General features: G+C 36.6%; 3 protein-coding genes across 3 annotated transcripts; all 3 read left to right on the top strand.

Moving 5' to 3' along the window:
* The first annotated feature begins 6822 nt into the window (after window positions 1-6822).
* Window positions 6823-10667, top strand: LOC140232730 (hippocalcin-like protein 1). The gene is made up of 3 exons (XM_072312847.1): window positions 6823-6826; window positions 7653-7921; window positions 10482-10667. The coding sequence occupies exons 1-3, from the start codon at window positions 6823-6825 to the stop codon at window positions 10665-10667; spliced, it is 459 nt and encodes a 152-aa protein (XP_072168948.1).
* A 10399-nt stretch (window positions 10668-21066) lies between these two features.
* LOC140232577 (protein O-glucosyltransferase 2-like) lies at window positions 21067-70312 on the top strand. The gene is made up of 10 exons (XM_072312673.1): window positions 21067-21452; window positions 30377-30585; window positions 35227-35435; window positions 48508-48585; window positions 51157-51329; window positions 55436-55673; window positions 58108-58317; window positions 65249-65338; window positions 67561-67662; window positions 68868-70312. Exons 1-10 carry the CDS (start codon window positions 21241-21243, stop codon window positions 68883-68885), a joined length of 1539 nt encoding a protein of 512 aa, XP_072168774.1. The 5' UTR covers window positions 21067-21240; the 3' UTR covers window positions 68886-70312.
* Window positions 61458-63476, top strand: LOC140233402 (uncharacterized). The gene has a single exon (XM_072313509.1). The coding sequence runs from the start codon at window positions 61458-61460 to the stop codon at window positions 63261-63263; it is 1806 nt and encodes a 601-aa protein (XP_072169610.1). The 3' UTR covers window positions 63264-63476.
* Window positions 70313-71326: the final 1014 nt, after the last annotated feature.

Raw genomic sequence — 71326 nt, 5'->3', positions numbered from 1 at the left:
ACTTCTATGTGGCGGGAGAGCTCTTGCAAACAGCCTTCGTATATTGCCTTCGAGCTACTTATAAAGTGAGGGCCATGCTCTCTTCAGTTAGTGAGTGGGAGGTTTATTTGATGCGGAGTTTTCCGAAAGTGAAATAATGATTGTAGATTTATTGATATAATCAATCAATTATCGTAACTTTATGAGAGTGTATGTCCTCTGGCCGATTAAAGTGTAATGACAATTGCAAACTAAGAAACAAAAATAGCATATCATGAAATGTTTAAAAAGCTTTAAAAGAGAAAGTTCTTCCAAGAGATGTAGTGCACAGTTACGGTGGCAGACTTCGAAAATGTTCAAATAAAAACTAGGAGAAGTAAATAAGGCCAGTGGAAGTGTTGGAGAGGGGCATCCCTGCTTCCACACGCCGAAATATTCACAATTTTTAGATTTGGACGGACCACATGATCAGTCACCAAAGAAATTATATATATCTTATCCAAGTTTCGATTGTTTTACTCGTACTTTTCATTACATTCACTAGTCTTGAGTGCAAATTTGGAGTGCAGTGTTCTAATAAAACTATTCAGAGGTGAGAGGTGAAAGAGGACATTAAGAAGAAAGGTGAATCAAAAGGGGGTTATTTGTGTGTTGTACACTATAATCAGTGTATGGAGTGTCGAGGGAGGGTAAAATATACCTCTGGGGTCGAACAGTCGCACCTCTCGAGGTGGTTGGTCCGCTTTGGCTCCCACCTTACATTCAACTCTCATCTGTGGCTCCAAGTAGCTGTTTACATGCGACAGCGGCCACCACACCCACTGTCTCGACTTGGCGGGCCAAGCTATGTGAGATTAGCTGCGGGCCTCATCACCATCCTGTGAAGCACATGACTTGTTCATCCTATTTGGAGACTGTTCCGATGGACTATGGACAGATGAGATCAACAAGTAGATCCAATGGCCAGAAAAGCGGTTCAAGGCATTGTGGAGTGCGTAGGGCAGTTAGAGCACCGAAGATGACCTGGCCTTCCACTGTAGTCAACGAAGCTACCAGCGTGCCATCTCGTCCCACCTCCCTGATTCTGCGACCCAGAGGATGGGGTTGTTCCCGCGCAACAGCTTCTCCATCTAAATCTCACTCATGCGCAGGTTTCTTCTGCTAGCTTGCTGATCTTCCTTCGGATCTTCCTAAAGGTCCTATGGGGAATAGGCGAACCGACGGGTGGAGGTTACCACTTACCGTCCTTACTTTGGAAGCCTTCCCTCTTGTATTATGGCCCACATAAGATACACCGTTGTAAAACCGAAGAGGTCTATACCAGAGGTGCATTGTGTGCTGTGTATACTTAAGGAATGTGGTTGCAACCATATAATGCATCTTGTATTTCTTTCTTTCTTGGTCCTGCCGTGGGACACTTTGCCCCACAATAGGGCCTACGTATTTTGTGGTGTAACTGAAGATATTCTGTAAGATTCTGTAAAATGTTTATATGTTTCTGTTGGAAGTGGAAAAATAAATGAATAAATAGAATGAATGAAAGAAAAAAGATGGGTGATATACATAGGTGTAATGGAATATAAGGACCTTGAGTTGTGAGCAGTAATGTTTTCAACCGAGTTACGCTGTGCAGTGAGCCAGTGGCTTTACCTTCTCCTTAATATGAGTGTCCTATTTGTGTTCTGCAGTTAAAAAGGTCTTGAGATATTATAGAGAATATGCTTTGTTGATTATTTCTTCATATACCTTCTCCACTTTCTTGACATTGTGTAGTGCCGTGAGAAGAATGTATAAGCCTACAAAGCCCATGTGGATTGAATAAATGCAGGAATATTATAAGAGAACACATCAGCAAAGCTTGAGAAAAATCTGACGATCCGCTGAAAAGTTAGAAATTCTTAAAGTTTCAATGCAGCCATCGCTCATGGATGAGAATTAGGTCTTGTATACAGTTAGTGACGCACGGCAATAGAAAACAAAAAAAAAAAATCATATTTTTTAATCATAAAAGTACACATTCCCTCGACTTTTTACTGACATGTGTCTTGCGGGAGCATGTCACTAGCTCGAAAGTCACCAGACTGCATGGGAGGTGTATTGCGCTTGGATGTGGAGTTCGGAAATGAAATAATGCATAACTGATGGAATTATATATCTCAAGTTTATGAAAGTGTACATGTTCTCTGGTCGACTAATATGTAATGACAATTACAGACTAAAAAGCAAAAATAGAACAAGGAATGTTCACAAAGTTTTGACCCCCCCCCCCCAAAAAAGAAGTGAAAAATCCCCAATAGTTATAAAACACATGCAATACGAACCCTCTCTCTAAAAATTATGTCTCTCAGGAATTAATCAATGATGAACCAAACAAACTCGGCCCCGATGATTTTCAAGTCTTTTGAAAAATCTAATCTGCAAACGACCGATTCATTGAATTTTTTGCCGTGTGTTTCACAAGTTTCACAAATTTGAAACCATTCGGCAGCAACTCAATACTTCAATTAGCATCGTGTGCTCCATGGTGTATACGGAACAAATATGGCTGCTAACATTTCTACTACAAGGCAGGTAAACGCTATGGATGAGTGGATATGTACTGCTTTAATCGAAGTGGGTCATGGCACTGATAGGACAATCTGTGTCAACTATTCATGAACTTTCCTCAAAAGATTGTGACACCATGGAGTCTTATGGTGAGAAATTACCGATCCCGCATATTTCATAATTCCTGGACATAATTTTTTATTGTCAAATTAAACATTACTAGTACTGCGGCTGAACATTTCTATTGTACATAAGAGAACTTAGCATTACGCTGATCTACCACCAGAACCTAAATCTTCAAGTTTATTTTTAGTAGACGACTCGCTCCTTATATAACTTTCAGTTTACCTAACCATTTTATTTCCTTTTTTTTTAGACTTGAGAGTATTTATAAAGTCTATACCACTTTCTTATTACGTGTTCCTTGATGATATCCAAGTTAATGCATACTCTTAATGATATATATATAATATAATATAATATATATATATATATATATATATATATATATATACGGCGAGGGAAAGATCTAGTTGTGCCCTATCTAACTTTTGTTGTTGTTTTTCTGTTCTTATCGTTACAGACACATGCATTTGCCAATTTCATTTTAAATCTAATATACAATGTATCTTCATCTCTTTCCCTGTGTTGTAACAACCGTGACTTGTATGTACGGCTGATTAGAGCTATCCAGCTGTGCAATTTGTAATTCTTATTCGTGTTATACAATTTTTCATTTTCAGATTAAATATTCATATGAATAAAAATTCTAACGAATACAAACAAAACAGTCATTGGCGACGTGATATAATATAATAGAGAGAGAGAGAGACGTTTGTTTATATGTATATTATCTTTTGCATATATATATATATATATATACATACATATAACACATTTATATATAGCAGCCATGACTAAAAAATCACCATTTCAAAGGCAGTGTCGTCAACACAGACATAGAGGTATAGGGACATTTGCACATTATATTTGGTAAAAATCTGATCATCCATATTGTTGAGTTATTGGGAGATTACACCTATTCTATGTCCTTTGTGACCCCTATGACGTTTGACCCTTGACCCCATGTCCCTCAAATTAAATTGTTTACTTTTTCACTTCGTTATGAACACAATCTGCAAGTTTAGTGAAAATTCAGTCCTTCGAGTTAACGGAGATGATGTTTTTGTGACCTTTACGTTCTTTGACCTTTCACCTCATGACCCCAAAATTTAAGCGTTACTTCCTTTCCTCATTATAAACATGTCCTGCTTGTGAAAATTCGTTTATCCGTTTTATTTTTTTTTTTTTGGTTTATCTTGTACACAAACAGACATACAGACAGACAGACAAGCAAACTTACATAAAACCAAAAATATAACCTCCGTCGGCCGCAGGTTTCACCTATCGTGACTGGCGGAGGTACATTATGGAAACTGGAAAAGAACACCTCCATGCGTGGGTCGCAAATATTCAAATATTCAGTGGACCGAGCATGTTGTCGGCTCCGTTTCAACTCAACTTCAATACTATATTACAGGTGTATTCAATGGTAGAAAGCTACTTCTCTGCCGGTAACAAGCGTATACTATGTATGATACTTTTCCACAGAATAAACTCAGCCTACCATAACTTTGTAAACATGATTCAAGCAGACTGACAACGCCGTCAATCACCCAGACGAATCAAAATCTAGAAAACAGCAAAAATCTGTATAAAAGACTGAGTTTCACCTTGATGCGTACCACTATGTCGCGGGGGAGGTATGGCGATAACAATGTGTGATAAAGCTGTACAGTCGCCGTAAATTAAAGCTGCATGTCCCGACATTGATTTGGCGAAAGAAGGTAAGCATTCAAATCAGTTCTACATGAAATTGTCATTATTTTTTTTTTTGATATCAAAGCAATGAAAAAAAAAAATCAATGATACTAATATCAATATAAGTTTCTTGTCGAGGTGTCGTGGTCGAGAAGGTTGTTAGGTGTGCTTTCATGCGAAATCATAGACCTATATACTATATTTTGTATCATAAGGTTCAAATCTTGCCACAATATTAAGTGTCTTTGAGTACGAAAATGTTTTTAGAATAATAAGAGTCTTCGACCATTCTTGGTATAAGAAGCTTGAGGCTATATGTATAGTGTGATCAAGGAGGTGAGATTTCTCACCTCCCTGGTGTGATTGGCTGTTAGTAATGTGTTCGCAGTCAGGTGGAAGGTTGGCTCCCTCAGGGGAAGAGTAAGATAACTGTAAGAGAACTGTGTAAGTTTGGTCCCAGTCTGGGTTGGCAGTAAAGCGCGCCGAGGACAACGATTAGGACAACGATTAGGACAATGATTAGGACAACGATGACGAAAACATTTAACACGTTCGCTCTATACAATTTTCCGCCACTTCCTTGCTTTTACACCAAAGTCATCACTTAAACCACCGCATCGGATAATAGTGACACCATTGTCACATCGCACTACTCTTTTACCTTGATCTTTTCTGACAATTACTGGTAAGTTCAAGTTCAAGTTTATTCATCTTCCTTCCTTACAATAATACACTGAATGTGTCTGACAATTAACAAGAGAATAACAAGTATACAAATATGATAGAATACACTGGTTAAATCAGAGAAAAAGAAGAAAGACGAGGAGACCCTATAGAAAAGCAGAGCTTGTGAAATTAGGGGTCCTCATAGTATTAAAACAACTAATTAAATGCAAGAATTTCTAAAAAAAAACACTATAAAACTATAATAAGCAAGGGGGGTATAGATAGAGAAAAAACTATTTACAAAAGGGACATGACATAGAACAAACACAAAGATAGAGAAAAAGAAAGAAGGAACAAAAGCAAGTAAATGACTGATGTAATTCACAAAACAACAAGGGGGGGGGATAGATAAGTTGGCTACAACTGAGAAGACAAAATAAAGTCCACAGTTCTCTAAGCACAGGTTATGCAGCAACAAAATAAGGAACTGTTTAGAATACCGGTACCATATAGTTAAAAAAAAAAATGGCAACACAGCAATTTAGAGTGTAAGTTTACGAGTCAACCGAGTAATTACTTAATAAGTATAACTTCAGTTTACGCTTAAAGACAGATATACTGATAGCACAGGTAATGCTCGAATCCAAAGAATTTCAGTATCTGGGTCCAGTACAAACTAAAGTATTAGAAGTAAATGTTGTCCTTGCATGAGGTAGGTGGTATGCAGAAGCCTGTCTCGTGGCATAATTATGAATTTGATTATTTTTCGTAAATAATTTGGCCAAAGCCATAGGCATAACACCTGAATTAACATTCAGGTAGATGTATAGTCAATCAGTGCTTTCAAACCTCGAAGAACACGTGACAAGCATGACAAAAAAAAAAAAAGATTAAAAAATTAACAAATCATGATTGATTATCCCGCCAAAAGCCAAAGCGATCCCATTGAGGAACATGGTGTTATCACGCTTTCCATTGTTATCTATACTCATGATTAAAACTGGGGGAATTTTAGAATAGAGAGACAACAGATATAGATTATAAAGAAATAAAAAGGGATTTCATTGACTAAAACGAAGGGGAAAGTAAGAGAAACGACACCAGCAGTGAACATACAATCTCACACGCAATTTCTCAGTTAATCCTAGTTCCTAGTTAAGGCTAATCAATCCTATATTGAACACAGTACTGCTCCTCTCCTAAGCATATATCTCAATCAAAAAGAAAGAAATCCGATTACAACAAGCACTTTGATGGGATTGTCTTGTTTCTTTTGTTTATGTATTAAGTATTCGCACAATATATACAATGTTCTATATGAAATCATAATCTCTATTATGAATGCTATTGCCAGCGAATTCGGTAGGTTTCTTTCTCGTCATGAGATAACGTATATTGACTCTCCTCCCACTTATTGCCAATTCGCTTTTGGAACTTTTACTGTATATTACCCCATAACAGCATTACAAGCATTTAGCTACTGTTTATCATATCACTTCGCTTCTGTCCTTCTTTGTCGAAATTCCATATGTACATTATATATATTCCTTACTTTTTTATATTTCTTATGAGACGAATTCATCCCCTTGCAATCTCTCCCTTTCCTGATTCAACAGCTGAATTTGCATGTTGCCAATCGTGATCAACATCGTATCAAACACTGCACTTGAGAGTGGACATTTTTAAGGAGCAGATCCTGCTGACGTCTAACTGAAGCGACAATCAACTCATCGCATCACGGTCTTGGAACAGTCCAGACATTAACCCCTTCCTCAAGGACGAACATCCCGGGATAGGAGGCAACCAACGATGGGTACGTCACCTCCCAGCAAACTTTCTCCACAGGAAGTTACGGATCTGCAATACCAAACAAACTTTTCAAAAGAAGAAATAAACGAGTGGTACAGCATGTTTCTGCAAGGTAAAAAGCGTCAAATACACATAATATATTTTATTTTGCGTGGTTAGTTAGAGTGCACGTATTTCAGTTTGTCGAACCATTTTTTTTTTTTTTTTTGATATATCAATATCGTCATCACTGCAAAATATCATCCAATATTGTTAGGATGCCACATACTAGTATATATTTTGAGTACTTGTTGTTAACACTCCTTTTAACAAATATGCACCATAGACTACAAATAATGTATCCAGTCATACTAAAATACATGTATGTTGTAAACACACACTCAATATACACATGAAAGCGCACCTCACCGTTAAGACATGTTTACCCTTATTGGTTGATTACCCGTCTGTGGGAGTGCCTTGACAATAACATAACACCACATGAATATTATTTCATGAGAGTTAATGCAGGGATTAAATTAGACTACTGAAACATTCATGGCAGTTGAGTTATGATAGGATATCATTTTTATTCTCCTCTTCTGATTAGTACTCTTTTTACCCTTTCATTTTGTCTGAACGACGACTAGTCAAACACATGCATGACATAAGTAGTTGTGTGATATAATGGGAAATCTTTCATTGTAAGAATACTGGTAAAAATGATGTTCTCACTTTGAGACAAATCATTTCAGACAAAAGCACTTGCTTGATTTGTTTTTGGTACAGCGCACTGATCCTGTTAGCTGCTCTATAACAGCGAATATCACTGAATTGCTTTCTTGTGACAGAGAGTCCAAAGGGTCAGATGTGTAAGGAAGAATTTGGCCAACTGTATACAAGAGTCTTTCCCGAAGGGACCACGGGGAGTTTCACCAACAATGTCTTCCGGACGTTCGACAAAGATTCCAACGGATTCATCGACTTTAACGAGTTCATCATCGGTATGGGCATCCTGTCCAAGGGGTCGTACCATCAGAAACTCGCCTGGGTCTTCAGCCTCTACGACATCGATGACGACGGTTTCATAACAAAGAGCGAAATGACGGAGATGATAAAGGTATGTATCATTACCAATACAACCTGGGCCCCATTAGGATAGCAACTCTTGCTGGAACGGCAACTTCCCATAACAACAGCCAGTCAGGAAGTTAGATTCTTGTCGTTACCATGGCAATCGCCATTCCAGCAAGTGTTGTTATCATATCGATGTTTTTCTTTTTATGATATCGGGCCCAGATATGCCCTTCTATGATTGCAGCATTGCCAGCGTTATTATTTTAAGATGTGCCCCTGTTATGTGGTCTCTATGGCAACGAGGCAAAATGAGGACCTATAAAGTGAAAACAGGGCCTCGTACAAGTTTTAGGAGATATTCAATGATATCACAACCATATCAACCATATCAAACTTCAAGAGCCATAGAATGTAACCGGATATTGATGTACTACATTAGCTGCACACAATTATCGAGGGCGTAATCTGAATCTATATACAACTTCATGATGTATTTCTGTGCAGACCAGTCTGAGTACTCTCCCTAAAGGCCTCATTTTTCATTTGCATTTGAATCATTTTCATTTGCCTAACACATCAAATTGTCACCTGAATCTTCCCTGTGAATTCAAATGAATCAAACTCCTTCCAAGAAGGAACCTTTCATGTCTATTTTGAATCATCCTACCAGGTATCATTATTCGCTATTTACAGAAACAAGTAAGATCACAAGGTGTTCCATTGTCGAATCATAGAAATATCACTGACGGAACTGGAAACTATAATGGTATTCTTGAATTATGTGGATAAGGTCGGTCACATGAATTGGGCCCATTGCAGTATAGACCAAAGAGAAAAGGGTAAATACATGCAGAAAGGAATAGAGAAAGGAGAGAAAGATATAGTGACACTCGACAATAGATTAAGAAAAGTTGATACAAACAATAATTTCGTCAGTTCGTTGTACAGATAAAAGATCACTTTTAAATTGAAGCTTAATGAAGTGTTAAGACGTTCGCAAAATTAATATCTGCCCTGTGTCAGTCGCTGCTTCTTGAACCAATAAAGTTTTTGTCCATATATACTGCATAGTATTTTGAAGAACTTGAGTAACAGACTGATTATTATCACCTGTGTAATTTGGCGTCATTGTGAGAGGGGAAGATATACGAACTATCGAAAATTGCTCTAAAGTTGTCCTTGGATCCCTTCGACTGGAATTTTCTTGAAATTACAAAAAAAGAGGGGTAGGTATTGAAAGAAAAAAGTATAACTGAGTAAGCGAATATCTTTTGATGTAGCATTTGAATAAGGAACATGTGAAGGAATACCAATCTATTGTACAGCTTGTACAAACAAAGATCTATGTAGGGAGAACCCTGGTTAGCAAATAACACACTTTGTGACTATTCACTTACCCGTGGTGTCCTCTATATGCCCTTTGATAGGTGCAAACAATGCCAAACTAATCATAGTCAATTATTTGAAGAAGAAACAATCCAAGTTGAACCTTAAAAAAAAATCCACTCTATTCTTCTTCGACAACATGACACTATTATAGAGAGGAGGTCACGTATTGTTGTTATAGATGATTTTTTATTTTCTGCGCTGTAGTATAGCACTCATAGAAATTGCTATTAAGAAACACGCCACTTGCATTAGAAGGAGCAGGTATGATATTATTAGTTAATTGTTCTCATCAATATTACTATAAAAATGTAAGAAGTTAAATTCATAGTTGTAGTTCTACCCCCTCCCCCCAAAGAGAGAGAGAGAGAGAGAGAGAGAGAGAGAGAGAGAGAGAAGAAGAAAATTGGATTTCCTGTAGACATAGTGTGAGCTGTACATTGTAAAAATGCTGTTTCTCGGATATGACAACACTGATAACAGTGGCGTGCTGTAAAAATGTAACAATGTTCTTGTGATTACAATGAAAGCTGCTTGTAACCATCAATGTTATTATATTGATGATGAAATTGGTAATGATTGATGCGTTATGACTTACAAAAGCTTTATGTTTCTATAATCATTATAACCATATCAGGAGTTGAGACAATAATAACCATTAGATACAGATTTTATAGCTAACGGGACACGCGGCAAAGTACAGACACTGAGACTATCTCAATGATGAAATTGCCGAGTCTGGTTATTCTACTGTTTATTCATAATTGCGGCACTGATAATGAAAATGGGATTTTATTGCCAAGCTGACAGTATAGGAAACGTATAGGAAATAACCGTAGAGGATGATGAACAATGAACTTCTTGTCTGCGTTTACTTCATTGTGAAGAATGACCCATAATGTGCACTGCTCTTTTAAGCGGTGAGGTTCGTTATTCTGAAAATGATGTAAGATTCGTTAAGGTCCGTTATTCCGAAACGTACAAATCATAATATCAAGATGTTCGTAAATCAGAAAAGGGGGTTCGTTAATCCGAAAATTTTTGTGGAACCGGCGAGGTTAGTTGATGAGTTAGAAAATGAATACGGTTGTTTATTTTCGGATAAACGATCCTTCACAATAACGAATTTTTGGATCAAGGAACCTTCGGAATAACGAAGCGCAACCCCTCTAACTATACCTCCCTGTTGCCTTTCCTCTTCACGGTATGACGATCAGGCTAAACTACAAATGGTTGGAGACACGCCGGAGTCCCTTCCTAAAGACTTCAAGGACTGCACACCGGAAGCCGTGTCGGACAAAGTCTTCGATCTGATCGACACGGACGGAGACGGGCGAGTAACGCTGAGTGAGTTCCTGGACGGAGTGACGAAGAGTCCGTCACTCATTGCTCTGCTTCACTGAATCGTTCACTGTCTCGAAATCGAGTTCGCTGAAGCTTCGGTCGCGACTGGTTTTAGAAGGGACTTATACTGTTTATCTTGCCGCTTTTTTGATGTAGTGACCTTTGTCTCACTCGAAATTTCTCATTCTAATGTATTCACGACAACTTCTTCTCGAAGTCTCTGTGTGTTTGTCATTAGATGTGTGTGTGACAGCTAGTATGAACCAAGATCAATGAAGATTGTGTCACACCATGGTCGACTGGCAGGCCGTCACTGATGTATGACCTTGAGTAAATCTATAATTTGGCAAGCGGTCACTAACGCGTGACCCGTGAGTAGGTTAATAATTTGAGACATTTTGATCAAATACATATACTGCTCATCATCACATGCCTTCTTCCGTAACCGTTGCTATCAATTCGGCGGTAGTTCGACCTAATTCGGCTGATGTCCACCAGTCAATTATTGAAGCAACAACAGAGCAGTAACCATTAGACACAAAAAGGGAGATGAAATCGTTTGTAAGCTTAATAATCCAAAGCGGTTTAATGTCTGTCTAATTGTTGTTGTAATAGCTAAAAATGACGTAATATTCGTCTCGTCATTAAAAACGATTTAGTGATCGGTGATAATATCACTCTCCATAAGATGCTAATCTGTGTTGAACCGACATAGTAATTTACATGACAGATTTCGCACGTGATATGAAACGTTTTTGAACGAATAAACGGTCTTTTGTGATAAGCTATATGAGACTGGTAAGCGGTGAAGGTAGAATCGATGTGGAGAGTGTAGAGGATGGTGGGGCTATTATACGATAAGATGATGGTATAAAAGACACCAGGTGACTGCACGACACGGGTTTCGAACCTCGGTTCTTAGCTGCATTAACATAGGCAACCACATGCAGTCCCGAAGGTCCCGATATGCATAAATTATGCTGATTAATTTCGCCTGTTTTTTATTTAAGTTGTTTTATTCTCCTCCATTCACATTCCTCCGTGGAGCTGAGTAAGCAAGACAAAATCAAATGATTTATCTTCATTCAATCTAAATTCAGACGAATCAACAAAGAGTGTCAAGTATGACAGCTCTATCACAAGAGCGCGGTGTAGATAACAGTCCTGTTTTCTTTATGTATATGAAAATTTATCTCACTTACTTGGAAACAGCTAAAAAAAAATGACAACATGAATGTGTCATGCTAATGTATAAAAGAATAAAAAATGGTAAAAACAAGACATTATGGCCTGCCCTATGTTACTGACAATATTTCCCTATAATAGTCTTTCGGTGATCGATCATGCGGGTAGAATATAGAAGGAATGCTCTTTTGAATAGTGACGTGGTGTTATGCCAAATCTTTTTTTTTTTTTTTTTTGACGCTTTTTATAGCCTTTATTCAGACCAATCAACATTGTTACATTGTAGTGACACAAAATATCTATATTACACTGTTTGACGGACATCAAAAAGGTTTGTGCAAAATATAGATTAAACATTAATAAATTGTACACACTTATTCAGTCACCAGTCTGAATAAAGATTTTATCTAAAACAAATACACTGTACAAGAAACATGAGAGGTGATGGAATTACAAAATCTTTAAAATGTAATCTATTCACCAGTTATAAACATCATGAGAACTAATATCTCTCTGGGTCATAGGCAAGTGGAGATTCATAACCAGTTAATTAAGCTTTAATAATGACGATCAGAGAAAAAGAACCAGTATATGGAGCGGGCAAAGCAAAACACAGGATATTCCATTCATTTTAAATAGATTGACTGAGATAAATACAAAAGATATGTCTTAAACGGGATGCAATAATTAAACCCGGTATTTCATGAAGTATAATTTTCCCATTTCGCGTAATGTAATGTCAATTTATCCTTTAAAGTTGCTTTTTCATATTCAGACTGTTTTGAGGTGGCAATTGCCTTAGATATTTCTTTACAGGTTGGAACTCTTCCACTTTTACGGTTAGCAAAAATCATATGCTTAATCAAAATTAACACATGATTCAACAAAGCATCGAGTTTGATATTTTCCCTGAATCCAAGTAAAACGTCAAGCCAATTTATATTAACAAACTGAGGAAATTTTAGTTTATTTCCTACCTCGTTCCATATTCGATAAACTAAAGGACAGTCATAAAATATATGATAATATGTTTCAACCTCTTCCCTACAAAAGGAGCACAGATTTGATTGTGTTATTCCAAACTGGTGAAGTTTATCATTACAAAAAATAACATTGTGCAGAAGCTTATATTGGAATTCTCTCAGCTTCCAGTCTAGTGTCGAAATTCTAGGAATAGAAAAACAAACTGCAGTAGCCGATCTATCCATGTTTAATGCTAATACTTCTGGGTGTTTTGAAAGAAAAGAATCTTCAATGGTACCAATAAAAATATTGTATATCATTTTTGAAGATACTGACAATAAGGGGTACACTTTTTTGTTTATATTAAGACTAATTTCAAAAACATCAGCAGGGTTATCACTCAAAATATGATCCCTCACGTTACCTTTTCTCGCCACCTTCCATTCTGCTGGAAATTTATCATACAATTCATAAAGAGAGATTAAATCGTCTGCATTTAGGCCCTTTCTAATAAAATAAGCCCCTGGTCTAATTTTTCCACCAGCGTCAATGACATGTTTAACTTGAAAAACATTAGCTTTAAATAGTTTTTCATTAAAGGGAAAATTCCTACCTGAAATAAAAAAATTATTAAAAATTATTTGATTTTGATTATACGTTTCTTTAACAATTACATTTTTTCCTTTCAAGTAATCCCAGATATCTAAAAATTCTAAATACAACTTCGGCGCTTTAATATTTGATAACCGGGGATCATAATTACAATGAAAAATTAATCTCCCTCCTACTTTGTTAAATACATGTTCAAAAAACTGTTTCCATTTCATATTCTTATCACCTCTAAAAAGTCTCTTAATCCACATTATGCGCTGGGCATACACCATGTACCTAAAATTCAGCATTTTCATTCCCCCTTTATCATAATTCAAATACAATAAATTTCTCTTTATTTTGTCACGACCGTTCCAAATAAAATTAAAACAAATCGTTTCCACCTCTCTGAAAACCCATCGAGGTACTGACATTATGGAAGAAATAGCTTAGATATAGCAAATACTTTAACCAGTTGAATTTTCCCAAAAAGGGTCAAATCCCTTTGCTTCCACCATCCCAACAATTTTTTTATTTTACTCAAAATTTCTTTATAATTCATTTCTTCTTTAACATTAATATCTAAAGAAAAATATATTCCTAGCACTTTAACTGTTTGAACCAATTTGCCCAGCGTTATTCCAGTCAAGTTATCATTATTCTGACTAGAAGACCCCAATTTCATAATATATGTCTTATCCCTGTTTATCTTTAATCCCGATGTATAATAAAAAGAATCCAATATATTATCTAATCTTTCTATATCACGTTTTTCTTTCACAAAAATTGAACAATCATCTGCATACATTACTATCTTTGTCTCCATATCACCAATCAAGATACCCTTTAAATCTTTTTCATTTCGAATAAACAATGCTAGTGTTTCTATAATCAACAGAAAGAGGTATGGAGACAAGGGATCCCCTTGCCTTACTCCCCTACCTATTTCGAAGTATCCCGTGGAGAAGCCTCCATTCATAACACAACTAATTGCATTGTTGTATAAGACTTCTATCCATCTACAAAAATATGGACCAAAGCCATATTTTGTCATTAATAATTTCATGTAAGAGTGTGAGACGGTGTCAAAAGCTTTCTCAAAGTCGACTGTCACTAGATAGCCCTGCACATTGTACAACTGCGTATAAAATATAATATCATCAATAACCCTAACAGCCTCTCCAATATTCCTCTCGGGCAAAAATCCAACTTGATCTACGTGTATAACTTCTCCTAATACCAGTTTTATTCTTTCGGATAAAACTTTAGATAAAAGTTTATAGTCTACATTAAGAAGGGTAATTGGTCGGTGATTACAAATATACAAAGGATCTTTATCTTCTTTTTTAATTATTGTTATTACGCCCTGTCTTTGTGAGATTGATAATTCCCCTTTCTCAAAAGCTGCATTAAAAGATTCTAAAACAAGGTTTCCTATATCAGACCAAAATGTTCGATAAAATTCAACTGTTAATCCATCATTTCCTGGTGATTTATTCAAAGGCATTTTATTTAATATCGAAATACATTCACCCATTGTAATCTTCTCATCACATGATTTTTTACTGTCTTCACCTATATTCAAATGAGGCATATTAATAAAAAGATCCTCTTTATTGTCTATTATCTCACCTTGAGAATACAAATTTTGATAAAATTTTTTAATTTCTTTCAGAATCTGCTTCGAATCAGTAATTTCTAATTTTTTTCTAATTTTCTAATTTTAATTTATCTATAAATGTTTTTCTCTGATTAGATGCTAATAATTGTTTAAAATGATTTTCATTAATTTCACTTTCCTCAAACCACTTAGCCCGCGATCTCACTTTTAATCCCGCTACTTTCTGATCATATAATCCTTTCATCTCATTTCTCTTCAATTCTAATTGATGTAAAATATCATTATCTTTGGAAATAATTAACAATTGTTCTAAATCAGAAATATTTTTCTGCAATTTCCTTATTTTTTCCTGTATTTCTTGCGCCTTTCCTTTCGAATATTTCTTTGTTATTTCACAAATTTTCATTTTAACAAAATCCCAAAGGACTCTAACATCTGTAAACTCCTTCTTTCCTTGCTCTATTATAGATTTAATTTCTGCTCTCAAAAAAAGTACATATTCTTTATCTAAACACAAACTATTATTAAACTTCCAATAAGATGGTCCTATATTCTTTGAAATGTTGTAATTTAAGATCAGTCCTAACTGAATAGCCGAGTGATCAGGGGCAATTGATGAAAAAATATTACACTCTAAAATTTGCTTCTCCAATTGATTAGAAATTATCCAATAATCTAACCTACTTTGTATCAAAGGGTTCTTCTGCTTATATGTAAATTGGATCTTATCTGGATTTCTTTTCCTCCATATGTCTAAGGCATCGAAGGTTCCAAGGAAATGTTCAAATTCTAAATTAAACTGATGGCCTATAGTACTCCTTTTACTAGAAATATCATAATCAAAATTTCGAATCATATTAAAGTCCCTACCAATAATCATAAACGAGTTATTAACATTAAAATTGTTGAGGTGATCACTTAACTTATTTAAAAAATCAATTTGCTCTTGCTGCTTTTCTCGAACCGGAAAATAAACATTGCATAAAATGTAACTTGTATTGGATACTTCAATCTCCAATAATATGTATCTCCCTTCTGAGTCACCCTCCTGCTTCAATACCTTCAACTTTAATTTATTTGATATGAGGACACAAACTCCCCGACTGTGGTTACTCCCATGACTAAAAAAAACAGTGCCCGCTCCATTCCCTCTTCCACTGGTCCTCTACGTCAATTGTACTAAATGTTTCCTGAAGAAAAATTATATTCCTCTCTCCATACTCCATTGAACTATAGCATTTCTTTTGGTTACATCTCTAAGACCCTTAACATTTAAAGAAACTAAACTCAAAGTATCTGATTTCCTACTCATTTTATGTTCCATCACCTTTCACTTGAACATACAAAAACAACACCGACAAGAACAAATCGCAGCAGGATCATGGTAGTAGGGCTCCCTCTGTGGCCACAAATAGCACAAGTGCCATTGTTCCCTTTTCCTTTTCGCGCTTCGTATCCTTTTCTGTCAGGTATATATATATATATATATATATATATATATTTTTTTTTCATTTGTGTAAGGATAGTGTCACGACGGTTTTAAGGAGCTTTAATAAATGTGATTGTTGGTGTATTTGTTTTAAAGATGAATGTTATGTTTATCTGATCATTGACGATGGTGACAATGATGAGAAAATTGGTGACGATGATGAGGAGAGTGAAGATTATTATTATTGAGAGCAATGCAAGAATGTAATAGAAACTAAAAATGATTGAAAATGTAGAAATGTACAGAGTTAAAAATGAATAAAACAATGAGGCCTTCCATGCATGCAAGAAATGTCTAATGTATCCTTTAAAAACGTCCTTTGCCCAAAGACAGCTTTCATAAATTCTGAGGATTACTTTCCAATATAAATGAGATTTTAGGACAAAACAGTTCCGTATCGTAATATTATGATAACTACCATGATGCAGAAACTGTTCAAAATTCTTCAAAATTATCAAAACAAGGTTAGGATATTCGATGTTTCCCGCCCCCTTTTTTACCGATGCTCCACCTCTGTATCATGATTGTCATGAAATTATATTGTTGGTATAATAATAGCAACTGTAGGCCTAGTCGTTTGACAGGTACCGATTTTGATGGTAAATTTCACAAAACGTATAGTATACTGTCCACGCTTTGAAAGCCTTATGGATTTTGGAGTGTCAGCGATAGATATTCAATTGAATTAGCGCCATCTACGCGAAGATCACGTCAGACGGTTTGTGATACAACCACGTTCACGCATCTGTACACAATATTTAATGCTGTTTGCTTGGCACCGCCGAAAGAAAAGAATAATAAGTCCGGAAAGTCATCTACATGAGGATTTGTTTGATTGTTTTTGTTTTTCGATTCTTTTGTATTTTTCCAAGTTTTGTTTCGTTTTTGTAGAACTAAAAGTTTATGTGTGTGTGTTAGGTGGGTGTGTATGTGTGTGTGTGTGTGTGTGTGTGTGTGTGTGTGCTTGGGTAGGTGTGTGTGTATGTGCGTGAGAGAGGAGGGGGGGGGGGGCACCCCTAGTTGAGTACCGGAAAGCAAAAAGATGTACCTGTTATCAATACTCACAATCTGTAGCTGATAGAATCGTCACACTTATTGTCAAAATATTAAATATGTACTGTGTTGTAGTAGGAGAGTGGATCGTTATCACCAGATACTTTTTTTTTTCAGTGGTTCTGAATGGATGTTCAATTTGATGTGAGGATTAGGTCTTGGGCTGAGGTTATGTTTGTGGGTATAGGCCTAAATGCAACCCTGGGGCGCTCTTTCACACAGTTATACTGTGGGCTTTGCGTTCGGGCTCCTCTCACCTCCCTGGTCGCAGTTAGGTTTGGTGTGCAGATATTTCATGAACCGAGCATGTCACAGGAGCACAATAAACCCCACGTGATGAAGAAATTAAAAGATAAGAGGAAAAAAACAATATATCCTCCCTACCACACCATGCGCTCAATCCGATCCGTGCGATGAATGGAACGATGTGATAACGACACGGTGGTATTTCAAGCTAAATTGCAATTTTACGTTGATTGGCAATTCACTATTGTAGATCTCAGATCCCAACGTTGCTTTGGTATGCTCATGCAGTTACTATCATGACTGCCATTTCTATCTTTTCATATTTATAAAGAATGCACGAAGTAGATAATTATAATCAGGAAATTCCGTTCAGAACACATTAGACCTAATAGGCTAATATTTCCACATTTAATGTCAGTGGATGAGCACGTGATCTAAGCATCCAACAGTTAGTACATCAGCACCAGAAACTGATCATTAATGCCTCAAATCGAGTGTGAAATTTATGGGGAACAGTTTAATTGATGCTAATGGAGTCATTTGACTCTTCGCTGTCAATATGAGTGATATCTAGATGGCATGGAAAACAGCATAAAAAAGGCGATAGTTATCGGGTAAACAGTTGGAAAGTGTATTGTACTTATTGGACCCTGTTGTATAAAAGTTGAGATCAAACATAAGTTTGGAAATCAAACATAGTCTCCAAACACTCAATTCTGATTGGCTGATGCCTGCAGCTAGTGAAAAAGAAGCTGATGCGCTCGTTTGATTGAAGAATGTATCCCTTAATACAATCTGACCAGGGTCGGCCGCGCCTGTTGCATAGAAAGATGCAATCAAACGTAAGTCAGAAAATCAAACATTGCAATCTCGACAAGACAGCTAAATTGTGCTTAACCGTACTTCTTTTTCATTCTTTGTTCGCTATTCGAAGATCAATAATATTACCGATCGATCGGGCTCTCCGCCCGTGGACTACTACTAAAATTTAATTTAGTAGTATAAAAAACACTCTCTCATGCGTGCACTTAACCAGGAATTATACGCACTATCCGCTGCTAGCGTTAGCACCCAAACTGTACTGGGTCCAAAGAGGTTCTACAATGTATAGAACCTCTTTGACTGGGTCTGAGTTGTCTATCCTCTGTCATGTGCGCATACGCTGACGACTTTACTCAGCGTGCGGACAAAACGCACCTCTTCAGCACTAGAAATTTATGGACACATCGAGGAAGAGGGATTTACAGGATGATTAGGACGGAACAGAATGTTTCATACTGGTTTATTAAAGATAAAAAGGTGATCATGACTTTCACAAAATACTTGAAAAAATACTACGGTTAAAAAATTCTGCATATTCTTCAAAAACAGTGATCTGTTATACTATTTAAATCAGTCAAACTACTTTAGTAACACAGCTTACGTTCAACTTAAAACAAAACGTTCATTTCACTTAGTACAAAACTTTTATTGACCCTGAAATCTTTACTCAGAAGACTTGAGATATATTATTTGGCTTCATGAATTGCTTCATGAATTTCATTATTGCTGCAAGTCATCGGTCATCTTTTTTTTTTGTTTTTGTTTAATTCTAACCTTTTTTATCTTATTTAGAATAGCAGTGCAAAAAATACGACAAGTTATTCTGTCGATTGCGGCATAGAACTAAAACTCATATACGTTTTAGCTTTATGGAGGAATCAAAATGGCCTTTTCAAATGTGTATAACTATAATGACATTCGTTCCCTTGTTTTCACACATGTAGAATTATGCAAAAAGTTCGTTATTCATACACATTTGAAAGGTCAGGGTCCAGTTTCACGGGGCAAACTTACAATGCACTTTGTAAACTTGCACTGAATGATTATGTGCTGTTACTATACAAAATATATCACTATACTGCAAAGACTGGCAATACAAGAGATGGATATGACAAGCATGTAGAGAGGCAAATTAACAGTGAAAGACAAAACTTAAAAGTTCAATTCAATTTCAATTCAATTATACTATAGTTCTATCAAACAAACAAAAAATAACACACACTTGACAATTCATTTTGCTTTACATTTTGCAAGAAGTACACGAATAATCATAATATAATACAAAATATACGTACAAATGGATATAGCGATAAAACAATGCACATACACGTTGCAGTATATAGTGACAAAGATATATAAAGCTATGAATATATATATATATTTTTTTTGTTTACATTCGTCTCGTGAAAAATCTGTCGGAATGTCACAGCTATTTCACTTCTCCGTTATCTCTGCGATTATCCAACCTTCAACTTCTCTCGTAACCCTTCTTTCTGTTTCATGTCTCTCCTTATATAACGCTTTCAGAACTCTTTACCTGATTTCACTCTTATACTTCCTTATACAACTCACCCTGTCCCCTTTAGTCTCCTGTTTCCACTAGAACAACTTCATCTTTCAGCTGCCCCTCAATTTTTACTACTTGCCTATCTTACACACTCCCTATGTCGCTTTCCTCCTCCGCTCTCATATTTCTAGCTCTTTTTTCGAAACTGTTGCTAACCCTGCAAGGACTGTGAACACATGGTGTTACCGCAAACCTCTATTCTTCATTTTACATCACCATGCCTACATTCAAACAACGCAATACCATTACACTTCAGATTTTTAATTTTCTTGCTATTTCTCATTTCTCCAAGTAACGAATTAAAAAAAGGATGGTCCCGGGTTAATTACTTCAGGAACAATAAGTACACCAGCAAAACAGCAATACTTGCATTAATTAGAATAATCCGCACTGGCGGATCCAGGCGGGGCGCACTGGGCGCGCGCCCCATTTACTAGTATATTTTTTTGTTATAACAGAAGAAATAAAAAGGAAAAATAGGGGGCGTGCGCCCCTTTAATTTTGTAAAGGCACCTCCCTAGTTACGGAATTCCTGGATCCGCCCCTAATCCGTTTAGGCTATGGAGATCATCGTGTGCGTCTCTGCAAGCACGTTATGGTAGTGTCGATTACAATAATGCCAATGGTTCCTTGTGGCTTTCCATAAACCGTGCCATCTCTCTTGCTGCGAGGCGAGCTGCAGCCACAGAACTCGAGTTCTGTGGCTGCAGCGCAGCTGTACCAAAACAGAGTATAGAAATACTGTTTGGACATGACAGTATACAGCACGTGCATATTGCATCGCAGGCGCGCAGGCGCAGGTTGACTGTGGTCATTCAACCAAAGAATGTATCGTGCACTTGATTCAAGCAACCAAATAAATATTGGTGCTCTCACGGCCGAAGAACGAAGATACGGCGTCAGTTCGTTCATAGTGCTAAATTATTTGGTGTGAATGCATACCATCAGAGTTAGCCTTAGCGGGTCATCCTAATCAGCGATGATCGTTTTGCAGACAAGTGTCACATTGTCACATTGAATGCAGTCTCCTGTAAACGCTGCTATACAATCTGACAGTTCTTTGACAGCGAGAAGCGGCAAGAAACTGTACGCGAGATGGTCCGCATTGCTGCCGAAAGTCTGGCGGGGGTAGTGTTCATGTGCCTGATCCTCGTCTGCTGCGCCGTGAAGGATGTGGTGACTGGATACGACAGGGAACGCGTTGCCTGTCCGTTTAAAAGTCTGGTGTTCGGTCCCGGCTTGGAAAAAGATTTTGTAGTCCCTGCCAGATTTTTCTACATTCAAGCAGTGGATTTTGAAAATAACAAGTAAGTACTGTATCTAGTGGTTCTACTCAACTATTCTATTTGCGGAATATTAGATTATATATAGAATTATGGTTCTAATATTATAAATATAATCAGTAGTGTCAGTAATCAATTTGGGAATGGCATTAAAAGTTAGTGCAACTTCATTAATATTCGAAATAAATTAATGAACAGTAATGACAATATTGATGAACAACCCTGCTCGATCTATGCATTCCCCTACTTCATGACTTAGAAAGCTGTCCATAGGCTTGATTGCCACTTACATCATTACTCACACAGTTCACATGGATTTTTCTTAAAACCGAGGCATGCCAAACTTTCATTGAAAATAGCTGTCAAACTGAGCAAAAAAAATTATATCAGAGAATAAAACCCAGTTCAGAAATGTAGCTTTTAACACTCAGAAGCACACTTCTGTGAGATCAATTAAACATGAATCAATTCATGAATGCTGACATTCTAACTGCGACCAGACCAAATGTGAAGTGTTTGCTCCATAGTAAGAGAATGGATCAGGATGCTTTTTTTTCGCGGACCTCTGAATTCCATACTCAAAGGATGAATTTGCTGCCAAAGCCATAGCACCAATTATTCACAAAGTCCTGAAAATTACAAATTCAGCAAAATTATGGAAATTATTAACTTCTTTTTTTTGAAAGTCTACGACTTCATGGATAGCCCTCTCCAAAAAGTTGCCTTTTAGCGGACACAAATTTTTGTAATGGAATAATCAGCATCTTTCATATCTTGTCCGTGCACCAGAATCACAAGTTATACTGATGATTCACCATACATATTCTAACCGAGTGAACGACAAAGAATAGATCGGCAAATAAGGCTCACATTTCATATTGTAGGGTAAAGGGTCTAACATGAACATTTCAAACAATTCAAAGGATAAAATATTGTGATAAATCGACATCTTCATCTAAATCTGAGGTGAAATGTGAATTTCTTAGCATTTTTACATATTATGTAGCATTTTTTTTAGATTTATTTTTTTCCGATTTCAGCCCACACAACGCTCTGTGAGGCTAGTGTACAAGGTCCCACACGTATTGAATGTCACTAGCATGCAGAAATGTGCGCGTCCTGAATTACCATGCTGTCCAGTAATACCATTACAGTTTGACCTCAAATACCCGGCCTCCTTTTATCCGGAAATCTCTATTATCCGGACACGTTCACGCAGTGAAGGACTTTTTTTAATCCAAAAATTGAGAAAAAACAGTGACTTTAACATCTTTTCATGGATTTATTTCACTAATTTCATAAGATATGCATGATAGGTTTCTCAATATCTATTTAATGAGGTAAAACATGTATGATTTTCACATAAAGATATTCTTTATTTTTGTGAAGAAGGGACTACAATTTTGCGCAGGCTAGCATAGATTACACCACCGTTGCGGGGTACGCTACCTGCCTAGCTGCCAGTACACTGGGACGGCAGCTATATACTTGTACATTAAAGGACAAGTTCACCTTCATAAACATAAGGATTGAGAGAATGCAGCAATATTAGTAGAACACATCAGTGAAAGTTTGAGGAAAATTGGACAATCGATGCAAAAGTTATGAATTTTTAAAATTTTTGTGTTGGAACCGCTGGATGAGGAGACTACTAAGGCTCGTGATGTCATATGAGTACAACAGTATAAAGAAAATGTAAAGAAAATTCAACATATTTTCACTTTTTTCGCATAATAAAAGAGCATTTGACTTGCCTCTTTCTAAAAGCAATGGGAATAATATTACCCATAACACATGTCAGTAACGAGTCGAGGGAATGTGTACTTTTTTCAAAAGATGAAATTTTGTGAAATTCTCTTTATATTTTCCTTATATCGTTGTACGCATGTGACATCATACACTGTAGTAGTCTTCTCATCCAGCGGTGACTGCACAAAAACTTCAAAAATTCATAACTTTTGAACAGACTGTCCGATTTTCTTCAAACTTTCAATGATGTGTTCTACTAATATTGCTACATTCTCTCAATCCTTATGTTGATGAAGGTGAACTTGTCCTTTAACATTGTGTCTCCCATATCCGGCCAATTCGCTTATCCGGATGAGCGCCAGTCCCGACATGGCTGGATAATCGAGGTCGAACTGTATTACCATACCAGGGCTGCCAACTCTCACGCATTGAGCGTGAGACTCACGCAATTCAACCAATTTTGACTGTCTCACTCTGATAAACGAAATCTCACGCTAAACCCCCAAAATGAAATGTACATAACTACAAAAATAAATATATCTCTACATTCTCTGATATTCCAAATATCGATATGCCCAAGCCGAAAATTTCGAGATTTTCCCGCGCGGGGGTAAAGCTTAACCAAAAATAATTGTTTTCGTTTCGCGCGCAAAGACGAGCTATTGGATTACGATTGGTTTCTACCTATACCACGTGAGCGTAGCTTGTACTTTTGGGAAATTACAGTACATGTATGGCTATGACGTGTGCTTTACATCGCTTTACATACACTGACTGTGTACGTAGTACGTACGGCCACACAGCAGGCCGCCAGGCGCTAGCCAGGAGGTCACTCCGCTCCCTCGCAGTGTCTCACACCAAACTCTCACTCTAGGTTGGCAGCTCTGCCATACCTGTATACTGTCTACAACGGAGCACTCTGATAGCTGTTTTCTTGCCAGTGCAAATAATGAAGGAGCAACATTGTGATATTGTTTTCAGCCCTCTTGAGAGCTGAATGGCTCAAGAGAGCTATTGTGACCGTTCACCATCTGGTATCCATTGTGCATTGTGCGTCATGCATAAGAAAAATAATCTCTTGAAAGTGGGTGGCTGAATTTGACAAACTCGGCAGTGAAATTGGTATCTAGATTTTTATCAAATTTACAGCTGTAGCAGGATCAGGGTTGGGGGGGGGGGGTGGGGGTTGGGGGAGTACAGTTTTTACAACTGGTGGTGGTGCTCCAGAGGGCTCCTAGGGAAGGACCCAGGTACCCCAAATTTGAAGGATGTTAACCAGGGGTCTTCAGCGGTTGTCGAATCTCAAGATTTTTTAAGTAGTTTGTTTCAGGTGGAATGCAGTGAAGATGAAGCGTGCTGCTCATAGGTGAGCCCTCGACTGGTCTCTTGTTTCTAGATTTTGTCCTTGCTTGTGTCAAAGGGACTAATGAAGAAGTTGATAGGTGAACAGAACAGGATTTAAGATTGAAAAGTTTGATTGTAAGTAAAGCATGTAGTAATATCCTGTATGTATTCTAAGCCAATCAGGATTAAATCAGGGTTAGTCTTCAATTCATGTGAAATTACCACAATGTCCATTGCTTTTTCACTCTCTCTTACTGAGGTTTCAACATTCAGGAATTATCACGAAAATTAAAGAGTCCATGATCGAGATGGAGTCTTGATGGAAATGATTTAATTATCTAGGAAAGCTGAGTTAATCTTTATTCATGTGAAAGAGAAATCAAGCCTTGACAACCAGTATGTGTTTTTCTTCATCCAAAAGTAGAAGGTTTGGGTTTTACATGAAAAAAAAAAAAACAACCCAACAACCAAAACATGATATCTTAAACTGGATTCAGTATGATTTATGTACCATTCCTTCATTTTGTAAACTGCCTAACATATTGTTTTTTGGCTTTTTTTTTATGCCTCCGCAACGAAGTGGCCGGAGGCATTATGTTTTCGGGTCATCCGTCCGTGCGTCCGTACGTACGTCCGTCCGTCCCGTTTTGTTTTTGTCGATATCTCAAGAACCGTGTGGTGGTTTTACATCAAACTTGGTATGAGGGTATATCCTTGGGGGATAATACTTTGTGTGGATTTTAGGGTCACAGGGTCAAAGGTCAAAGGTCACAGGTTATTTTGTGAAAAAAAATTGAAATTTCATGTTTTTCTCCATATCTCGCAAATGGTTCAAGGTACATGTATCTTCATGGAACTTAGTATATATGCTTGTACCGATGGGCAGTGATTATCTAGAGAAGTTGGGGGTCATGGGTCAAAGGTCAGGGGGTCAAAGGTCAAGGTCAACTTCTCAAAATATCACTACTTTCCTTCAAATATTTATGCAATGAATGAAGGTTTTTTTTTTTTTAACTTGATGTATACATGTATTACCCAATATATATTCTGTGGGAGGTTTCTTGCCAAAAGGTCAAAGGTCAAAAGGTCAAAGGTCAAGTGAAAGTGCTGAATTGCACTTTTTCCTCCATATCTCAAAAGTAACTCAAGGTATCATCATGAAACTTACATATTTATGCATGTTCAACCTAACAGTGATTCTCTTTGGAACTGTGAGGTCAAAGGTCAAAGGCCAGGTTTAGATAATGCTATTTTCCCGTTTGATACTGAAATTATACTTTTTCTCAATGCCTTGAAAAATTACTCAATGCATAAACTTATAAAAGGGTCAAAAGTCAAGTAAAAATCATCAGTTCCCCTAATACCTGCACTCTGACATTTTAATCATTCATCCAATTAAACCTAGTTCTAGGAAAGTGAACATTCAGCACATTTGTGTCAAACCTGCCATTTTAATATTTTGCCAATTGTTTGAAACTGTCATTACACATTGTCAAGACATTGTACTATAGACCTATTAGGAGAATCATGCATTATGGCGAAGGCATATCAGTCGCTGTAGCGATATATCTAGTTTTTTTGCAAATTCAAATGTTATTATTATTATTAATATTATTTTTTTTTTTTAGGTGTGCATAGAGGTTCTTTGTTCTGCAGAGCCTTTCTGCCCTGCAAATGGCTAGCTCCCAGCTAATGACTCTTCAACTGAAAGGATAAATTGTTAGAAGTGATTTTGCAATCTCCTTTCGTGAAAAGTATTCACATCTATCAAGGATTATCAACTATCAAACTTAATGCTGTTTTTTTTTTAAATCATTATTTGTTCTTCTATATTCTTGCAGTAGGAAATGGATGGAAACTTTTGCATAGAACTTTTCTGGTGACTTTTCAAGTCTTAAAGGGATCGTATAGTTTTGGTTGAGACCTAATTTCAGTTTTCTAACATTTTTTTTGGTGAGATAATGAGAAAACTCTTATGAAATATGAAAGACCATGTAATTCTATTAGGAATTCAACCTTTATTTGATGAAAATTGGTTTTGAAATGGCTGAGATATCTAAAAAAGAGCGATTCTAATAAAGTGTGGGACCCATACTTTATTATGATCGCTTTGTTTTTCTTTGTTTTTGGATGTTTCAGTCATTCCAAACTCGATTTTCATTAGATAAACTTTGAATCCCTCTTAAAATGGTATGCTCTGTACTATATCAGTAAGTGTTTTCTTGGTATCTCGCAAAAAGTTACAAGCCCAATTCTCATCTCCACCATTACTGTACCTTCCCTTTAAGGCATCATACGGGCACTACATAGACATCCCAACTTGAAGTGCCATTAAATTTTAGCTGCAACGGTGCTTGGGACTGGACTTTTGTGAAACTTAGAAGAGAGAAATCATGAAAGGAATCCCATTTTTGTATTCGGGCAGCAAAGTAGAACAGGAGTGTAGTCAGAAGGACAATAACTTATTCAGAGCAAAAGAACAAACGCTTTCACTCTCTCACCATCAAAAGATTAAAAGAACAACAACAAAAACACTCATTTTGTAGTGTTATTTTACCTCACCGATTTTTGGGGAAAGTATCATTAACAGAGCAAAAGAACAAATTCTTTCACTCTTGCACCTTCATGGGTTTGTAAAAAAAAGGAGTTGTATACTATAGTTTTGTTGTGCTTCACTAGTTTGGAGAATTAAGAGACCAACTTGAAGAGATCTTTTCTGGTTTCCAGAGAGCTATAAATGTTTGCTTTTAAAGAGAATGTCTTGAATACAAGTAAATACATTTGGAGCAGTAAATAGTATGCCTTGTTTGAAGAGATCTTTTCTGGTTTCCAGAGTCATAAATATTTGCTTCTAAGAGAATGTCTTGAATACAAGTCATTTGGAGCTGCATCTTGTTTGTGTACATGTGTTGCCATCCCAACATCCATGGGGGTGATCTTAGCTAAAGGTGCTGGTGTACAGTGTATTTCAAAAAAGAAAGAGAAAAAAAAAGAGCAACAAGCAAACAGACTTCTCATTATTTTTACAGGCCCTTTGAAGAACATGCAAGTAGTGGAAACCCAAGAATTGTGGTGCACCTTGTCATCTTTGGCAGGAGATTTGTGTAGATGGAGAAATAAAAAGATCCCCATCATGGTGGAATTATTTAGTCGTCAATTACATACCACCATTGGTAGTGCATACGATACTTGCATAGTGGGCGACAGTGTCTGATATTTTGCGTTATTGTAAGCAACAAATAAAACCACAATATTAGTGAATTATTTAAGAACTTGTTTGATGTCCCTAACAATTCAATCCGAAGGAAATCACTCCTTTCCACAAGCCCTTCTAAATCACTAAATTTTTTATGTTGGTGTAAAAGTATAGATCCAACTGCAATAAATAAATAAATGATATGTACATGTTGTGTGTTTCCATGGTAATATGGCAAAGTTTGTGCCTTGAATAACACTGAAATCTATTGAACTATAGATTGCCAGTTATCTCTTTCTTAGAAATCATTGAATACCTCAAATATTTTGCACTACTTTATCACATAGCACTGTGACTATTAGGGATTCACTGATATGCATCTATTGTTTGCCAAGGGGGTGTGTGCCAGACGGGAGTGATTGTAGTAATTTTATGCTTGATCAATTATCAGAGTCTTTGGCTCTGAGGAAATTTAAAAAAATTATTTACGATTGTTATTCAGTCCTCTCCTTTGACGTCAATTTACGTTCAGCCTGACTTCATGGCTTTGGATATTTATGTGTAGAAAAGGGATGAGTGAGAGAGAAAGAGAGAAAGGCTTTTTTTTTAAACAATGAAAAAGAGTTTGGGCCAAGGAGAGGAGGGCGTGGTGAGTATAACACACTAGTGATGATATAAGATTTTTCCCTGTATCAAAGGGTGCATTTGTCAACTCACTTCTGGCATATAGAATTAGGTTTCCAAACAACTTTCACAGAAATTTGGGTAGTTGATAAATGCAGAGCTGTTTTGAATATGGGGTTAGAAACGCAATTCTGAAACACCGAAATAAGTGCGATCGCAAACATGTTTGAGTCAGAAATGCATTTCAGTGAAGTTGAAAAATGCAAAGTAATTTTTAAACATTTAAGTTTGTTTATAGCTTGGATCTGCACATATGCCAACCACTGCCCACTGCACATCTCTGCTCCTTTGGTCAATCTGTGCAATGGAGCTACAATGTACACAGTGAGAAGGCCTCCCTCTGGACTCATGATAGAGATGATAATCGCAACAACTTGATAAACGCTATCCAAAAGGCCTTTGCATTGCAATCGTGTTTAGATAGCGGGTATTGAAACATGTTTCAAGCATGTGAAGGTTGATAAATGCAGCCTAAGATTCATTTGAAGAAACACTGATAAGGTGAAACCATCATCTCCTATGATAAAGAGCCTAAATGTGCGATACGCACAGTTCAGACAATTAAGCCAACAAAATTGCTTGTCATCAGTGTGCATCACATGCAACACTATTATATGTACAAGTATACTTGTTATGTATAGCAGGATCTTTGTTTTTAAAGCAAATTAAAAGTATTTAGAATTGTCACCATGCTTACCAGGTTTAGAGACGGGTTTCACCAAACAAATGTTGTATGTTTTTTTGGGGAAAAAAAAAAAGGTCATTTTGAGATCCAAAATGATGGAGCCAAGTTTGTTTCTGCAATGATAGATGGTAAAAGTGTTTTCCAGTCTTAGCACTATTTAACTCTCAAGAGCTTTAGAAATCAGGAAGTAGGGTCTGGCGGACAATTGGAAAAACAAGGCCACACACGCTCACTTAAAGGACAAGTTCACCTTCATTAACGCAAGGATTGAGAGAATGTAGCAATATTAGTAGAACACATCATTGAAAGTTTGAGGAAAATCGGACAATCCGTTCAAAAGTTATGAATTTTTGAAGTTTTTGTGCAGTCACCGCTGGATGAGAAGACTACTGCAGTGTGTGATGTCACATGCGTACAACAATATAAGGAAAATGTAAAGAGAATTTCACAAAATTTCATCTTTTGAAAAAAGTACACACTCCCTTGACTCGTTACTGACATATGTCATGGGTAATATTATTCCCATTGCCTTTAGAAAGAGGCAAGTCAAGTGCTCTTTTATTATGCAAAAAAAGTGAAAATATGTTGAATTTTCTTTACATTTTCTTTATACTGTTGAACTCATATGACATCACAAGCCCTAGTAGTCTCTTCATCCAGTGGTTCCAACACAAAAATGTTAAAAATTCATAATTTTTGCATCGATTGTCCAATTTTCCTCAAACTTTCACTGATATGTTCTACTAATATTGCTGCATTCTCTCAATCCTTATGTTTATGAAGGTGAACTTGTCCTTTAAATGGAAATAAGTGGGAAATAAACCTTACAAAACAACAATGGTCATTGAAATGAGGGTGACTGTATAACTTTGCTTGAAAGGTGTAACTACAATGTACTTGCATGAATGAAAGTCAAGATCTAGAATTGGTCTTTTGTCATCTCAACGTGAAAGAGTGTTTTCATTCTTTATCTTTAGTTGCTTACTTATCTTCAGGCCTTCTCTATTTTTGTCCAGCCCACCGGAGGTGAGGGGAGACTAAGGGATTGCCTGCTGTGTCTGTCCGTCCGTCGTCCGTCCGTTCTATCCTATCCTATTCTATCACCATTTTTACATTTTCTACATTTCAGAGAATGTAAAAGCATTGCATATTTCCGGTTAGAAATGTTTGCTGAATTGAACATTTCTGGAGTGATTCCACCCAAGGACAGTCATGTTAAAATCACCTGTGACAGATTCAAAATATAATCACATTTTTCATTATGCTAGTCTTGTTTTGTTTCTTTGGCAGTTTCACATACTCTCCTGGGAAGAATGCCTTTGAGGTTGTGGTCAAAACAATCGATGGCACCCGAGGACGTGTCTGGGTGCAAATGCTGGACCGAAATGATGGCACATTCATTGTCAGGTACAGACTGTACACCTCTTATGACAATGGCATCAAAATTGAGGTCAAGAGTGCCGGCAGACATGTGGCTGACTCTCCCTACAAATTAAAAGGTGAGATTCTTGGTTTTCGTACATTGTGTAACAATCCTCCTCACTTCACTCCTCTAGGTATGATTACAACCTGCAAAGAATGAGATACACGTAGCAAAGTGATGTGGAGTGTAACAACCAGACAATGATGACTGCAGTGTCATGAAATACAGCAGATGTGAAGAGATTTGAAGAGATTCATTAGTTTTTCAAACATGAACAGAGGAAAACTGACCTTAGGGTTTCTGGGACGAACACTGAACTAGGGCTTTCTATAACTCAGTCGGTAGAGCATCGGGCTAGCATCTGGAGGTCTCGGGTTCGAATCCTGATGGAAATCCATTTTCTTTGCTCAATTTTCCAATAATAAATTATTTTCATTTCTGGTCAGTTTTCCTCTGTTTGCATTTGTTACATACTCAAAAGGCTGAATCACTTCAGTGATCCCTTGCATTTATCCCCAAGTTGAATCATCCTTCGGGTTTATGCCAGGTTTAAGTGCGTGCGTGTGTGGCACACTGCTATAACTTCTGACCATCTGAGCATTGAGAATTTAGGGTTCTTGGATGAACACTGAACTAGGGCTTTCTTTAGATCAGTTGGTAGAGCACCGGGCTAGCATCTGGAGGTCACGGGTTCGAATTCCGATGGAATCCCATTTTCTTTGCTCAATTTTCCACTAATTCATTAGTTTTTCATTAACCTCCACAGTCACCAACACACATTATTCATATTGTCTTGGATGTAGGTTGGATGTGATATTAGGTTTGGGATGATATGTAAAATTAGACTAGATATTTTTGACACTCTAATGTGGGTATCTCATTGGGCTAGAGACTAATTGGTGGTTTGGTGACGACTTGAGTCTCCTTAGTCATAGAGATGTCTCCTGAAATGTAGCTGAGTCTCTGGGGAGTCGCGAGAGAATTGAACATGTTCAATTTTTTTTTTTTTTTTTTGAGACTCCAGTCTCTAACTGATCGTGGAGACATCTGCAAGACATCCCCCAGTAGTCACGGGCAAGTCGAGGAGACTAATTTTATTTGTGATGTCTCCAAGACATCTCCGCGTCTTTGTGGAGACCCATTGGCGACCTACTGAAGACGTGTTTCTGTGACTTCTGGATGAACATATTATTACCTTTTTTATTTGGAGATGTCTGTCAAGTCACTGGAGAGTCGCCTTTCTTGATGAGAGCACAAGCCATTTTTGGGTATTTCAAGTTGCATGAGTCGCAGCAACTAATCCGTCCCATCCGTTAGTCCAGAGGCTTCTAACAATACATCCCAACTGGGTAAATGTATCATGACATCTGTGCAAACATATTTCTTATATAAAATAGAAAAGAATGTGTGTGTTAGCTTTCATGAGTGCTTATTTGCCAATAGGACTCCCTTTATAGTGTTCTTTTCCCACTACCATACAGATAACACTGAGCTTGTGTGCTTACAAGTACATAAGGTGAAGAGTGGAAAAGGCTATCTCTACTTGGATCTTGCTATCTATATCATAGGCTATTCAAAGGGTCACAAGTGCCATGTAATTTTGTCCATGTCTGAGTGATAGCCAGACACAACTTCCTGAAACCAAATTGATAGAGGAAGGAGGTCCCTTGTCTACATATGAGGTGTCAGTCAATTTGGTCAAGATTATAGGCTAATGTCAGCCACTAGCAGTAAAAATTTTTGTTGCCCATCAATAGATAGGCCTATTCATTAACATTTTTTTTTCCCTGTGGAAAAAGAAATCATATTCAGTATATCATTTGATATGGATGATAATGAGTTTGTTGAGGAACATCCACCCTTGATATACAACCTGAGCAAAAATCATGAAAGTATTTTTTTTTATTAAAAAGTGTGCAATCAAAAGTATGGCATGCATTTATGAGTAGGTGTATTTGAGGAACTCTACACTATACCTGGAAGATAACTCTTTGCTAATGCTACATCCCCAACAGGATTATAATAAATAGCAGATAAGTTGTCATTGGATCACACAATTAAACAGCAGTAAAATGAACCATGTAGTTTTAATGCAGACTATATGGCCCGAATTCATGAAGTTGGTACAATTGAAACCATGGTTTGAACCATGGACACTTTGTATGGCGTGCCAAGTGTCACATGGCCTATTTCGTTACGAAATCAGTCATTTTGTTGATGAAATGACCGAAATGACCATTTCCTTTTAACCAAATTTTATTTCATTAATGAAACGATCATTTTGTAGACGAAATCTTGTCATTTCGTCGACGAAATGACTGATTTCGTAACGAAATAGGCCATGCAACACTTTGACGCTCCATACAAATTGTCTATGGTTTATACCATGGTTTCAATTTTACCACCTTCGTGAATTCGGGCCTATGTGACTGTTTGGTGTAGTAAGCTGAATCAAGCACCTGTAGGTAGCAAATAGGGAGCTTTAGATTTTCGCGACAGGGACGTTCAGAGGGAAAAAAATATCTGGTCTGAGCATGCGCAGAATTGCGTATCAGACGCGATCTATTTATAGCCTGCGCGCCTGAGTTTTCACTACGCGTTCTGGGCTATTATTATGTCTGCTCAGTTCACGATGTAGAGAGCTACTTGATGCACCGATAATATGGGGGCACCATTTTATTTTTCATATGTTGCGTCTCAGGGTACTAGTAATCTAAAGCTACTTTTCAGCACGACGCAGGTAAGAGGAGAACGTGCAGCTCAAGCGTCGTCTCAAACGTCCGCGCAGCAAATGTAAAGCTCCCTATTTTAGCAACAGCTGCAACTGTACCACTCACAGTGTATCTATTCTCTCTATCAATGATATTATAGCAGTTTGTGACATGGGGGTGGGGTATGTATGGGGGAGATTAGTGATTGCACTTGAAAGTTTCACATTCCACACCGTGATTGGAAGGTTAAAGGTTAAGAATGACAAATTTCGCGTTGCCTAGTGGAGGAATTCAGCTCTGATGGCTGTAGGCCAGGTGTGAGTTGACTCTGTAATTTATATGCCATTGTTTGCTGCCATTTTAGGTCTTACTCAACACAAATTTCTTTCCAAATACTTGTGCTCACCAGGAAATGAAACATTCCAAAATGTGAGAAAGAATAAACTTTTAAAGAAAGCATTTTTTGGTTCTTGAGAATGTGATGTTTGGATGTTTCCTGATGCCAATACAAGAAATCTATAAATAACAAGATTAAGTTTCTCAGTTTCAGTTGTTAGTTGATAATAATTTTGTAGGTCTGTTGGCATGTAGTTGCCAGTTATCCCACATATAATCTCAGAAATATGCTTGTGCAGCATTTCTTGTGCTTGTTTTTACAACTGGAGAGCTATATGATTCACACATAACTCCAACTTGTGATCGAAGGTGATTGAACACATCACTGTAACTTTTCCTTGTCAACGGACATGTGAATTGTGACTCCTCTTGGATTCTGTCACCTGCCATGGCTGTAGAGTCAGCTGTTGAGACTCAATGCCTCTAGCAAACGTGAGTGAGAGGTAGAAATGTTGCCTGGTTACTCTTGTTAAAATCAGTCATTTATGGTTTAGTGAATAGCCTTTCTCTAGTTACAGTGTGAATCTAGATTTTTTTTTTTTTTCTCAAATTCCAGTTTTGTTCTCAAAACTTGCTTGGAATATCATGTGCCACTGTCTGTACCTGATACTGGAGTATTTTGATGTGAGGGGTAAATAACAGTAGAGGCCAGATTACATTTGTTTTACTCTTTTCTCAAAATATTTTCTGTTGGTAATGTTCTTGCATACATTCATGACTCATTATTTTCTACCTTTTCAATTCAATTCGATTAGTACATTTATTCAGTAATAACATTCATTTGGAAAGTATTAAATGTTTACATATGTAGCAGGCACAATTCAGTGAAAGCCAGAGGCAAACAGAATGTACCCTTAAAGGTATTAGCCCACATTTGTAAACCTGCAGCAATTGGTCTCATAGTTAGCATGGAGTTTGGGTATGATTGCAGTAACACCTGTGCAAAATTTTGTTCCAATTAGTCCATTACTTTCATAAAAATAAATGAAAATGCACCGTATGCATACGTATAAAAACGCTCGCTAGCTCCGGTCCACGCGCGTACTACATGCATGCGATACATGTGTAAGTTAATGTACGTAGCTAGCCCGCGCTCGCAATTCGATTTTGGGTCGGGTTGACCCGGTTTGAAAATTGATTTTAAAACGATGATTTTCTCTCTTTTATCGAATGGTATAGACAAAGAGCAACAGGTGAGGTATGTTACTGTTATAACTTGTACTTGAAGTCATATTGGACCTGTTTTATGCAGTTTTGATTTTCGTGGGTTTGCAAATGTGGGCTGGTACCTTTAAGTTATTGACAAAATGTTCAAAGTTACCGACAATATATAAGGAGCACAAAGAAACTAAGACATGCTAAAACAGGCAGGGAAACAAAATTATAAAAGTTACTGGCAATATCACAGAAACATGGAGAGAATAAAATACACCAAAACAGGCACAAAACAGACACACACACACACACACAAAAAAAAAAAACACACACAGACACAGACACAGACTAAGAAACCCCTCCAAAACAAAATGAGATATTGAACGAGACTTGCGATAATTGAAATGAGATGAAAGAGTGATATCGACCCGCTGACTTTCAATTCTTTCATCCAGGCCTTGTAAAGAGTGAGAACTGCAACTGCCCCATTCTGGACAGAGACCTATGGAGGAGTAACATGTTCTGTCCAGCCGGCATCCCACGCCAGATCCAGAGTGACTTTGCCATCCATCCCTCCATCAATCTCAAGACGCTACACAGAGATGTAGAGTCAAGATTTGCGCGACATCACAGTCTTTGTCATTACACCATCATCAATAACAAGGTACAGATTCTCTTTATTGAGGTTTTGCCTGTATAGGATATGATTCCTAATGTCACAATTGAAATTACTAATAGTGATTTTTGTGTCAGAGTAAATGTTTTCTTTTAAATGGGTCTGTGTTTCACTTGCTGATAAATGCTACATTTCTGCACATTCCCTGATCTGCATGTCTAGTCATCATTGAAATGATAGTGTTGTAATGATACTGTATAGGATCTATGCCGTAAGCAGGTAGGACTGACTCAGTAGTGTCAAAAGGGATTGATGGCCCTACAGATCACAAATATATATATCAATCAGTTGGTTAGGTGTAGCATGTTGAGCATCGCCAGTAAAAGGTGCATGAGATTAAATCCTTATAAGTGCATCTGTTGCAAATTTTTTCTCACTGTGGCAGTAGTCAAATTCACTTTTGACTTTTGTAGGGTCAATACACTCTGGGCCAAATTGTCAAGGAGAGTCCTTTTCCTTAAAATCAAGGCTCCTGGTAAAAAGGAGTAAGCTGGCTTCAGGGATGTGGTACCTGCTCTAGATACAAGACAACCCTTTAATTTTAGCTTTATAGGAGCTAATCATTCTATACGGTGTAGTGAGCAGCTCTCTTCTTCAGACAATGCCAGTTTGCTCTCCATTAAATAGAGCAGTAACTCAAGGTCCTGTGAGCAGTGGAGCCAAGATTCAAAAGCCTGTATGAAGTTTGTGGTCTCTGGTACCAGAGGGCAAGATGAAACTTTTTTTTTTCTTCTTCTTCTTTAGCCGAGGGCATCGTTGTGGCAAATTGATTTAAAAGTAGAACACCTTTCTCTCATAACTGCCTTTTTATGGCATGCTACAAAGGCAGTGGTATTTGTGTACCCATTTTTGAATGAAAATAATTCTAATTCCAGTGTTTGATTATTTCCTATCTGTAATTGCGTCGATGCATATGTCATTCATTGTCACACAAGACAAAGAGAAGCTTTTTAAAAAACCTAGCTTTTTGGGAACATCTTTACATTAGGCATGTCTTCATCAGCCCTAAGTTCAAACTAGCGAGATATTTTGCGGTCTTGGAAAATAGCCCGATACAGCGAATGTGCGTCTTCATCAACTCGAGCAGCCTGCTTGGGGAAATTAGCCCAAAAATTGACGCATGTGCACTTTGCATCATTACTCTGCTTAGCTGGCGGTTCGAAAGTGGATTTCCCAGCGCAAAATCTCCTATATCACCATGTGTACGATACTACAACCAGGGAGGTGAGCAGTACAGCATATTCTCTCCAAGGGTTATCAATAATGCTACTCTTTCTTCTGTCCTACGAGACATCTTATATGAAATTAACGATTTGCAATGTTTAGACAAGTCCAAAATACACACAATCTGCAAGAATCTTCAGCTTAGACAGAGTGGACCAGAAGAAGAAATACAAACAATGAGTTTTAACAGGGAGGTGAGAGGAATCGCCTCCCTGGTTTAAAAAGATGTCAACAACAGTAGGCCTAGTACACACATGTGATCCGTGAATACACCGTGCATTTATACACAGTCACTAGTTTGTACATGTGCTTTCCATAGCGTGGAGAGATCGAGAAAATTTCGGGCTGATTTCACAAATTGGCGCTCTAGTTCACGAACTAGACCAAGATTTTGGGGGAAATTTTCCCGATCAAATAGCGCGCTATTTGCGTCTTCACTACACAAATAACGCGCTATTTTGACATCGGGCAAATTTGGTAACTGCAAGATAGCGCGCTATTTTGATACTTCGGGCTGAAGAAGACAGGCCTAGAGTTCTGTATGCTTAGAGAAAGTGCATAATTATAATCCTTGGATATGCACATAAAATGATTTATAATGTTAGCTTTGTCCATAGCTCTATAGAATGAGTTGTATTAGACTCTTGGACAAGTATTTTAGGTCCTGTATTCAAACAATGATAGCTCTGAGATATCTTTTTCAAATTCTTTTTTTTTTTATAATTTATTTCTTTGATGAATAATGTCATCACAGTATTTTGGTACTTGTTAAAGAGAGCTTGAGTGTGCTACTTCTTGTTTACCAAGATTCATGATAAGCATTGCATACATTTGATGACTGTGTAAAGGGCTTACATGATTTCTTTCTTTTGATAAAACTTGTCTAGTTTAACAGCCCTAGCAGTGAGGCATATCTCTCCCTGTGAAGTCTATTCCTAGGTCTGAATTTGTTCGCAAACTTTAGTTTTTGTTGTTGTTATGTAAGCTCACTGGGACAGTGAAGAGTCGGTGGGTGTGACTTTCAAAGGATTGATGTTGGCTGGAAGACGGAGTATTCATGGAAGGATAGAAAAGGCAGATTTGAAAAGGTGCTTTTCTTTCAACAGAGAGTGATGCCAGGGTAGCTTTTTAGTCTTTTGTAGCTCGCAGACCAAAACAGGTCCCTTTACATCCACATCAGAATAGAAACCCAGTGGTCTGTGAAGCTGAGTTTAAAAGGCATTGGCAAGAAATTGTGCATCATAGTATTCACTACAATGAAGTCCACAGCAAATGATTGTTAGTGATAATGTAGCTTTAAAAAAAAAGATAGCTCACAATTATCTCATCCCCATCATGTATTTTTTTTTTTAAGATTCAACTATGTAAATACAAATAGCATCATAATTTTATGTGTTAAGTTTTAGCATTTAACAGTAAAATAGAACCACCTTTTATTTTGTATTGAGCACTGATGATACCAAATATGTATGTGTCTAAGAATTAGCATGATTGAAATATCATTGCACTGACCCATGCTATTTCTTTTTCCAATTCTAGACCACCCAGAATTTACTGAAAAACCAAAGCTTGATAAAAAGATGTATTTTCTCTGTGCAGCAAATTTTTGCTCCCTTGATGTCTTATATTTTTTTTTTTTTGTCTGACAGGGAATAAATGTAATTTCTTTACAAAAAAAAAAAAGGTTTTGACTGTACCATAATAATGAGATATATGAAACAAGTGAAGATTTGATATGACAAGACTATGTGGTGAACCAAATGGTAGCATTACAATGTAAGTCCACAGTGTCAGTGCTTATGACCCAATGTCATATTATAAAAGTTTCTAAATCAATAGCACCAACATTTGTACTGTTTGATATGCATACCATTGCTCATTTCCCCTTTTTCAATATTATGCGTTCCTCCTACCCATGGTATCAGTTCTCAAGAAATTGCAGGGGATTTGCAGGTATGTAACCAAAAGAGAAGGTTTATTTTCTGATGCTTTTTCTCTTTCACAATTATTCTACTTTTCTCGTTGTGAAATATGAATTGAACTTGAACTGGAAATCTGTTTTTACAAACAATGTCTAGATATGATACCCTTGTGGCACAGAAGAGTTATGAAGCTGATCTCTGGCACTTTCTACACTTGAATTATGATTGAATTTGTTGCACATTGTACACTGTCATTCCAGTAAAAATGCAAATCACGTTGTGTACTTTGTTCACATTCATGGTTAAACCGTGTTAGTAGAAGGGCACAATCTGCTTTACCCTCAAAAGAGTGGATATCAGGGAGTTATAACCTTCTTTTCAGTCTTGATTCCCCTCTTTTTCATTTCTTCTTTCTCTTTCTCTTCTTTTCTGTAATGTCTTGCTTTTGCTTTGTCACTATGCAGGATAACATATCTCCACTAAAGAGGTTGCTGGGTGTGTCATACACAACTAATCACTTGTTGAGTTGGGATGATCTCTACTTTTTGGGTACTTTTATGGTACTTTTTAGGTACTATTATGGAACTTTCTGGGTAATTGCACTTTTTGTGTGCTGGCTTCTTCACGTTCTATGATGTTTGTGAATGTGTTTCCCATAGAGGACGTGTAGAGAGGTGTGACTTCTTAGTAATGCCAGCTGCTAGGGTTTGGCAAGATTCCACGACAGGTTGCCGATGTGGTGCTAGTCTGGCTTCAAGACAAAGATTTACCTAGCCATCCCTAAATTTACTCAATCCAGGGCCGTGGTCATCAAGGACTGTTATTTTGCTAATAAAACTTCAAATAACTGAAGCCACCATGACAATAGAGTGGCTAAAACCATTTAGCTGAAACTACATGTTTGTTTGCTGGTATGGTATGGGTTTCAATTCTGGTCAACAGTGCACAATTGGAAGTTTCTCCTTGAAGCAAGGCCCAGGGAAATAAAGTAGCTCGTAAAGACAGACATCTTTTCTTGTTTATGTGGATTTATTCTATAGCCTTTATTCAAGTCTTGCCTTGCAGTAAACAACCAAAACAAAATGGCCAGTGCCAGGTCCAGAAGACTTGAGTGGTCACATGTCAGATCAGATATCAATCATACTGATTTCATGACTGGGTTGAGTAACCACATGTCCGCCCCACTGAATCACATATTACCAAGTACTGTCTATTGTTTTACATCATTGTTGGATGTTATTCCAGAGATGTTGAATTGCTCCATGTGTATATCATATTACTCTTGATCCTCAACTTTGATTAGTCTTTTTATATTCACTGCTGACTCTTCATAATTATAGAGTGCCAAAATTATAGCAAGCCTCGACAGGCATATCAACACATTAGTGAATAGCCTTGAGCTGTTATCACTTTAGTCTGTATACAGTGCTATATGCAGGGCTTAACATTAAGTTTTTCCTTCACTTGTCCATCAGGAAAAGGGCAAGTAAACTAATACATTTCTGAAAGGAAAAAGTACTTACCCCAAAATATCACCATTGTATTGATTGACTTGTTTAGCTGCTGATCTTCATATCGAATTCAAAATGTTTCTTGTCTGTTTTGGCAAGTAATGTTTTCAGGCATCTTTATATTTGTACTTGCCCAACATAGCTGGTCTACAAGTTAACTTCACCTGGGATAGTGGATGTGTGCTAATGTTGAGCTCTGTTGTAATTCCTTTTTTGATGTTAGTCAATCTCTCAAGATGTTCACAGTTTCCATGTATTTCAGTAGCTATAAGAACTGCATGGCCATTTTTCTTACCTATTCATATTCTAATCATTATGGGTCGAGCACAAATCAAGTTTTCAGATAGAAAGCAAAAGGGAGTTTGGGTATGAGCAGTTGGTATTTCAAAGCCCCATTTTCCATCAAATGTGGCCAGTGATGACTGGGTGCCAGATAATTTTGTTTGAAGTCACTCTGATTTGTGGTGTCATCATGCAGTGAGTTGAATGGTAAAGGTATCCTAGGGTTGACGAAGACAGGATGACAATTGATGTGTTAAATGTGATGTTTTACCTACATACATCTAGTGTAACCTTATGATCTTTTCACAGCCATTTTTAAATTCATTTTTATAGTTTTTGAATGCCTATTTTTACCCTTCACTGATGGTAAGGATGTACTCCTGCTTTCATACTAATGGATAAGTTAGAATGCTTAGGAATAGTGACGTTTGTTCCTTTTTTTCTCTATTCATACTTTTTTCTGTGTTATTTGGACTTGGGCCTGTTTCCATGTTGATGTGTCCCACATTCCTAGTTACCTCTGCCAAGGGAGGAGGTTATGTTTGCATTTCCATTGGTTTGTTTGTCCGTGTGCAAAATAACCCCAAAAGTTGTGAATGGATTTGGATTAAACTTGCAGGAAAGGTTGAAAATGACACAAGAAACAGATGATTTAATTTTGGTAGTGATTATGAAATTTATATGGATTTTGTGAAGAATTTTCAATATTTTGGCAGGTAGGGTCAGTGAACTTGAGAGTTCAAGCTGCACATTTTTGAGGTTTTCATACACGCACTAAGGTGCATGCTCTAGTTTGTGCTCGGGCGAGGCGCGTCGCGCAGCCTGAAGTTGATGGCATATCAAAAGGCTTCTATATTGGGAAATCAGGCGATTTTCAGCATGCGGATACGTATGGATGGAAATCACAGATCTCTATGGAAGAACAAGATCAGAGGTGGAAATGAGCTGCTTGGTGGAGGTCTGCGCTCTCAGAGTGCTTCTCTAGTTTGTAAAGATGTTTGCTAGACACACACTTTAACAGTGTATAGACTGGGGTAAACAATCTCTCATTCTGTTTGCAGTGAGCACAGATTACATTTTCTGTGAATGCTGTGTGTACAGTAGCTTTTAACATTTGGTATTAGCCAGAGACAGAACACAATGCTTCAATATTAGTTCAGTGTGTGTTGAGGTATGACAACCAGTATCATTAGGAGATCATTTTTTTTTTCTCATTTCTTTTTTCAAATTTTGCAGTTTGTATTTAGCTGTTCTATATGATTTTGTCAGTTTCACATAACTGTATCTAACTAGCTGTATTAACATACAACTGTCAAAGATTAACCCTAACTAGGCCGGGCTATTTAGGTAGATGATACGACCGCGCGATCGCGACGAAAATTGGCAGACACATTGCCTATGATGTAATCTACAGTACCGTGAAGTTTGTTTTTTTTTAAGTTATCATTTTAAGTTAAATTATGCTAATTTATGCATAGTGATGCATGAAATCAGACAATTTGGTATATATCACTAAATAAAGCTCAAAACAGGCACATTTTTTGTGTAAATATTCTTTTTAGTGTCCTTTTAATAGCAAATGTACGAGAGAAAAATTGTGCAATCAGAAAAAATTTCTTTTTTATTTTATTGTTTATTAAATTTCTTATGTATTTCTTTGTTTTTTCGACTTTATGTTTTTCATTGTTTTTTCGATGAAGTTTTTCTGCAACATTGTTCTGAACAAGAAAATATCTAATTTATTGATTTTGCTCAATAAAACCCCAAAATAATCATGCTTTTATGAAATTTGCCTGTAAACACAGTTTTCATTGAAATTGTACACGAATTCACATTTTTTAGCAATTTTTGGTATGACATGCACATACATATTTATGCGCAACTTCGGAACCACGCGCCCGGGCATCGCAAATTTGGTGTCAAAAGATGGGGGAGACTCGAAAGAAAAAAGTAATGAAACATCGCGGTGATAGCTTTACATCGCGCGAAACGTCAAGGGGGGGCCTCGGAGGCCCCCCCCCCACCCCCCGGCCTAGTTAGGGTTAAAGGCACAGGTCAACCTATGAATTTTATTTATCCTTCAAGAACCGTTGAAAGCAATTCCATTGAGAGAAAATTTTGACCCAAATATTCCATGGAAATAAGCTGATTGAGTTCTTTTGGAGGTTTTTGTTTTTGTGAGTTTGTTTTTTTAGAAAAAGAGCTTATGTTGAAGGTCATCATGGCCTGTATTTAAAGCTACAAGAACATGAATTATAGTGGGCATTAGATTTTCAGACTTTTGTCTGAAAATGTGTGAAAAAATGTGTCTTTGTGACATTTCTGTGCATGTGTTATTGCTTTCAAAATCCTGACTTTCTCATACATCTCTTGTAGCATCAGGCTCCACCCTTTTCACTTAAAGGACAAGTTCACCTTCATAGAGATGTCGGTTGAGTGAATGCAGCAATATTAGTAGAACACATCAGTGAGAGTTTGAGGAAAATCGGACAATCCGTTCAAAAGTTATGAATTCTTGACGTTTCTGCTCAGTCACGGCTGAAGAGAAGACTGCTATAGCTTGTGATGTCACATATGTACAACGATATAAAGAAAGAATAAATAAAAATCAACATATTTTCACTTTTCTCGCATAACAAAAGAATACTCGTCTTCTCTCTTTCAAAAGACAGGGGGAATAATATTACCCTTAACATACGTCAGTAACAAGTCGAAGAAATGTGCACTTTATTCAAAAAGTAAAGTTTTGTGAAATTCTCTTTTTATTTTCCTTGTATATGTATCATTGTATGCATGTGACATCATACACTGTAGTAGTCCAGCAGTGACTGTGCAGATACTTTTAAAAAAAATCATAACTTTTGAACGGATTGTCCGATTTTCCCCAAATTTTCACTGATGTGTTCTACTAATATTGTTGCATTCACTCAATCCACATGTATATGAAGGTGAACTTGTCCTTTAAGTCATGTTGCATGATGACTTTCTTTGCTTTAAGCAGAGTGGAATGAATGTTTATTCATATACTGTCATTCTTGTTCTTTTACTACCAGTGCTACAACTAACTAATAGACTGTGTCCAGAAATATCGAAGTTTTCTATACATTCATATTTCTCCTGAAAGAAAAGTCAATATTTGTGTCGTATGATTGTTTCATTCTTTCCCATAACATGTAGGCCTACTGTAATATAGTATGAGAAACTGCAGGTCGACCAAAATAAATTCTCCTAAAAGATCAATAAGAGAAAAAATCAATTAGATGCCATGATCCAGATATTTTGAATTCCCAATGCTGAACAAAATCAAACAGTACACCAAACTTCATTCTTTTGATGCATTGCAAAAGAAAAACAACTGTATTATCACAGTTTCATTCAAACTTGACAACTTACTGTCTAGATACACAGTAAGTTCTCATACCCCTTTTATACTGGGCGTTAGCTTGCTTCAGTTGCGGACCCGAAGCGGGCCAACTCTCAGTATAAAAGGTTGAAAAATAGTTAGCCCGAGCTAAAGTTAGCTTGCTCTACGGGGGTGGATCAGGTCCGCTTCAGGTTTGAGCTAACGTCAGTATAAAAGGTACATGAGATTAGCTTGGGCTAAATTCACTGACCTGTGACCGGAAAGCCTATATGGTGCTTTCAGGTTGCCAACGTGTGCATTTACTGTTGTACTGTTGCCACCAGCGCGCTGTGTATTACGCATTGCATAATAGTATTTTTCGCTGTCACTGTTTGCTGTTCGGTAAAACTCTCAATGAACTCTTTGAACTAGCAAACTACATGATCAAATCGTGATAAAAAAAAAAAAGACCGGCGCAGTACGTTCACTATATACGTATATATGTTGGTGACTGGTTGAATTTCGAGAGTAACGAACAAGAACGGAAGTGAATTCGTACATTAGTATGTAAGTAAGCATGAAAACTGTCACTGAATTTTCACATTCGTGGGAAGGAAGCAGGCTGATGGGGGGGGGGGGGGCAATAGGTCTGGTCTCGCACGTAACCTTTGGTGGTCGAGAATGGTAATATAAAACAACTTAGCCGAGTTAAAGTTATTTTACTTCAGAAGCGAGCTAAAAGTCATGCCCAGTATAAAAGGAGTGTTTGATACCAGTGACTGAATGAGACAAACAGCTGCAGATCTCTTCTCTCTAATCACACATACCTGAACTTTGTTCATACCAAAAATATAAGCAAACATGCACACAAGCACACACACAATTTACTTGCATTGATCTGTAGGGGACTGTATTGTTTTTCCAATGTATTTTATAACCCACCATTTTTCTCCTATTGCATCTTGTGCTATACAAGCATGATTGAATAAATCTGATTTTTTCTATAGATCTCTGTCCCATACTGATGAATGGTATTATGTAAGTAAAGACACACACTTGCAGTACACACACACACCTTCAAACACACACAGACACACAAACGCACTCACAGCTAACAAAAGACTCCTACAGAATCTCACATGCACATATCATTCATTCTTTTTTACTTTTGTTTACTTTTTATATCTTAAGATTGCCTTTGCATATTTTCATTTGTTTTCAGGCTTCCATCCTCTTTTAGGTTTGTTTTTGATGCTGGTCTCATACACTTTTTTTTTTTTTTTTTTTTATATTTTGTTTTCTGTTTCCAAGATATAAATTTGTCATGATATTGCACAAGGTATCAACGAATGATACTGATTACACTTTGTAACTCTTGATAACTATTGTTTTGCAATTAATTATATTCACATAAATTTGTAGATTTCTTTATATTGCCATATTCATGTTCATGTTTCAAGGAAAATGCAGATCCACAAAAAAGCAAACATGCAACAAAGTACTACTACTTTTACTTTTACTACTACTACTACTACTACTTCTACTACTACTACTTCTTCTACTACTTCTACTACTACTACTATACATATTCATTCTTTTCTGAAGTAGTAATAGTAGTACTTGTAGTAGTAGTAGTAGTAGTAGTAGTAGTAGTAGTAGTAGTAGTAGTAGTAGTAGTAATAGTAGTAGTACCGGTAGTAGTAGTAGGCTATTGATTTGTGTAATCAAATTCCTATAGCGCCGTTCTATAGAAAATCCTTTTATTTATCAAATAGATTAGTCTGTTCTCACTCTTGGAGTTCTAACTCCACCCTCTCTACGTCACATGCTGCTTAACTCTTCCCATGCTCACTTTATCCCACGCTTCCTTTATTCATTCTAATTTGTGTCAATATTGCTATTGGAGGTGAGCTTGTAAGCTTATCAAACAGTGTTTTCAAGGCTACTGGTTCAGCCAGATTACACAATTCTTGGGTGGAGCTAGTGTTGCCTGGATACCTTGCTTGGATACCAAGCACTATGTTGATGTACTCTGAGTGACCCTGGACTGTACATAATGTAAAGGTCAGAAGCTATGGCACCTTTGAAAATTATTTGAAAATTCCTGTGGTTGTGACAAGGTTCATTGAAGCATGAGGAATTTTGTTTTGTTTTGATTCATGGGTGCTGCCTTATTTGATTTCAACAAGTGACAAAAACGCCCACAAAGCCCAGGATAGTAGAATAACAATAGCTTAAAGGACAAGTTCACCTTCACAAACATAAGGATTGAGAGAATGTAGCAATATTAGTAGAACACATCATTGAAAGTTTGAGGAAAAACGGACAATCCGTTCAAAAGTTATGAATTTTTGAAGTTTTTGTGCAGTAACCGCTGGATGAAAAGACTACTGCAGTGTATGAATAACTTAGATGTCACATGCGTGCAACAATATAAGAAAAATATAAAGAGAATTTCACAAAATTTCATATTTTGAAAAAAGTACACATTCCCCTGGCTCGTTACCGACATATGTTATGGATAATATTATTCCCCCTGCCTTTAGAAAGAGGCAAGTCATGTGCTCTTTTATTATGCGAAAAAAGTGAAAACATGTTGAATTTTCTTTATATTTTCTTTATACTGTTGTACACATATGATTCACAAGCTGTAGTAGTCTCCTCATCCAGCAGTTCCAACACAAAAATTTTAAAAATTCATAACTTTTGCATTGATTGTCCAATTTTCCTCAAACTTTCACTGATGTGTTCTACTAATATTGTTGCATTCTCTCAATCCTTATGTTTATGAAGGTGAACTTGTCCTTTAAGATTTAACACTAACAAATAATTTCTTTTTTCTGTGAAGCAGTCTTAAGACTTGAACCTATGTTTGTATTTTGTCAGACTCTTCTGTTCCATGATATCGTTATTCTGTGATGTAAGGACCTTGAAGTATAAATTGTGGAATGGCGTTCTAAATGAATGTTACAAAATTCTGTGATAATCGATTATATAATCACTTGGCAAACAATGTTACCGATTGTTGTAAACACTGAAATTTAAATAAAATCTTTCTTTTTTTTTGAAAAAAAAAATTCATTATCTGCTTAATTCTATTGAAAGTCAATTTCCAGGGACAGTATGTATCAGGTTATCTGGTATCAATTACTTTTTTTTTGCAATATTTATTTGTTTCAGATGACAGTGATTTGACCGCATCTTGTATTTGGCACTGAGAGATATATTCTGCAGACTTTGTTAAGACACATTTTCATTGGCTTTGTAGTCAGGGTGCATCTAGTGTACACTGCACAGTACTACTTCATATACCAGGGATACTCAGCTTATATAAATTGACTTGTCATACCTTTCATTTCCCCATAACTTGAGTGCTATGAATTTGATAATCCATTCCAGACTGTCTTTGAGGTTTTGTACATGCTGTTATTTGGGTCCCTCTAGCAATCCTCAGCGGAAATAGTCATTCTAAAGAGTAAAGGTGGGAAAAGTAGATGGACAGCCCTGATCCTTCTAAAGTCAGAGAAGGTCAAACAAATAGGTATAGAGTGCAGCAAAATGATCTGATGTCACAGTGAAAGTAATTATGGGGAGGAAATGAATGTGTCAGGTGACACGAGATTCATTTCCTTCATGCAGAGTCTGTAGTTTGAGTTGATTAAGGTCAGAGGTTGGGGTCACATGTCAGGTCAGATATCAATCATATTGATTTCATGACTGATATGATTGTGTCAATGTTGCACAGTATCTGTTTGCACTTCACACTCTGCATAGCTTGTGATGGTGCATGACATGATCACAAGTCACAAAATCAGTGAATATTCACAGAAACATGAGTCAGAGAACACCAAGGAAAAATCCTCTCTCCCTCTCTCTCTTTCTCCTAATAATGACCTTATGTCATAAACCAAATGTGGAGATGTGGTACAATTAACTTTTGAAAAACTTTTGTCAGCACCACCTAATTTGCATAAAGTAATTGAACAACTTGTTTGAGCCAAACCACTAGAGAAGTGTCACAGGACAACCACAACATCTTGCCACAGAAGACCCAATAATGAAATTTATTTATCAAATTGAAGGGGGAAAAAAATCTCTAATTTGCAATATTTGTCATTTTGGGTTCTATTGGAGGTACACCCGTGACAATAATGCCAGAATAAAAAGCATTGTTTTTATCGGTAAAAAAACACAAACAAAGCAACATCATTTTTCATATTACTGGTATTATTTATTGCCCAAAAATGAAACTTCAAGATTTGATTTGCAGAAGTATATCCAAATTCTCTTCATAATATCTTTTCTTGATTTCACATCAAACAGTTATGTTGGTAAAGCAGACTTGTGTCAGGAAATAATTGTAACCTTCTTTCATAGTTGACTCAAGTAGGAAAATACCAATATCTATAAAAAAAAAAAAAAAAAAAAAAAAAAAAAATTGTGTGGCACACAACATAGCCATGTTAAATGTACTTGGAAAGTTCAGGACATTTGCCGCTAGAATGAGGGAGTTGCATGAAGATGAATTTTGGAGAGTTTTTGTCTGTGCATGGCACAGTGCTTTGATAACCCTTGCAGGTCAACAACTTTTACGACCTATTGTGGAGTTAAAATTGCACCCTATCACCAATCCTGAGTCTATAAAGCTTTTCTGAGTCAAGTGATGAAGTATTATATGTAGATGGCAAGGTAAGTCTATTTAGTTTTAATCCCTATAATGCACTAAAAGTAATTGCTGTGTGTGTGTGTCTCTCTCTTTGTATACTTCCTAATCCCAGATATACAGGAAGACACTAGGGAGTATTGTTGGATTCAAGATGTTTTCAGATGCATTCCTTTTATCACTTACTCGCAAGGTAAGTCAAAAAGCATTGATGTGAAAGATGCATGTATCTCACGTAGACTCTGGGAAAGTTAACCAAGTATAAGAAATGGTGAAGTACAGTGTACTATTAGTATGGATGTATTCTCCTGTCACAGGTTCTTCACATTGAATCTGCTATTTAACCTTTACTGAAACTTAATCTAGCATCATCATTTAATTAGAAACTTCTAGTCATTGCAAGAACTCACTGATGTCAGTTCTTTTGTTAAGCAAGTAAGTGGACTAAGTTTGATTTTGTTTCATGTATGAGTTGTTTATCCTCAGCATGTGAATTAATGTAAAAAGGAAAACTCAAATCAAGAGAAAGATGGGTGGGACAAGGAGCCAGGGAGATGGGGCTCTCTGACATTTGTGGATAGACCAGTAAGTACTGTAGAGGCTTAAAGGGATGGTATAGTATTTGAAGAGATGGGGAATTCAGCCTTTAAACTTTTTGCCCGACATATAAAAACCTTTTTATGAAATTTACTGAGCTTACAATTCTAAGAGGAATTCAAAGTTCATGTTATGAGAATCAGTTTTGAAATGGCTGAGATATCCAAACAAATAATACAAAGCAATCCTAATAAAAGATGGGACCAAACTTTTATTGGGATTGCTTTGTTTTGGATATCTCAGCCATTTCAAAGTGTTGGAAACCTGTAGCCCCATTTCAGTCACCCCTTAAAAGGAGCATGGGTAGACAGAAAAAAAAAAATGGGGGGGGGGGGGAAGGATGTTATAAAGGAGAGAATAGATGTGCATAGAAACCTGTTTTCACACTTCACTGAAGTTTAGAAGTGGTCCACGTGGTACAACTTATCCCTCTTCCACAACAGGTGGACAGACAGGATTTAGGGTCAGTAGTCACCCCAATAAGCTGAGAAACTTTCTAAAGAATCTCATGCTTCTCACAGAATGTCTCCAGAAAACTGGTTACTTTCTCCTCTAAGATCTTTTGTGAAGTTTGTTACAAGTTATCCATGGCAAGTGTACAGAGCAATGCCACATTAATGGAACCATGAAAATGGTGAAAACAAGAAACAAGTTTCTGTACCATTCAAGACCCCTGATTAATCACACCTGGTGGTCCTAGGTTAAACTGATTGATATCACCTAGGTCATAAGAGGTTGATATCCGTTTCCTGATTTCATATCAAATGAATCATGATAATTGTGTAATATGCATAATGAATGAGTTAAGAAATCTAGATCATGGAAGGTCAGCTGTACTCTAGATTGTGTTTGCCTGTAGGAAAACTAAGATTTCATCAGTAGAAAAAAAAAAATGGAAGGAGGAGGGAAGAGAGTAACCATTCTATTCAAAAAGTTGCTACAACTTTCATCTTTATTCTAGAGTATTGGTTTTGGAGTATGGGCACGATTTGATTCATATCTTCAGTTCATTTTATAGTTGCTGTAACTTAGATTCAGAGTTTATCATGATTTAAGGCAGCCATGTTAAAAAAAATCAGGGATGTTTGATTTCATTGATAAATAGTTCCTTCATGTACATCTTTAGATGTGATAACTGTCAATTATTATCACTATTGTTATCTCTTTTTTTTTTTCTTAATTCTCATGTGCACTCTATAAAAAGCTTTGCTGTATGACTTTTGAGTAGTGAATGAAATTGTTTGGAATGTGTTAAAGAAGGCAAACAACTTGAAATTAGATGTCAATGTTAGATTCAGCATCCCAAACTACTATCATGGAGCTACTGTTAGTAGCTCCATGCTACTATCCAGAGCTCAACACTAAGTTTTATTTGTGGTAGCCCATTAAAGGACAAGTTCACCTTCATAAACATAAGTATTGAGAAAATGTAGCAATATTAATAGAACACATCATTGAAAGTTTGAGGAAAATCGGACAATCCGTTCAAAAGTTATGAATTTTTGAAGTTTTTGTGCAGTAACCGCTGGATGAGAAGACTACTGCAGTGTATGATGTCACATGCGTACAACAATATAGGAAAATATAAAGAAAATTTCACAAAATTTCATCTTTTGAAAAAAGCACACATTCCCTTGACTCGTTACCGGTATATGTTATGGGTAATATTATTCCCCCTGCCTTTAGAAAGAGGCAAGTCAAATGCTCTTTTATTATGCGAAAAAAATGAAAAAATGTTGAATTTTCTTTACATTTTCTTTATACTGTTGTACTCATATGACATCACAAGCTGTAGTAGTCTCCTCGTCCAGCAGTTCCAACACAAAAATTTTAAAAATTCATAACTTTTGCATCGACTGTCCAATTTTCCTCAAACTTTCACTGATGTGTTCTACTAATATTGCTGCATTCTCTCAATCCTCATGTTTATGAAGGTGAACTTGTCCTTTAAAGCTACTAGTATACTTGATTTCACATTTTGGTGGCCCGAAATAAAAGGAGCTGTATCAATCCATTTTATGTTGTAGTTGCCCTATTGGGTCACCACAAGATAACCTTTTGTGAAATTTGGTGGCCCAACATAAATTTTGGTGGCCCTTTATCAAGCTAGGCCACCGGGCTGCAACTGATATTGGGCCCCATATATTATCTCATGACATGACAACAGGTGAAAGTGCCGGACGTAGAATTCTTCATCAACCTTGGAGACTGGCCGTTAGAGAAGAGAGATCCAGAGGATGAACCACTGCCCATTCTCTCCTGGTGTGGGTCAACGGACTCTCGGGACATCGTACTGCCCACCTATGACATCACAGAGTCCACTTTGGAGACCATGGGAAGGTAGACTTTCATTGATTTTCATGATTCGTGTGTTTTCTATTTCCAAAAATCAATGCACCGCTCAAGATCCATGAGGATGCCATATTCTTGCAGATACTTCATTACAGTACTGTACATACTCCCAAGTGGCTTCTTTTTGTGCAACTTGATTGAAAATTATTTTGATGATCAATCAAGTTTACAGCAGTTTAGCTGATGTTGTATTCCCTTGATTATAATCAGTAGTTTGCTGACGTCATATTCCCTTGATTTATAATTAGTAGTTAAGCTAATTGTTTGCAGGATTGGTAATTGTGTAAACAATATCAGGCTAATGCAGGAGTTCACGAATTATACTCTCGAGGATTTCTCACATTGCGAAATCTTTGATTAGCAAACTGTATGCTGTGACTACTAAATGGGGATATCTTAAATTTAATGAAATCTGTGATAAACAAACAGGGTGTGACAGGGGAGGGTGAAACTATCAAGACTGGCAAGCAGGAAGACTTTTCATGCCAAAATTTCTTGCCAAGTTTTCAAAGGGTGTAACAGGATATTTTCACAGTATACACCTCTCTGTGTGATGTGGCTGAGAGCTTCTTCTCTTCCAGTTCTTTACCAAGCATATGAATCAGTATATAATGTGCAAAGTAGCCAAAACAATAATGACTACTATACTGCTACTAATACAATTGATCAGCAGCAGCAACAACAATGAACAATAATTACTAACAACAGCAATTAGATAATGATAATAGTAACAACAATAACAACAACAAAAACACAGCAGCAGCAACAACTACAACTTCCTACGATCTACTACTGCTACTATGCAACTACTACTATAGTACGTACTACTACTGTCATAACTACTGCTACTACTTCTACTTCTACTGATACTGATACTATTGTAACTACTCCTATTGCTACTGCTATTTACTGTAAAACTTCTTAATCCTCCTGATGAGAATTAGTCTCATAAATTATAGTCTATGAATTATGCATCCAGCATTTATTCCAGCATCCAATTTACAGTCATGAAATGTAACCATGCATCAATCAAACATGACTGACCTTATGAATGAAGGCCATGTTTGAAATGAGACTTACTTATGAGGCCCCCCCCCCCCCCCAACCATTTTATTCACTAAGAAATCATGACCTCTCATAGGTGTTGGAAAACTTACTTTGCAATAGAAATGATACATTTTGATAAAACAGCACCTTTGTGTGTTCAACCCTTACTGGCTTTGCGTACAGGAACTCTCCATATATAGCAGTATTTTGGCTAGTGACAGACCTGAAAAAGTAGTCTGTGTGTGTGTGTGCGTGTGTGAATATGTGTGTATCGAAAGTATGTGAGTCTGTTTGCGAGCCTGTCTGTCTCCAGGCTTGTTTGTGTCTGAGTGTAAGTGATCAGTCACTCACTCAGCTGTGTGAAGTCTGTCCCCAGGCAGGGGTACTAACATGACTCCAACGGGGGCTCAAACCATTGCTAGGAGCTAGAAATTAGAATCAGTGCAATCATCTCCCTCATGGCAAACCTTGTAGGCAGAGTAAGTGGTTTCCTGTTAGATTCAGACACATGGAAGTTGTTTGTACCACTAACTTCCCTTCCTGCTCCCCACTCCTGTAATATGGCCTTACTTTAAAGGGAAATTCTCACAGCATATAGAAAAGGAGTGTACAATTCTCCAAGTGCACCTTCATTTGACCATGCTGGTGTTAGTGGTATTCTCACTGATGCAGATCAGCGGGATACAAATCAATCTCAAGATTTGCTTCGCGCTACAATTCTCAAGATTCTCAAGATTTTTGCCTGTGTGGACACAAAAATCCCAGTGAATAGCATGATCAGCATTGTAATCCAAATATCAAGAAATATTGTGGTTGTTTCAGAATTAGCACAATAATTTGAGAAAGAGTGCAATTATAATCCACACAGTGGCATGTGTGTGAATCAGGAATGACTGGTGAATGTTGTGAATCAGGCAGACTCATAACTGTTGTCATGGAAAGCAGGTGGATAATTGGGATATCCGCTGAGGTCTCAAAAGCTCTTCTCCTCATGTTTATCATATTGAGGGAATACATTGTCCTATATGCTGTTGCATTGCTCATCATTTCCTTGACATTAAATGACCTGTTTTCTATCTGAACAAATTCAGACAATTCATTGATTTGATTCCCGGTAGATTCTCCGAGGGAAGCATGTAAAATGTTTGGCAGTTTATCATGATGGCTGCAATTTTACCTGAAATCTTATTCACCAAACTTGATGGAAGCACAGGTTTTATGGATTACATTTTATGGAGACTTGAAATTATCTCCTTAAATGTTCTTGATACTATAATAAGCTCCATGTGAGAAGTTGTCACTCAAAGGAAGTAAGAAAATATTCCACTTTGAAGTGATAGCACTAGTGTACTGCAAAAGTTGAAATTTTTGCAGTGGTAAAATTTTCGCGCATTTCGCACATCCAGAAACCAGCGCAAAAATAAAAGCACACAAATATTTTTGCTTGCCATATGTTCCAGCAGTTGATGTCTTGATTCCATGGAATTGAAAACATGTGAAACTCATCTTACCTGGCCGAGCACAAAAATTACTCACATCAAAATATCCACTTTTACAGTAGTGGTGTAACTAAACCTGTGAAATATGACAGAAATTTCCTATCTTTCTCTCTCATGTAGTGATATTGTCTGCAAAATGTATGATGGTGTCAGTGTGAATGCAGCTGTAAAAATGTAAAGAGTAGTTAATCAGTTCACATAGACTTTTAAAGGGCAGCAACACGGGGCATTACAAACTATGCAGTCTTGGCGTGTCCAAGTGACAGCGATGTAAAGGGAGTGGTCTTAACCAGTGAACTTTTCTTCAGTAAGAACAAAGACATGTTTGCTTTGTCTGTGTTTGAGTAAAGTCTCTAGCACGGGATCCAGTATTGGACATGCCAATAGTTTGAGGGAGGTTTGTGGATATATGAAAGAGTACCGACGGCTTACATTGCCTCATGTAGGATTACAAGTAAGTGTTCCTTCTTTGTTTGGTGTGGGAAGGGGGCTTGAGCAGTGACAATACTCTAGTACTTTTAGAGATGACATGATAAGCTTACAGCATTGATACCAAAAGGAGTGGTACAAGTGGGAATTAAACAAGTGGCATTTCAAGAGATGCTGCCATTGTCACCATGGATTACAAAGTCCTGACTTTTAAATTTGGTTGTTGTTTTTTTTTTTTGACAAAGAAGAGGCAACATGTTGGTGAAAGCAGCAGATTTCTCCTTTATATTTCTAAAAAAATATTTTCTTAACTTTCGATTTCTTAGCAAAATACCTTCCTCTAAAGTTGAGTGTTATTTGTAGTGGTCCTTCTCCTCACATTTCTTTGTAAAGGAATATATGCACTTTGAGGCAGTAAAAAGTGTTTTAATATCATTTACAGAAGAAGCAGAAAAATACCTGTGTTATCCACCAGAACTGCACTTTGCAACAGACTTTTGTGTTTTCAAGAGTCACATAGTGTGAACTGTGACATGTTCCTTGTAAAGCAGATGAAAAAAGTACAAAATAAATACTAGTGAAGACTGCAATATTGTGACAGAAAAGGCAAAGAATCTTTGCTTGATGTTCTTGAACTGATCAAAATGTGTGCGCCAAATATGACATTAAAGCTCATGGCGCACGACAATCAGTGATGTGTATTTCTCTAGTACTTAGATAAAAATGTTAGCTATTTTGCAACACCCCCCCAAATATAAACAAACAAAAACAAAAACAAAAACAAAAACCACACACACACACACACACACACATACAAACATACAGTATGTTGTTGACAAGCATAAACTATTCAAAACTTTGGAATGATGTGATGGTAAAAAACAACAACAGCCCACATTATATTGACATAATTCAGTATTATCTGCAAATTCACCACAGTGATATTCCCATTATCAAAGCCCGTCTGGTGAGAAATAGAGAGCTGGAAAAAGTAAGTAAGTATTCCCTAGAACTCAACTTTTATCTGTGTGATGTATAATGAGATATCTCTGGTAGTAGTCTGAGAATCCAGTGGAGGGTTGTGGTCAATTTCTTCTGTCTATTTCTTCATTCTGACAGAGTCTCACTGGACATCATGTCAGTGCAGGCCAATACTGGACCAAAGTGGGAAAACAAGACGTCCAAGGCTTTTTGGCGAGGGAGGGACAGTCGGAGGGAGAGGCTGAACCTGGTCAAGCTATCACGAAGGCGGCCTGAGATTCTGGACGCTGCCCTCACCAACTTTTTCTTCTTCCGAACTGAGGAAGAGGAGTATGGGCCAAAGGTCAAGCACGTGTCCTTCTTTGACTTTTTCAATGTGAGTAAAAATTCTGTACTGGAATTGTGTCTGTTGTTTTTTTTTTTATGAGAACAGAATGGAATAGCTTTTTTTTTTCTTTTTTTTTTGTAGATGACATTGTGTTATCAATAAATTATTTGGGACCTCTTTCCCCATATGTTTTATTAAGAATTATAGTAATATTGATAATTACTACATTTTAAACTGATGAGAACTGAACATTAAAGGGGATGGCTAGTAACTGATCAGTGGGAATCAGTGGGAATGCTGGAGGATGATTGTTCCAATCCTTGTGGGATTCATTTAAGAGTACACTATATATCTATTCTTGTGTGAAAATTATTTGCTTCAGAATGGTCTCATATTCAAGTAATGTGCTGTTTAATGTTTCCAGGTAAGCGTCCCTGGTCAGTGACGGGGCATTAATCTGCACATTACTTGAATATGAGACCGTTCTGAAGCAAATAATTTTCACACAACAGTAGATATATAATGTACTCTTAAATAAATCCCACAAGGATTGGAACAATCATCCCTCAGCATTCCCACTGATTCCCACTGATCGGTTACTAGCCATCCCCTTTAATTGTGTCGAAGCCCCAAAGTCAGTTCAATTATAGCATGTTTTAGAATTAAGTAGAGTCAAGGGTTCTGAATTCAGGGAATTCATATTTCTGATTCATGGAAGTACACCAGACAGACTTTTTAATTTCTGATGATTAAGTAATGGAAATGTCCAGTTCAAATGTTTTTAACAAAATTTATGGCAATGAAACTTATCTGATATCAGTCAGGAAAGACATTTTTCCTGCCTGAACATGAAGTATATTCCTCCTAGCTCATCAGTTTATATTCACCCTTAGGCACAGTTTTTAATTCTGAGCAATGCCATTAAAATCAAAGGTTACAATTAACATATTTAAGGACTCTATATCCGGTTTTATGAAAGTATTGACATTTTCTGCATTCCACTTCAGATTATAATTGCAGTTGCTCAAAATACCAAGTCAGTCTCTCCCACAATTTTGCTGTGGATCGATCTTTTTTAGAAGCAGAAATGTGGCAGGGCAAAGACTCAATTTTGACAAATCCGAACTAGTTTCACCTGTTGCTCTTCAAAAAGATGACAGAAAAATGAGAGACCTTACAAAACCTTGGCAACCCCCAAATTGACTCACTCAATTGACTTCATTTAAGCCTTTCTACATCACTACACTACTATTGATATACATGTACATGGTCAGAGCACACACACACACACACACACACACAAACAAACAGACAAACAAACAAATAAACAAAATGAACAGCTATAAGTCACTTTAGTGTGATTTAAAATCCTTCAACATTACCCTGGGAATTACTCACATATTCAACTCCTATAAAACAAAGTGACTATAGATGGCAACAAATTTAATGTCATTACGATAGTGTGTCGCCATTCCATTTTTTAATCCTGAGAACTTTAAGAAAGTTTGGGGTAAAACTAAAGGTAACAAAGAAATTCTTTTTGGCATGTGTGAATTATGGGAAAGCTGAGGGCACAGATGATGATGCCCACAACAAACATCTTGACCAGTCAAAAGAACACTGAATTTTGTTGTTTGTCCAGCAGCCCTTTGAACCATGGTCAGTGGTCAGCTTATGAGTTATGCCACCTGGAAATAAGTGTAATTTACTTGCCCCAAGGAATGAATGAAATCATTTCAGGTTACTGACCAGTGAAAACTTTGTCCCCCTGTTATACAGATTCTTTCTCAACACAGAATCGCACTCTGTATTTGAGCCAATTACAGTTCAAAAAGAGGAGAGAAAAGGGAGAAGGAAGAAGAGAGAGAGAGAGAGAGAGAGAGAGAATCCTGACCTTTAGAACTCAGACTAGCCAAGTCATTTTGTCACCTGATCCAAGAATGCCATTTTCATATAGGTCAAATATTTTGAGGCATACCAAACATCCTAAAGGGGTATTCAAATCTGACAGTACAAATCAAACAGAATATGATTTTTTTTTGGTGGCTTGGTTTGTTTGTTTGTTTGTTTTTTGCTTGTTTGGTTTTATTTTTGCTTTTAAAAAAAGTTTCATGCTGTTAGCTTTTTTCCTCCATAAAGTACACCATTGCAATATTATCATATTTTGTATAAAGTCACTTTTGAGTGCGATTTGTGAAGATATTCTTACTGTACATTGTCCAATGTGTCAATGTTTCAAACTGGTAGTGCATCCAGTAATTACATGATTTATGATTCTAAGCTATGCACCAATACTCAAAAGCAAAAAAAAAAAAAACAACAACAACAAAAACCAACAACAAAAGAACAACACCCCCCCCCCCAAACACACAAAGAAACAGAATAAACAAATAAAAAACTAGAAGGATTAGGTAATACTTTGTCTGGTGCTAAATTATCTTTTTTTTTGTAGCTATTCAAAATGTTATTGATGCCTTTACAGTTTAAGTACCAAATCAACGTGGATGGCACAGTGGCAGCGTACAGACTGCCCTACCTCATGGCGGGTGATAGCACCGTCTTCAAACATGACTCCATCTACTACGAGCACTTCTACTCGGAGCTTGAACCCTGGGTCCACTATGTGCCTTTCAAGCAGGATTTGACTGACTTGGAGGAGAAGATTGAATGGGCCATGGAGCATGATGAGGAGGTCAGAACAGCAGTGGGTTGGGAAGCCAAAGTAAATGGGTGGGGCAGGGTGAGAAGAATGAGAGGGGGTTTGGAGCTGAAAGTATGGGTAGGGTAAGATGAGGAGAATGGGCTGGGGCTGGGAGCTTGGGTAATGGGTAGAGGAAGAGAATGAGTTGGGGCTGGGAGTTGGGGTAATGGGTTGGGTAAGATGAGGAGAATGGGTTTGGGCTGGGAGATGACGTAATGGATGGGGCAAGATGAGAATTGGTTGGGACTGGAAGATGAGGTAATGGGTTGGATAAGAGAATTGGTTGGGGCTGGGAGATGGCATAATAAAGATAAGGAGAATGGGTTGGGGGTGGGAGATGAGAGAATGGGTCGGTATTTGATTGAGGATGGGGTATGAAGGAGAAGAGTGGGCAGGAGCATGAAGTAGAGGGGGATGTAATGGGCAGAAGGTTTAGCAGTTTGATGGGTATGACTTACATACCAGCAAAGGGGTAAGAAGAGAGGGATTCAACAGGTTGACAAGGAAATGATAGATAGAATGATACTGTAAAAGCAGTTATTTTCACAAGGGTTAATTTTTACAAATTTCACAAATCACCATTGTGCTGCGAATTTAACAGTGCACAAAAATATCACAAATGGACAGGTAATAGTGCACTTACGATAAGCCTCGGTGCAAATTCTCACAAAATTGTCTGTGACCTCCTCGTTCATGAAAATATCTGTCTGTGAAAATAACAGCTTTTACAATACTCAGAACCATAAATGTATCTGTACAGCTTGCTATAGTGTAGAAAGTGCAATTCATTGCAAGTTATTGTCTATCAAACCATGAACTGCTCACACATATCACTCATAATCATGTCATTAATGCTCTCAAGCTGTAAGAACATTTATCCCTCTTACTGGCAAATGGAATGGTCTTTTGTGGAGTCTTGGTTCTTTGCTATGCTGCAACGAATATGAATCCCTATCTTAGTCTCTTGCACCAATGGAGCAAGACCTATTAACCTGAAAACCTGGATTCACCACCAAGAAGCCTACAGGCAATGATGGCTGGTTAGCTTTGTCATGGAGGCAAGGAAAAGACTCACCTACAGGGTGACAAGATTTCTGTTTGATTGTTTGTTTGTTTGTAACTTTACATGGTGACGTCTTATAAAATGGGCCCCTGAGAGTAAGCACTTATAGCCTCCCTTTAAAGATAAAAAGGTGTGTGTTTGTGTGTGTGTGTGGGGGGGGGGGGGGGCGGGTTGAATCTAGCTGTAAGTCATTCGCACAGAATCTCACTTTTAGAGCCAATTTACTTTACAGTTGTTGGCACCAGTGTGACATCTAGTGCAATTTCTGAGCACTCTTTGAACAAATGCCCTACCACAGTTGCTTAAAAGAAAATTAGTGGAGTCATACGTATTTTATATCATTTTGACAAGAAACTGGAATACTGTCAGAAACACATACAGTTGTGAATTATTAATCAGTAACTGTGTCCAGTTTCTTGGAGTCCATGTTTTAAGACTGCTGAAATTGGACATGCAAACTGACCGTTGTACTCTGATGTGACAGACTTCACTTATTCCTTCAATGAGTTTGGAATGAGTATACATGAAATTAATGTAGCATAACAACTCTGCCCTCCTTAATCAATCAAATGACAGCCATTATAACTCACATAATTTGATAAAGATTAAATTAGTAATTCTGCTCAATGTATTTTAAACATTTGAGTATTCCAGTAGAGGGAATGAGAAATGAGATGGTGTAAGGATGACATGCCATTTTCTCCTGTGACAATACCTCTATTCTTTTCTCTTAGGGTTAGGGTTAGGGTTGTGATGAGGCATTAGGTTTAGTTTGATGTGAGGATTAGGATTAGGATTAGGGTTAGGGTTTTATTTTGTGGTTAGAATTTATTTTTGGCTTAACATGCAAATATCTCATGAGAGCAATTGTAACAGGAGCAAATGTCATGGATCAGGAGTAAGATGGATGAATGGGTGAAAACTGTATGAGTGATGGATAGATTGTAGGAGAATGATTTCACCAAAAGGTGTCAGAATCAGGTGCAGTTTCCTTGTTTGCCAGACAAGTGTGTTGTGATGAAACATGTCGATCATTCTCTCAGAAATCACTTCTCTGGCATGTATCTCTTTGTATACGGTACAAAGAACCATGCTGCAGTGATACCCACCCTGCGCGACATGACAAAAGAGTTCTCACATACAAACAATTCCTGGTCACGTACATCTCTCTTTATTGCTTTGATAGTATAAGATCACCTGCCTACACATTAGAACATTGAGTCTACCCTGGGGGTGGATATTCTCAAGTCAGTGGCATTGTCGGTCGGATTTTCAATTGATTATTGAAAATAATATAATATCTTGAAAAGAAACCTGAAGGACATGCAGAGACAAAAGGTGAGATAATTTTAGCTAAAAGCTAAAGAGAGAGAGAGAGAAAAAAAAATGCTAGTGGGAAATCGTCAGTGTTCATTTTAACTGCAATTTATAAACGGAGAGAATTTTACACACAGAGGGCAGCATTAACTAGACACATGGTTACTGACTATGCCTGCTGGTGAAATGTCATGGAAAAAAAGAAAAGATATCAAATTTGACCTACATTGAGGACAGTCATATATATATTTTTTTTTTCTTTTCCTTTTTTTTTATAAGATCAAAATTCACTGATTAGTTGTTTGATTAAACTGTTGGTGTACATGCATATATGTAAGAGGATATCATAATTGGACTTGTTTGTAGATTCCTTAAGGTTATATACTATAGGCCCATATCATTGTTGACTGTGGATTATAAAATTTTGGCAAAGCTTTTGGCAAATCGATTGAAAAACTGCATTAATGAACTTATTCACTCGGACCAATCTGGTTTTTTAAAGGGACGAAATATTGGAAATAATATTAGACTGATTATGGATTTAATAGAATATACAGAAAGTCATGACATCCCTGGTGCCATTCTCCTCTTAGATATACAAAAAGCATTCGATAGTGTCAACCATGAATATTTATTAAAAGTTCTAAAACGATTTAATTTTGGGGATAAATTTGTTGACTGGATTAAAACTCTTTATTCCAGCCGAAAGAGTTATGTTGTAAATAATGGATTTTTTACTAAACCTGTTGTGATGGAAAGAGGAATCTTTCAAGGTTGTCCTATTTCTCCATATTTGTTTTTATTAGTTATAGAAACAATGGCTTTAGCTGTAAGACAAAATAATGATATCAAAGGTATTCCTGTAGAAGGAAAAGAAGTGAAAATATCATTGTTAGCAGAAGATTCCACATGTTTTTTAGATGGCTCACTCAGTTCTTTTGATCATTTGTTTGATTTGCTTGAAAATTTTGCAGTATGTTCTGGTTGTAAATTAAATATATCTAAGTCGGAGGCAATTTGGGTTGGTGCTAAAAGAGGCTCTCAAATAAATCCATACTCTGAAAATGGTCTTATTTGGAAAACAGATACTTTCAAAACCCTTGGAGTTGTTTTTTCACTAGATGTCAGCAAAGTTTTTGCTCTTAACTACAAACCTAAATTGAAATCTATAGAAGCGACCCTAAACTGTTGGCGCGTCAGAAATTTATCCTTAATTGGAAAGATTTGTGTGGTTAAAACCTTATTATTACCTCAACTGTTGTATCTTTTTTCAGTATTATGTATAAAGATCCCAAAAAAATTTTTCAAAGAGTTAGACAGAATATTTTATAGATTTATTTGGAGTGGTGGAAGAGATAGAGTAAAAAGAAAATATGTTTGTAATGATTCCGCTTCGGGTGGGCTACGAATGATCGATCCATATGTTTTTGCCATGTCACAGAAAATGGCTTGGGTCAAACTTCTTTTGGACAAAAATTACAGTAGTTTATGGAAGGTAATTGAACTTTCAGTATTAGAAGATTTTAATCAGATGAATGATATTTTATGGAAATCTCATGTACCTGAATCTGTTTTGAATAAGTTACCATGCTCTCAATTATCCGATTCTATTAGAACTTGGTATTTTTTCAGGGAGAAAGCAGTAAATAAGGAGTTTGGTGTGAAATTTTCAGATTTAGGATCATGTCAATGTTTATGGTTTAACAGAAATATTAGATCCAAGTCAAAGCGATTCTTTTTTTATCAAGAGTGGTTTGATAGAGGTATAGTCTTTGTCAGTGATCTTTTAGATTCACCACTCCCTGGAAGCAAACTTTTTGAAGAACTTATTCTTGATTTCGGTATTTCGCCCACAGGAAGGAGAAAATTTAATTTTTTAATGAGCAATATTCCTCAAACATGGTTAACTGTATCAAATTGGGATCATAATGAAATTTTTGACACGATAGTAAATAACTTATGTTTAGCAAAGAAAGTTCCGAAATATGTTTACTCAATTATGTCAGAGGACTGTGCTCCAGCAAAACAAATTTGTTTTTGGAAAGACCTGTCGTTAAATCCAGATTCAGAATTGTGGGATAACATCCATCTGAGAAATTTTAAAAGTTCTATTGACGCTCGAGTTCGTTCCTTTTATTTCAAGCTATATCATAGAGTTATAGCATTAAATGATTTTTTGCACAAAATCAAAAGGAAGGACTCCCCCAACTGCACATTCTGTCAGAGATTACCAGAAACTGTTATTCACATATTTATTGAGTGTCAGCACGTAAAAAAAGTTTGGGATGACATAATTAATGTAATAAATCAAAACACTAAGAAAAATTATAACCCCTCCGTTTTTGAAAAATTTTTCGGGTTTAAAGATGATAAATTTATAACTTATATTTTCCTTATCTTGAAATATTATATTTATTTGTGTAAATTCAGAGGTAACCAACCCTCATTTCAAGGATTTAAGGTGTATTTAAAAACATGTAAAGATCTTGAGTATCGCATTGCTAATAAGAATGGAAAACTTGTACTTCATTTCCGTAAATGGAGATTTGACATATGATGTAAAGGTATGTTATTGCGGTGAACACTCTGAACTTAACATATTGAAGCGATATTATTGTTTATGACTGTACCATTGCATATGTACAACATTCTTATTGACTTTATTCTATGCTGCTTTGCTTTGATTCTCTTCATTTTTTTGACTTAATTTTTTATTATTATTTATTATTAGTAATATTTTTATCATTTCGAATTTTGTTGTGATATCTTTGTAATCTTGTTAATTTGATCAATAAAAACTCAATGAAAAAAAAAAAAAAAACTTATGTTGAATTCTATAAAAAAGAAGAACACTGCAATGCCACATTACTTTAGATTTTTCTATCAGAGTTTGTGCATTACATTACTAACATTCAACATGTATTTCAATTCAAAGTTTGCAAGGTTGAGAATACTATGCCAGAGATTGCTTCTAAAATCTGGAGCTGTTGTTCTGTTCTCACAATAGTACGTCAAAGAGATTTGATGCTGCTCTGCCCCATTAGAGATCCAAGGCTTTGTTGACATGCTGCCATGAGTGTGAGATATGTGAACCACACCCAAAATGATTCTTTATCTATTGTTCAACTGGCTTAGAATTCATGTTCCAGGTCTGGCATTCGTATGCAGTGTGTTTGTTTTTGTTTTCCTTCATAAGTGTGTCAAGCCTGTGAGAGTAGGGAAAGGCAAGTCAAGCGTCATGCAATGTGAATTTGATGAAGTTGGTGGGTGTAAAAAAATTTCATAGGCGCCTCTTCCAGTACCAAGTAAGGACAAAATGTATTGTTTAAGGGAAGAAAAGTGACAAGTTCAGTCATGTGTGACTTATACTTCCTGACAACCAGACAAAATTTGTTTACTTGTTTACTGTGTGCTGTAGGGTGCACAAAATGTTGGGAGTTTGTGGTGAGAAAATCAGCTAGGAATTATATGTCATACATTTACTCCTGACTTCACTGTTCAGTCAGTACCCTACTTTAGACTGTGTTTTATCAAGCAAGTTGTAGGTGCCTGTTCAAATGTTGAACACTAGGAGAAATCATGAACAGTAGTTGAACACTCATCTAAAAGAATGTCACGTGCTTTGCCCATTCTTTAAATTACTGGAGAAATTAACACAAATCTCCAGGGTTAGTCCCAGGTCTGATATATTCATAAATTGGCAACAAGCCAAGTGACTGTAGTGATGAATGTAATGTTTTTAATCCTTCAGCCTTTCATAAAAGTCATTGGCTTGGTGAAACAAGGTCACTGTCAATGTTGCATACCATGAAAAAAAAAAATCACAACAGCAACTTCTCCTGACTATTGTCAGCGTACTAAAGCTCTCAGAAATGCTCCCCATGATGTCTCACATCTTTGCCGCTTCAGTCACTTCATATTATTGAAATTCTCTTTATTTCAATGCATTCTTTGCCATTTGAACATGGTAGCGGCACAGGAGTGTTCATTTGTTTGGTGTTGTGGTTTTTTTTTCCCTTTTTGAGCAAGCTATTCTGGCAAGGAAACTTGACTTCTGATATGTTCTCTGTGAACATCATAGAAAAGAAAAAATTAGTTTTAAGAAAAAACTGGATTTTTTATTTTATTTTCATTTTTTTTTTTTTTTTGCTCGCGGAGATGGGTTGGGCTACTATTTTTCTATTCACCGTAGTGTACATTAAATTCTAAAGGTAGGAACTCTATTTCCTAACATGTTGTGGATCAAAACACTTCTCACATTTCAATATGATCATGTCGCACCATTTTGAGAAAATTTGCCACATTTGATAAATAGTAATGGACTGGTTTGGGTGGTTTGAATATGATTACCACTGATGGGTCTATTATTCACATCTTGTCACTGTGACTTTGTGTGTGTGTGTGTGTGCGTGTGTGTGATTTGCTGCTTTCAGGTGACAGCTTCAATGCCAAGTGTGCATGTTTTGTGGAATACACTTTACTGACTGATATAACTTGATATGACATCTGCTAAGACACAGCCATGTTCTCTTTGATTTACAGGCAAGGACAATAGCTGAGACAGGAAAAGCATATGTGAGAGAAAACCTGACTTCCAATCACATCTACTGCTACTACTTGAAAGTCTTGGAGGTGAGATAATCTCAATATTCACTCATTTTCAATGAAGATGTGAAACATTCTGCATTCATCTTAGGTAGGTATTTTCTTATGAAACACTTAAAATTCTAATAGTAACCAATTCCAAATATTCTCAACAGTGCGTAGAATTTAAGAAATTTTAGAGAATATAAAGAGATTTATCTAACAAGTGCAGTGTTTTCATATGTCAACTTTGACGCATGCAGTCCTGACCCCTCCCCTTCCATTTATTTAGGCTGTGTACTTGCTAAGCTCATACTGTGCAATGATATTTTGGTCATGTCAGATTTATTGCAACAACCATCAAAATATTGCTTTTAAAATTCAAAATCTAATAACTGAAATTTATTTTTCTGTATCATTACAGGAAAATTCATTTTATTTTTTTTTTTTATAATAAATCTATTGGTTTACTTTTATATGTATATGTATATATTTTTTTTTCAAATAAGCATTTACTATGTACTTTTTTGCATCCCTGTTAAACAATTCATTCAAAATCATGCAGCAAAGCATTTGTAAATTTACACAAAATCAACGATTCAAAATACTTGAACTATTCATTGGAGCAGGCATAAGTAGAAATGCATTTAAATAGTTTGACGGTGATATTCACTAATAAGTGGTGGTATGCACGTGGGAGGGTGCTGCTTGCCTACTCGACTACTAAGGGTGGATTTGTATGCACACATTTTTGCAGGTTTAGAACATAAACCAAATGGCAGACAGATAGGAATGAAAACAGGTCATGCTATACTATCTCTCCAAACCAAGACTCACAGTTTGCCCTATGTTTCTTCCTGATGGAAACTTTTTTGTTGTTGTTGTTTACTTTGTGTCTTTTAAAGAGACAGCTTGACAAAATGAACTAATCTTTGACTCTATTACCAACCTTTCACTCTCAATGAAGGTCTAGGAGGCTTTCAGAGCAAAAGATATCAGGGTTCAGGGGCGTGCTGTAAAAGTGGACATTTTCACGGTGTGGAAATTTTCACACATTTCGCACAACCAGAAACTAGCGCGTAATTAGAAGCACACATTTTTTTTTTGCTTGTTATGTGTACCACTATATATGTCTTGATTCCACGGAATTAAGAACACGCAAAATTGATCTTTCTTGGCAGAGCGCGAAAAATTACTTGCGTGAAAATATCCACTTTAACAGTACTTGTGATTTAAATCTCGTGCTGTAGATAATAGCTTTAATCAACATTTTGTGACTCTTATCTGAGAGGACTTCACATTCATGTGTTTATGTTTAAACAATGCTTGTGCTTTTGGTAAGCTATGACTAGTATGTGTCTATTTGGATATTTCAAGAAATTGATGTAAGTGTGTGTTTTGTATCCAGTAAGATAAGCTAGACAAAACTCAGACATTGAAGAGATGCCTTCAGTTCACCAAGAAAGTTCCAGTAGCAGCATGAAAATATCATGCCAGGTTTGCATCGCTGTGTCTTGACAGTAACTGCATGGCATTAATAGTAAGGGCTGACTGTCCTAAAGCTATTCACCCTGGGGTGATGCTCATTATTCTAAAGGATAATTAATTTGAAGGTTTGTTATTCTGAAACACACAATTTCGTATACAAAGATGTTCATTAATCCCAACATTAGTGTCATTATTCCGAAGGTGTGTTATTCCGAAAGTGCCTATTGAGAAAATGAAATAAAGTTTTGTAATCTGAAAATGAAATGAGGTTCAATACTCCGAAGGTTTGTTAATCTGAAAATGAAGAGAAGCTGCACACTATGCACACTAACAACCCTTCAGAATTACAAACATTATTTCATTGTCAGATTAACGAACCTTCAGAATAACAAACTTTTTTTTTTTGTCTTTTTCAGATTAATGAACCTTCAGAAAAAACAAACTTTTTTTTTTCACTTTCAGATAAACAAATCTTTGGAATAATAAACTTATGTAATCTTTAAGTAAATGAACCTTATTTCACTTTCAGAATATCAAACCTTGAGAATAACCAACTTTATTTCATTTTCAAATTAAAACAAACCTTCGGAATGACGAATTGTAACCCCAACTGGTCTTATTTTCAGAAAGTAACTGAAGAATTTTCTTTCCTACTCAAATATAGAGACATAAGGCATTTATGTCTATATTTGATCAGCTTTGTTGAGGATAGGAGGTACTGATGTGTTATGGCAGAGGTCACCATGGGTTATACATGTCTCTTTTATTGGCTGATAATCCAGGAGTATGCTGCCAGACAAGTTGGGACTCCCAGGGTACATGAAGGCATGGAGCTAGTGGAGCATCCAACTCAGAATAATGAGTGTGACTGCCCAGACTCAAGGGTAAGGACACACTTTATATTGGCCTTAGATTAATATTTGTCTCTAGTTTTATCCTCAGGTACCTCACTCATATATACAGTGGAAATTCAGTATATATAACGAGATCCTTGGGACCAAGACAATTTGTTCTATATATCAGATATTTTGTTATATCAGTAGTCAATAAACAATACAAAACAAAGGAAATAACTTAATTGGGACTGCAGTTATTAGTTTGTTATATAGGGTATTTTGTTATATCAGATCTCACTATATCAAGTTTCCACTATAATAATGGTGATAAATAAATATTACATAGAGCTTCGTATGGGCATTTCTAAGCACATTGCTACAGAAGAGAAAAGTTGAATTGAAATACAGAATATAATTACAAACTTTGTGTATAGCAAAAGAGAAGACAAAAAAAGTTATGATTGATTGAATTAGTGAGTTTTGAGCATGTGTCTAGAATTTGATCATTTTGAATGTGAGAGGGGACTTTGTTCCGAAGAAATGAAGCAACCACAGAAAATGCCCTTTTTACCATAATGGGTAAAATGTGAGGACCATATTTTTTAATGGTAATTGCAGAGTAAAGGAAGAATGGAGAGATTGGGTCTAAAAGAGGTGTAGAGAAATCAAGTCTTTGAGATAATATGGGGCAACATTGTTACATATCTGATAACCATAAGGAGGACATTAAAAGCGATATGGTAATGTATGGGGAGCTGATGGAGGGATTGGAGAATTGGAGTGATGTAGTAAGCTCTTTTTGTAAGGGTCACAAGCCTAGCAGCTGCATTTTCTATTCCTAGTAGTAGTGCAATATTTGAAGCAGGAAGCCAGTGAGAAGGAAATACCTTGTATATACACTACTGTACCTTGCAGAATGTCCTCCATAGAGTTACCTTGAGAAGACTGCACTGTCACCCTACAAAGATAGATTGATATAGGTAGGGGCCCTAAAAGAATTTATCTAACCATGTTTGAAGAGAGGGCAAATTGAACCTGGTCCTTAATAAGCCATAATGATGGTGAAGGTGAATGTTATCAGGTAGACTTACCAACGCTGGTTTATTCATCAATGTACAGTGAGAACTTATTGCGGTTAGAACTGATAACAAAATAATAAAGTGGCTCATATTTTAGTCATAGAGAACACTATAGGTAAGAATGTGACCCCGTGTCCATATGACTTCTTGCAATAATTTCTTGTCTCTCTCCAGCAACACGAGGAGTTATGAAAGTCTTGGATGATGGAATCCGTTTGGACAAGGCTGAATCCAGTGAGACATGAGGAATTTCCATCACACTCAAAAAGTTCCACCATCTGTTTGGTTAGTGCCACCCGCCTCACCCACCAAAGATGTGCTTTCAGCTAGACAGGCCATAGTTTGTATTTATATGAGCAGTGACATACCTTTTTTTCACCAGGCTGAATATATCCAACTCTCTTTTGTGCTAGTTACACATTTTAGTTGTGGTGTATTGTATCAGTGTGTAGGAATGCAACATGAAAAATTTGTCTTTCCTTCCTACTGAAGTCCAACATGGATACATACCTGAAATGATAATAATGACAAATTTCATCTGCAGATGATGTCAAGAAAAGCGGGTCATTTTTTTTTTTTTTTAAAACCTTGGTGCGAGCCCTGGACTTGAGGGCTAAAGAAGCAACTCAATGACTCATCATTATCTCCCCATATCTGTTAAGGAATGAGGTGAACAATTTATGTCGAGGCTGAGAGGTGGTGTGTAGCATTTGAAAATAGTTTGATATGTGATTAAAGCTTTATCTGTGAGATAAAATAGATTGATATGTGATTAAAGCTGTATCTGTCATGTCGTGTGCTGTCTCTGAGTGTAGGATAGTGTTGTCTCTCTTCATTTTTGCAATTTGTTGATGTGAAGGAAAATTTGAAGTACAACTACAACAACTCCTCTTTTCTTTTATTATGAGAACATAACTTTGCAACTTTAAAAAAACCAGACAACTCTAGAAATCTTATATGTAATGCAACAATAAAAGGAGACAGAAATATTGAATCACAGTGTGGTTGGATAGATACCTTGAGGGTGGGGGACGAGAAATTGTTTTAGTTTAGGAGTGGTTTAAATTGTTGAAGAGCGTCTCTGAGAAAGTGTCCTTATTGCATGCATAAATTCACAGACAGTCCTGTAGTGTCAACAATATTTGTCCTTCGTTTTTAAATCACCAACGCGATGATATGTAGTAATATAAGATTACTGTAGACATTGTATCGTGCAAATCTAAGCAATGTATCGGTTCATGTGCTTTAGTGATGTGTTTCTGCATATTTTTTTTTTTTCGTGGTACAAACTTGTTTAGGTGTGTATGATTGGAGTATCAGTGTATGAAACAATTTTCAAAGTGCTAAATATGATTGCAATTCATTGGAACCATTCAAGTGTATGCTACAGTGCAGATGAAAAAAAGCAATGCATTTGTATATTGTTGACGAGTACAAAATATCTTATTTTAATCATTTTTACGAGTGGTGAATATCTTCCATTTCATTGTGTATGCAAATTGCATGAATACTTCGAAAAAAAAATGCTATTGCACTGACAAAGATTGCATAGGCAATTGAATACCCGTAAGAGAAATGTTAATAGATTTGTTGGCTATGTTCTGAATATTAAGAAGACTTTTTTTGGACATTTTTTTTTTTGTTGTTGTTGTTGTAGAACAGTTGTTTGCCTCATCAACAAGTTTATGTGATGATTAACGAGTATCATTTTTTTTTCATATTTACATAAATGTTTAATTTGTGCAAGTTTCTGTTATTCAAAATTATAACCACCCAATTGAAATTGCTGTCTATGAATTCCAAAACCTTCCACAGTTTCTTGCCATAACTGCTTTCATAATGTATCACCCAGCTGAAAAGATTGCAATCCTGGTGAAGATATTCATTCAGGCCACTTTATCCACTAATGCACATTCTAAATTATTCAGGGGATTTAAACTTTTTTTCATTATTTTGAATGACATTGTTATGAGATGTAAATTATTTTAAACAGCTGAACACAAGTTTAACAATATAATTATTAAAAGAATATACATATATTTATATAACAATGAGAGTTATGAATGAATAATTAATAAATGAGTTTTGGCTTCACCGTCCTTAATGTTTATCTTAATAACTATGTCATGTGGAGTGGCAACATTAACAAAAATCAGCATTATTGAAAGTGAATAAACAATGTTTTCTAACATATTGACAGCATTGCTTTAACATTGATCTGACAAGGAACACTGAATGAATGATAATGAACAATTTCTGAGGGAAAAGAAAAAGTTTTGTTGCTTGTCAAATCCTGTTATTCTTATTGGAAGTCTCTCCTAATGTACAACAGAGGAGTTACAAACAGTAGGCCTAGTCTTAAAGTACTTAGTGGAGAGGAAGATTTTTTTGTGCCCAGCGGAATGGTCCCTTTTATTACCTCCGCCAAGGGAGAAGGGTATGTTTCATTACCATTTGTTTGTCCATGTGCAAAATGACTCCAAAAGTTGAGAACGTATTTGGATAAAACTTACAGGAATGGTTGAGAATGACACAAGGAACAGATGATTAAACTTTGGTAGTGATCCAGTAATTTTTGTGGATTTTATGAAGGATTTTCGATATTTTGGCAGGTAGGGTCAATGAACTTGGGA

Source organism: Diadema setosum, chromosome 9, assembly GCF_964275005.1.
Source record: "Diadema setosum chromosome 9, eeDiaSeto1, whole genome shotgun sequence".
Lineage (NCBI taxonomy): Eukaryota > Metazoa > Echinodermata > Echinoidea > Diadematoida > Diadematidae > Diadema > Diadema setosum.
This window is presented reverse-complemented; position numbering and strand designations above follow the sequence as displayed.

What these genes read in the sequence shown, in the direction of transcription:
- LOC140232730 (XM_072312847.1), top strand. An exon ending in AAATGACGGAGATGATAAAG is followed by an intron (nt 7,922 to 10,481) that starts GTATGTATCATT and finishes TATGACGATCAG; the next exon opens with GCTAAACTACAAATGGTTGG.
- LOC140233402 (XM_072313509.1), top strand. Translation starts at nt 61,458, where the DNA reads ATGGAAAGAGGAATCTTTCAAGGTTGTCCTATTTCTCCATATTTGTTT.
- LOC140232577 (XM_072312673.1), top strand. Translation starts at nt 21,241, where the DNA reads ATGGTCCGCATTGCTGCCGAAAGTCTGGCGGGGGTAGTGTTCATGTGC. An exon ending in GTGGATTTTGAAAATAACAA is followed by an intron (nt 21,453 to 30,376) that starts GTAAGTACTGTA and finishes TTTCTTTGGCAG; the next exon opens with TTTCACATACTCTCCTGGGA. An exon ending in TTTTATCACTTACTCGCAAG is followed by an intron (nt 48,586 to 51,156) that starts GTAAGTCAAAAA and finishes ACATGACAACAG; the next exon opens with GTGAAAGTGCCGGACGTAGA.